We start from the raw sequence: 72,089 nt of genomic DNA on the forward strand, positions 1-72,089 counted from the left end.
CAAGCTTATGTCGCCTGCCTCTTGGCGCGGGGGATTATCCCCTTGGCAGGGCCGCGCCGCCGCCAGCATTATTCCCCTGCCAGGGCCTCGCCGCAACCAGCGCCCCTCGCGGCGACCGCTGGGATCTCGACGTCGTCCTGGCCGTGTCCGACCCTTCCTAGGAGGGGGTAGAGGGGAAGGGACGCTAGGTGCCGGTCACGTAACGGCTATATTAAATCTCCCGGACGAGAGAAGGCGACCCTTACCCCTTCCCAGCACATCCTCCTTGTTTGTCTGCTCACGTGTGGGGACCACAAGAACAGCCGACTATGCCGTCTCTCCTGACAGAAATAGAATCTTCAGAATAAAGGCGAGGCATTGAAACTTATACACCAAACTAGGGCATCTTAATTTTTATAAATGGTATTCGTAGTAACAAATTTTTGTAGTTTATTATTTATAATCTTACCTCCTTAACGCACGATACACGATTAAATTAATGTTATAAAAGATAGTGTAAGTTTGTTTGTAAGAAGTAAACTAAAAACACCGGGCAGATTAAAAAAAAGGTTTTACACTGTTATAAGCTACATATTTCACGCAGAAATGGAAAAGGTTCTATTCGAAAAAAAATTGTTCCGTAGGATGAACAAATATTTGTAGCTTAAACCGTATTAAAATAACAAAATCGACTGCTTTCTTAGTTTACGCTGAATAAACCGTACACACATTTCACAATAGGTGTGCACGTGCGTTCGAAATACGCTTTCTTATACAGTAAGTCCCATAAGTCAGATAACTTTCTAAGCTAGCAAAGTATTTTTTTACAGTGTGATTAGTCATATCTTCCTTATTTAAAGTTTTTTTTGCCACATTAGTCTCTCAAATATTTTTTTCCCTAAAAGTATAGTATAATAACTTTTTTATTGTAATTAATAGTGAAGTTATTTATGATTGCGTAGCAAAAATTTTTAGTCACGGAATATAATAATTTAGTGCAGGGTGGGAAGTTCCAAATTTTTGAAAAAATATATTCAACTCGAAAACTATGATAGTTCTGGTTTTTGGTTTTTGGTTCAGAACTGTTATTTACTGGTCTATGAACTGTTCTCGGCTCTACATTGTGCTACAGGACATCCTGTACACCTAATTTATTTTATAAGATTCTTGAAACTGAACATAATTTTTTGGATTTTTGTCCAGTTTTTCTGTATCTTTGCCATCGTATCAACACAATATTGGTTAAATAAATTTGAATTAAATGGCCATACACGAAAAAATTAAATGGACTTCACATTTAGTTAGACGACCGATTTTTAAAGTGATTATTAAAAATTGCTGTGTTAATAATATTTATCAACCCGTGGGAATAAGAGTTGGTCATTTATAAAATTCTTTATGTTGGCAATCATTGATTGTAAAAAATAGTACTCACTGTGAAAACTTTAGGTGTTCCGATTTTTGAAGTATTTATACATTTAACAAAAATATGTTCAATACTCATATCCTCTCAGTCTAAGATGTATATTAAGGATGTAACCTGTCTTAAAGAAAGAAAATAATCAATAACAAACTATAGAAATGTATGTATTGTTATTTTAAAAACTTTCACATCCTAGCTCTAGTTTTTTGTTTTGCTTTCAACTAACTTATGAAAAAAAAAATCAATTTTTTATCCTGTGCTTTAAAGAGACACCAAGAATTTAATTTTTTATTTAAAGATGGAAACATTTAAATTGGAAGGTATTTGTTTTCGTTCTATCATAAACAGGAATCCATTTGCGTTCTAACTGTTTTGAAATTTTTTTATAGAATTATCCAAAGTGTCTTTCGGTAATGCATTGACGACCCAGTGAATCCCCACGCGCTGTTAGCCATAATTCTGAGTAACGCGAGACAGTATTTTGGATACCAATAAATAAAATAATAATGCAAAACAAAAACCAGATCCACAACACTCTTAAGGGCCACGATAGCTGAGAGGTCAGTTCACTCGCCCTGCAGCACTTGAAGGGGGGGGGGGGGGTTACGAGTTGGGTTGCCGGTGGGATCAGACCCGGATTATTTTACCGACTTTGTAACTTGGCGGGCTTTCCACGAGACATCGAGTTTTCTCAAGTTGCACTGCACCCAGCACGCAACACATTCAATTCTTGAATATGAGGATTCTTTTAAGTAAGTGCCACTTTGAAATTACATGAAAGCCTGTACCTTAATCTACGTTTCTACATAATTTCCACCATTAATAAGGCACTTCTTGAATCGCACAAACAGCTTTTTAATCCCATCATCATCTGATAACAAAGAAATCGTAAAACTTAGGCTTTAATTTTTTCGTCAACTATATTCATCAAATCTTCAGTAATGTCAGAATGTCGCCCACTTCGTCCCTCAAACGGTTATCTTTAAAAGCTCCAACTCATTTCCTTGCCACTCCATTTGCCATAATGTTTTCTCCAAACACTTAACTGATCTGACAATAAATTTCAGCCGCTTTCAAGTCTTTTGCACAAAGAAAACGTATAACAGCGCGCATTTCACATTCGACTGGATTCCCAATCGACGGCGGCATTTTAAATACTCACAAACAAACATAAACACGGTCGAATGTTTCCGTAATGCCGTCTGTGGCTTGGTAATAGATGTAGAAACATGGCCCGCATGCGCGTAATGCCGACTTCAGCGCTGCAGCGGAAGAATATCAAAACGGTGCTTAACTAAAAAAAAAAAAAAAAAAAGTGAGTGAGTCTTTCAGTACTCGCCATGATGTGTAAACATCTAACCTCGGTAAAGAGCAAACTCATGTGTTCTCATGTTGTTCATGTTGCAAATAAACTTATAATACAAAAATCGGTCACAAACATTACTTAAAACAATGCCGAGAATGATAAAATGGTAAATAAAATAGAAGCGCTTCAAATACCAAAGTTTCTGGATGCGAATCACACACATACTTTCTGCGTTCACCGCTAGAATTCGCTTCCTGAATCGTGAACGTTGCTTGCCACCATATAACGCAGATAGCAATTAGCAGCACGAAAAACCGGAAATTTTAAACTATTATAAATGGCTCCGATAAAACCCCGTCTTTGAACTTTATTTTCTAAAATGAATTTTATTAAAATATTGTCCCTCTTGTTAAAATTCACTAAAAAGTTAATACTATAAAGTTTCCGCACACGTTAGAAGTTATATTCATATGACATTAATAAAATATTAATCTGAAACATTTTTAACACATATTATAACAATAAACATATGTTTGTATTTTTTTTTTCAGAGACTGATTCTTATTCAGCTGATTCACAATTATTATATTATAATATTATTGAAAAAAAAAATCCAGTAACGAGATTTGAACCACGCCCCTTGAGGTTTCAGAGCGCACGCTCTTCTGCTGTGATACTTTTCTTCTTGGGGACTCATAAGGAAAATATGTATTATAATTATTTAATGCCAATTTTTTTTAGGTATTTTATCACTTGATAGTAATTTTACTATGCTATTTTAGTTTATTAAATATATTCCATGGTTATTTCACTATCATAAAGTTTTATTTGGCATACTAGTACGTTTTTTATGTCCCCCAATGATTAGGAAAGTGACTATATAAAGGTTTATGTTGCTACACGTGGGTTCGCCATCTTTGTGACACATTTCCATTCATCGACTTCTGTTCCATTTTCACAAAATTACTCCTACCAAATTCCGTATACCAAGAGCTAAGATGTTTAAAAATTTAAAAAAAAACTCGTTTATCTTCAACCTCGACAAGATGTGAAGCCCTAGATCATTGCCACACGTATAACAGTCTCTCTTCCTCGGCTTCGTTCCCCTTGTAGATAGGCAGCGCGCTGTTGATACCTGCATAGCGGACTGCATAGCTGCTCTGCTACAGCAACGACAATAGTATTTCACGGATTAATTCGGCAGAAAAGTGGACTAGAAGCACATATACAACTGCTTCACATCGATTATTAGACCACAGTTCCTTTGACGCGCCCGGTAACACGCTGAGCGAATAATAAACACAGAGATATAGTGTGATTGTATCACAAGCCGGTCAGTTCAAAGAATTATAAGCCTCTGATTGTGGTGTCGACCAATGAATGTATGGAATTTGAACCGACCATTAATATAAAAATCCAATCTAGCCTAGAGCTTAAATAATTCACGCGATAATCGTGGTTCTAGTTTTATTACATACCAGAAAGTACCTAGGCCAGTAAAATACCATCTAAAGCTGTACATCTGCCAATTAACACCTGAGTTACACCGCACTAAGAAGTTTATTCTAAAGTTCGTTGAAATCACAAAATTTCCTGATCTCTTCTGAAGGATAGGAACTGAGAAAATGCGTAAGTTCAGTGACCTATAGGATATACTCCATAGTCATCTACAAACACGGGAAAATATAAACCGTTCATTGGCTGCTGTCTTACGAGTCGTTTTAACCGGATTGCATGTGATTCGATTTTCCATCAAATAAGGTGTGTCATCCAGATGACCTTTTGGCCAATATAAGGAGATACACAAAGTAAAAAGTTTTTGAATTGTAACCTGTCGGAATGCGAATCCACGACATTTTCCGGCGTAGAAGACGTCAAATAACTTTACAAACATTTGGAGTTCCACTTGTTTAGATCGTAGACTTTTGGGGCCAGACCTCATTACTACTCCTCTGCTTCTGGGCTGATGCCACGTCCATGGTTTCGGCCAGACTCTATGCAGTCATCTTCACGGGCGATCAACAGTAATCGTCCTCGGAGATGGCTGAAATGAGGCATGACGAAACTTCGGTCACTCAATAGTCTCCATAGACTTTAGCCTGGATCCAGAAACCAAGAAGTAATTTTATTTGTAGTTAAAACCACTTGTGAATTGTCCGAGGATTTGGTTGTAAGCCTATCGCGACGTGAAACTGTGAAATCCATGGGTTTCCGCTGACGGATGACTCCTTCCCCGTGCGAGGGAAGATCGAAGACCGCAGCGGGGATTAATGCGGTTCTTGTCGCGGCGGGGTTGCTTCACGGAGGTAAGGTGGAGGGTCGTCGCCGCAGAGAGACCTAACACGCCCTCCTTCCCCGCGGTACGCCAGTGCCAATACGTCAGCGTGATTGGTGGGGACTTCGAGTCCCCCTTCTCCGCCGATAACCCCTGTGGATACTGGAGAGGGCGGGAGAAAAAAAGGCAAACCGATGCCCGTAAAGTTCCGCGCTTCGCCTTCCGTTAATGCCCCGGGGGAACTTTACTGTCCGCCTGGGCTCTTCATCGCGTAATCACTCCTGGTTTATAGAGCCTCTCCCCCCCAACTCCCCGACCGTCACCCTTCTCCCCGACTAGCAACACCCGGTGGAAAACTCTCTACTCCCCCGTTCCTCCTTGCCAATCTTAGGCGGGTGCGAAATAAACTCTCGATATCTCGCGTCGATTGAAAGACGTCGCGGAATGCCTGGCGGTTAGCACCCGTTTTGACGTTACAGTTCAAAACCGAAATACGAAAGCAGAAACAGACAGCACTTGTACATCTTGAGTTTTCAGATCACGTGGTTTCTTCCGAAGTTCTGCACACCGCGTGTGTGCCCGGGTATGCACGGCACTTAAACAAGAGCAATCGCGTGAAAATGCAGTTACGAGAACTGCAGCCTCAGCACACACCACCACCACGACCTGATTAGCCAGCAATGTGGTAGAGCTCAATCGACCACTGAGCTGTTTTGTCGGTAAATCATGACCCTTTTATTTTGCTGTAAAGCGTATTGCTTATTTTGCACCAGCGCTGAGCACGGGTGCTGCTCCAAGGAGCTTCGGCGATAGTCGGTTTTGCTCCTTCTCCCCCTCCCTTCTAAAAAACCGTCCTTGTGTTTCGCTTGTATTTTAGTGTATTGTAAAACAGTGCACAAGAAGAGAAGTCTGTTTAACCATGAGCTTCAAGTAATAAACATCTACAAAAGATAAGAAGACGTAAACTTTTAATGAAACAAATCCCTTGACAATGGAGGAACCACCGCTGCAATAACATGTTTCTCACGTGAGTTTATCGACGGTTCTTCTCATGTTGAGGTAATCGAACCATCTGTAATCCAGTAATATAACAGGAGTAAGTCCATGTAGGTAAATAGGAAGGGAGAAATAATCCAGACTGTTAGCCACTCATAAATAATTGAAGCTTTACATGGAACAGACTGATGACCAAACCGTTCAACGAAACCATAAAGCATTAAGAAATAAGAAAAAGTCCACCACATATGATGACCACGACTACAATGCTCCCTAATGCCTATTTTAAGGAAGTATTTTAGTTTTCTTTTTTAATCTGTATGATATATATAAATGTAAATGTAATTGAGATATAACATTTTCAAGTATTTCCTACTCAGAAATTACATCTTGAAGAAAGGAGATATTAGAAATTTAGAGCCAGCTGGGTTGGATAGGTTGTATTGCCCATTCCCGGATCTATTAGTATACAACCAGGTGCAGCGCATTTCTCGTCAAATATTAATTTACGTTAACAAGTAAGAAAAAATTGTCACTAAAATAATATTTGCAGTAATACTGGGTTCGGATTCTTTCTCAGGAATTTATGCTTTGTGTTGTCCCATTACATTCAATAGTTACAGTTTTTTTTAATGGTTCCCTGAATAGCTTTCCAGTATTAACTGCGCACAGGATAAGCTTCATAGAACAAATAATGTCAAGTTGTTGAATATCCAATTAACTTTTCCGTGGTTTGAAAAAATAGTGCTTAAATTAAACCTCAATTAACGAAGAAATAATCAGTATTATCTAGAAAAACGTATGTCTAAGATACAAAAATAAACATATCTCGGTGTTGTTTACATTTACATCTTCTTTCTTGTAGTATTAACAATATTTCTTGGCAACTGGTTTCCCAGGGAATCTTTTGTAAAATTACATAAGAATTTTCCTGGGTATTGTTTACGTCCAACTTACGGTGTTTTTTATGTTTACGTAGATTTTAACACAGTCACGTGTGTTAAAATAAAATCGTGTCATTAACGTTTAGCGTTTTTGTAACTTATTATAGTTAAATCACATGCGTCGTCCACCTGACAGTGGTTGGGTTTTAACGATAAATGATTGTGTTGGAACTGGCGATAGCGTCTTTCTGCAGCGACATGAGCTTGCGATCACCTCGTAGTGCTCGAACACGGCCGCTCCGGTCCAGCCTCCCCGTGGATCAGCTCTGCCGGGGATACTCGCTGGCAGTTGGAGCCATGGAGGGGCCACGGGCAGACAAACACCAGGAATGTTTGTGCAGGAACACGAAACGCCACGCTACTATTGTGCACCCGTTCGGCGGAACGAGATAGGTCCTGGTGGGGTTGGTATCCCCGGGAAGGGAGAAAGGAGGAATCGGAAAAGGAGGGAAAGTGGCCGGGACTGAGGTCCGAGCGAAAGCCGAAACAACACAAACATAAAGTTGTAATTATTAACCAACTTCATTATTAATTCGCGTTTTGTTTGAGTTTCATGTGCAGGCTAGGGGCTTCGAGGTTTAGGAATAATTGGGGGGGGGGGGGGGTGGTAGGGAGTTAGAATTCTGAGTGCGCGTACGTGTGCCGGATGTATGAAAGGAACAGGCGGTTGGGGGGAGGGGTTGTTATTCATTGCTGACTGGCGCGAACGCAGAGAAAGTTGGAGGCACGGAGGAGCTGCAATAGGAGTCTCGGTTTGACAGGAGGGGTGGGGGTAGCACAAACTGGCGCGGGTTCAACTCCCCCGGCTGTGAAATTGTTTGCCCTCTTGCCCGCCTGGCTTTGACAAACGCGAGATGGCTCTTCTCTAACCCCTCCCCCCTGATTCCCCTTCTTCTCGAAGAGCAGGGATTGAAAAGGACGCCCGGAGGGGAAAAGGGGGAGAGAAGGAGGGTTTGATTTGGAACGAAGGGGGTCGAGATTAAGGGAGGGGGTTGAAACGGACCGTCGCCTGACGTTCGGATCGGTATATCTGCCGTGCCCCTGTTCGCCGGGGTTTACCGAAGTGAGCGCGAGTAATCCCCCTCCCCCATCCCTCTCCGCACCCAAACTTCACCCACGAGTTTTTTTCCGTCGGACCGGACCGCTAGGGCCAGAAATGAGTTCCCAGTCCCGCGGGCTTATGACCACGCGCGTCAATACACCGCAACTGTTGCCGCAGAGAACCCCTCGCCTGAGATCCCCGCGTCTGCTGATTAATTTTATTTCCCCTGGCTTTACGTCACATCAACAGCGAGATGATTTAAGGCTATGCTCTACCATCCACATTGACGTTAATGATTTTTCACGATATTATTTAATGTATAAGTTTTAAACGTTAATTTTTGCGCTAAATGTATCCTTCATATTGTTACGATTTACCGCGGGTTCATTAAGGATAGCCAAATTAAATATTTTATTACACTACACAGTTTTATTTATTGCCACTACTTATGTCACTTAAAAATAATTTTCTAAAATGGCAAATAATTAATTACGCTTAAGAAATGTCTATGCCCAGTCACTCGTTCCACACACCTCGCTGGGCCGCACCTCTGGCGCAACTCTCGCCGCAGCACCCCTCGTGGGTCTCCGCCGCGGGACTCCGCGCCGCACTCCGCCGCCACCGACGCACTTGCCTTCGCCGAGGATACGCTCGACGCCTCACTCGCAACTTCGCTCGGGACTCCGCCGCGCCCGCGACACTATCGCCTGGAACTGAACTCTTCGCCCTGAAGCCTTCGTCCAAGGACTTCGCCACTCTGCCGCACCCAAGGCACTATCGCCCCGGAAACTCCGCCGCGGGAAAGCTCCCGCCTTAACTCTATCTGAACTCCGACTCCGACTCTCGAGGCCGCCGTCCTCGTTTTATCTATCAGCCGCAATTTCCAGAACTTGCGATCGCGGCCGGGGCCAGTCGCGTCATTGCGCGCCGACCCGACGGCAGAAATCTCTCGAAAACACGTGTCGGCGGCTCGCGTAACTCCACAGCTGTCAGGTTTCAGTTACGTGTCAAAGGCAGGGCGCCGCGCGGGGATAGGTGGGAAGGAGGGGGAAAAGCGACAATCCTTGTTATCTTCCAGGCGAGCGCGGCGCATATCATATTGCGACAGCCGCCAGCCAGCTCTGCACCTGCACGTGTCCCGGCCTTGCTCTCGTTCGTAACAATATTGTATGATATTTGTAAAATAAAAATATCCCGACAAATATTCATAACTTAAATGTTTGCTTGATAATTTCTGTGGTGATCACTTTCTAGAATTCTCCAAATTTAGTTATAATGTTCTATTTATGAAATGTTTCTTCATTAAGTTCAGAAACTCAAAAAATAATCCAGCATGGCGGATGTAATAAAAGATAAAAATATATGTGAGTGAGTTTTTCAGTACTTGCCAGTGATGTGTAACATCTAACTTCTGTAACGAGCAAATTCATGTGATCTCATGTTGCAAAGTCACCAATAATACTAAACTTGGACACGAAAATTAACGTAGAATTCTTTCAAATAATGCCGAGCGTGATAAATATACGTAGATTGTGTTTACAATTACATTTATTGAAGCGAATCACACGTAGTTTCCACACCTGCCACTGTAATTCAATACCGGAGCAGCTACGTAGACTATAGAATCGTTTAATTATCAGACCTAAAAGTTAAACTATATTGTTACGATCGCGCTTGGCATCGCCGCGCTCGTTCGGCCTGTCTGCGCCCCCTTCCACCCGCATCCTCTCCCTGGTATCTCGTGTCATACTATCTCGCTACATCCTGACCGTCGCAGCGCGCACCTGCCTCAGATCGGGTTACTTAAAAGAGGCCGCACTGCGGAATAAAAGGACTCAGACGCCTTTATCGGCGTTCTTAGAGCAGCCACCGCGTCCTTCGAGGACTCACGATGCGTTTCTGGGCATTTCGACGGCGAAGGTCGCGAGATATCTCGGAGACATGCCCGATTGTTCTGGACGGGAACACAAGGGCTATATAAGGAGGTTGAGTCTGAGTCTGAGTCAGTGAGTGGGGAGTTCTCCCGCTGCGGAGTTTCCGGGCGATAGTGCCGCGGGTGCGGCAGAGTGGCGAAGTCCTTGGACGAAGGTTCCAGGGCAGAGAGTCTGAGTGAGGAGTTCAGTGGGGAGTTCTCCCGCAGCGGAGTTTCCGGGCGATAGTGCCGCGGGTGCGGCAGAGTGGCGAAGTCCCTGGACGAAGGTTCCAGGGCAGGGAGTGAGTGAGTTCAGCGGAGTCGGGAGGTTCCGGGCGATAGAGTCGCGGGCGCGGCGGAGTCCCGGGCGAAGTTGCGAGTGAGTCGTCGTGTGGGATCTCGGCGAAGGGTGTGACGGCGGCGGAGTGTGGCGACGGAGTCCCGCGGCGGAGACCCACGAGGGGTGCTGCGGCGAGAGTTGCGCCGGAAGTGCGGTCCAGCGAGGTGTGTGAAACGAGTGACTGGGGAATTGGCCTTTTTTACGTGTAATTAATCATCTGCCAATTTAGAAGATTATTTGTAAGTGACAAGTAGTGGTAATAAATAAAACTGTGTGTGTGAAATAAAATCTATTAATTGGGCTATCCTTTACGAACTTGCAGGTAAATCGTAACATTTTAATGATGCGGCTCGAATAAAAAGCGGTAATAACATGAAAAATACTAAACCCTAACTTTGGACATGGTTTTCAACGAGGAATTTTATTTAAATAGAGCCTATCTTGTTAAATTTCATTAAACGGCTATAACATAAAGTTTTCTTTTGGCTTTCTGAACTTTGGTTCTCGCAATCCACCACAGATGGCAGCACCGTGGCTACAAATTTCCATTCTTGACTTCCGTTCCATTCACGAAATTACTCCTACCAAATGCCGTATACCAAGAGCTAAGATGTAAAATATCACAAAAGCCGATTGTGAAGATTCATCACAGAATTTTTCTAGAGTGAATTCGTTGGATCTTTGAAAATCTAAAATCAGGATGACTGGATTAGGATCTTAACTAAAGCACTCCCGGGTGTGAGTATAGTGTTTTACCACTGCTACATCTAGCATGGGCGGTAACACTTCTACTTGAGGTACGCAACGCTTGTATCGAAATAAAACTATTATCGTGTAATGAATAATTCAATTGGGTCTGTTAATAACCCTGTGGCTGAGACCCTGAAAATGTATTCGTTCTTTGAAAACTGCCTTGAATGTATATTATTATTCGTTTGTATGACGCCACTGTCATGTCTAGTTTGATACCGAAGGAAGTGACATAATTCATATAACCAAACCACATGCAATTCGGACAGAAGGTGGAATGCGGCAGACGCCAATAGACGAAAGACTCTGACTGGTTTATGTACAAGTATGTTGAGTTTAGACCGCTCAGAAAATTTCGTGAGCTTTGAACGTGTCACTACGGAGAACTTGGTTCCACAATGGGAAAATGAACGAGGGAGAATGTACAGAACGACCCTGTCCTCAGTTCTGAGGGTATCAGCAATCATGATCATATTGTTTTGTAATTTATTTCACTTGACAATTTCTTTCGCAAGAAAATCAATTTCAACGTCGCTAAAAGGATTTTTCATTGTTGGCAGCATAGACGAAGTTATTCGTGTAGGGTGTAGGCTCCTGTCGGCCGTACACTGGCGAGTAATGTAGGCTGCGCGCATATCCGCACTGCTCACCGCGTTGCATACTCACACTTCTTCAGGCGCAACTTCAGCCCAGGAGATTGTGTCCGGAGAGACGCATGTTGTGTCTCCGTCACAGCTTCCTTGCTTTGACAAAAGTTCTTGCGCCGGGGGGGGGGGGGGGATTTTTTCTATACAACTAGAAAAAGCACCAAAAATAAACATCTGTTAATTTACCTTTACATATTGTAGTTTTATTCTGCCTCTACACATCTAGCAAAGTGGTAACGTGGCATAAATTTGGCATCCCATTTCAGAGAGTTTGATTTTGATTCCAGCCCATACCGATTACCGTTTTCTGTGATTACCAGAGATTACTCTCGTATACTGTCATTATGGTTGCTTACAATAAATAAATAATCTTAAAAAGAGTGCTTTGCTGCATAAACTGTAACCATACTTAGTGTCTTCCACAAAAACAGGATTTTTAATGCCCAAACAGCGCATTTAAAGATAAACCCAACAGAATCATTTGGAAAACACATGTAGTGTTTTTTTTTTTTGTTTTTTTTTTTACCAGGCGCAGAACTCTTATTTTTACTATAGCGGACTTCAAACTGCTGCTGAAAGAACCATCTTGATAGTAACGATCAATTATATCACTATGTGATAGACAAAAAATATATTTCTTCTGTAAAAACCATATTTGTTACAGTTATATTTATCACTGTTTGGATGCGTTCTTTGAATGGCTCTTGGAACTGGGAAGATTAAGATGTTTGTTTGAACCTTAGCTTTTGCTGGTTATAATAAGACACATTAATCACAGACAAAAATATTAATGTTAAAAACATTATATCCAAAAAATAATAATATATTAACACACGGAAATAATGTAAATATCAGCAGTTGTCAAAAAATTTAAAACAAAGATAGCACTCAAAATTCCATGGAATGAATTAATTAAAACCTTTTCTATGTTGTCCATGTTTTAAATTTATTGACATCAGCTGATTTTTACTTCTTTTCTCTGTGTTTGCATATTCATCTTTTTTGTCCGTAATGGAGTTTTATGACATACAGTATACCCAGCAATGGTAAATGTCCAAACAAATATCTTAAATCAATATTCAGATAGTATTAACTGTCTACATAAACAGTCAAACAATGTTTCTGTTATGCATACTAAGTTTCCAAAAATATACTTTATTTTGCAAGTGCAATTTAATTTAGGGACTTTTATTATTTGTACCGAGGATTAAACGTGCTGCTTGTAATCTTGCTATAGTCTGTGTCAAGTAACTTGTCTCAAACTTGACAGTTCTGAACAGAAGTACTAGCGGTTTCTATTTCATAACTGTCACTTGCAAAGCTTCACGTGATATTTGTTTATTAACTCTGACAAACGCACGAAGTTGTTACAGTTCTGACAGAACAACAGTGGCAGAAGGATACGTAGACAATCGTTCTACTATTGAGAGCTGTCCGAATTGAGGAAAGTTACATGCCAGAGGCTGTATGCCTCCCAGGACAGCGTAAGGTATGGTTTATAACGGAAGTTACGATTTTCCCGTTTACCAAGAGTTTCGTAGTTCTACACAGTTGGGCCGAATTTATTCTCTGCGGATCCTGTTAATTCTTCCAGCATGCATTTCGAAGTATTTGTGACAATCCAGTTTGAAAGTTTATTCAATCTTTAAAATCTAATATATTGAAGTAGAAATTCTTTGTTGAGGTGGCTACAATTTTCGAGCGTTTCGAAAATTCCGATCTCATAAGGATAATAGTTAGGTACGTGATGAGGGAACCGGTAGAGGAGGAGACAGCAGGGGAGAGGAAGAAATGACGCAGCATACTTGCACACTTGTATACTTAAACACTTGCACACTTGCATACGTGCACAATTACATACATGCACACTTATATAAATGCACACTTATATAATTGCACACTTATATAATTGCACACTTATATAATTGCACACTTATAAAATTGCACACTTATATAATTGAACACTTATATACTTGCACACTTACTTTCACACTGTATACTTAAACACTTGCACACTGGCATAACTGCACACTTACATACTTTCACAACTGCATGCTTTCACGCATGCATAATTTCACACTCGCATACTTGCGCAAGAGCATATTTATACTCGCATACTTGCATACAAATCTTTTTTGATCGTGGCCTCAGCTAAAGAGAATTATGTTTCCTAAACCTAAAAATGTAATAAGCAAGAAAATTCACTTCAGTCGTGCGTAGATTCCATACAAAAATTTAATTTTTTTCATTTAGTTAGTACTTGGAGAGACTAGTGTTCTATATCAGCCACCTTCTGACCTCCCCTGGTGTGGATCCAAGGGCGTAGTTACCACTTTAATCGTTTCGAGCTACGGCTCTTATTACGGCCAGCTCTTTCCACCGCATTTAGCGGCCAGTGTTTGCGTTCACGGAGCGAGTGGAGGGTGCCTGGAGTCCGACGAGGCCCTGCGCGGCGAGATATCTCAGCCCTGTAATGAGTGCAAACATTACTTCATGTTTGCACATCACCGGGAAGTTAACGAGCCCGATGTCGCTCCGCGCAATCACGCGGCCAGTAATAGCTACACGTCAGTGCTGCATTCAGTAAAATAAACCCTCAAACCCACGGCACACAGTATTGTTTCACCCCTACACGTGTTGGTGTACTTTAAAGTTTGTGCCCTTGTCAAAATTTAATCAAAAATATAAAAGTAGAATAGCTATGTTTTGATGAATTTCACATAGTTGTTGGTGTATTTTTTCTCCGAGGTATTTAAATTTACATTTGCAATGCACGTGTAAGTTTCCAACAAATTAAAGCTAATGTTGTGACAAATTTTTATTTAGTTATCACAAACTATGTATAGCTATGTAAAACTGTAATTTTTTCCAATATTAGAATAATTTATTTGTAAATAAGCCAATTAATTAATATATTAAATGAACTGTGAGAGATTTTTAGGTATAATTTTATTATTAAAATAATTATTATTAAATCAGCGATTAGATCAAATAACAAACTCACGACCGAAATGTTGACAGCCTACCGTCCTAACCTCTTGACTATTATTTATGGGGATAACAGTTATATAATAATGATTTTACTAATATCATTTCAGTATTAAGAATTTGTATATTTAATGCGACTTTTTCAATATGCATATGCATTTTATCAGATTTTTGTCGTTTTAAATTTACTATGACAAAGTTTTTTTAAAAATCATAAAAATAGCACATATTTTTTTACCACCTATCGTATATAGTTTCTACCATATACTTGCAAAAGTGTAATTTAGCACGTTAGTGTTATAATATAATATAGTGTACATTCGTTTTCTGGAAACACTTAAGTAAAATTACGCAAAATATAATTGTTTTTAAAACGTTTCACGGCCAAAATTCAAACATTCCATGCATTGGTATATTTAATTTTATTATTTTTCCACAGTACACTACTTCTTTGAGCTAAGCAGGTAAGATATGTCCACTTAGTTTAAATTTATGGTAATAAAACTTGAAATTTTTTATGTGTAGAGCTTTAGAAACTTACTCGACTACAAGTAACCTCATTTGTAAGCCGCTTTGTGTTTGGATCCCAAAACAGTATTTAAAAGACCCTCTAAAATTACTGCAAATCAATTGAGTTTCTCTAATTTTCAGTAGTTTTAACAGGTTAACAGGTTAAAGTGTATGCAAAACAATTGAGCTCTACGGGTGAGGCTTGGTAAATTTATAATCAGTTCAACAGTGATACGTTTGAACTAAGCGCAAAGTGTCTTTTTACTAACACAGTTTCTACTTAAACTACACTTTGCTTCAAAAACTAGTGTGTGTTTTATTTGTTGGGTCAGAACAACCGCTGTCGATATGAATATTATGAAACAATAAAAGTGACAAATTTCAACATGAAACTTCAGAGTTACACTACAGTGTATCGCTCACTTAGCGTTATGAGGAGTGCCTCCTTAGTGATGAACCAGTCGCCCAAATTATCATGGTTTTTTTTATTATGGCATAAATTAACCCTCTACATTTTTTTCTGTATACTGCTCAGCGATAAATGGGGTGTAATGTAGATATAGGTGTCATGTCAAGTGTTAAGTTTTAAATGTCGCCGAAACAAATCGAGAAATCGGTTGGCATCCATTGGCATCTTTGGATGAGGCAAAGCTTAGGTAATAAATGAGAACGCACACTTTATGGCTACGATGTTTCGGATGAAATTAGTATAATACAGAGAGGAAGAGTAGGTACTTATATCTGGCTAATGCTCATAAAAAGTCGAAAATGGCTTTATCGAGTTTATCAGTTTTTTTTAACTAATTATGATTTTTTTTGCTCAAGTCGTAGTATATTTCTTGTTTGAGGAAAATATTATAGTGGTTCCCAAAGTTTTTGAGTTTGATGTGAATATAAAAATAAAAAAAATTCCATAATGAAGGATTCGTGAGGGAATTATTTTTAATATGATTCTACAATAATTATTAACTATAATGCATCAATTATTTATTTTATAGCAAAACTATAATGATTAAATAATTTTACTGCAAAACTATAATAATTAAATCCATAACGTAAAAAATTAATTGTTATAAACAAAACACATTGACTTATAAAAGTAATATTAAAAATTAATTTTGTTAAAATAATTTAAAGAATGAAGTTAAGAAGTACTATATAATCAGTCTAAAATTTGACTTATGTTTTTAACATAGTAAAGACAGGAATATATACTTTCATATTGAAGATTTGAAAGTATTAAAATAATGAACAGAGAACATAAATTGCAATTTTACTAATCTAATATTATTTATCAGTTATCAGTCTCTATGCAATCTAATCGCAGTTGGCTTCAGTTATTTTCATCTTCTTAAAGTTTTTATTTTTCTCATCGACTTATTTAACAAAATAACAACCTCGACTGAGTAACTTTGGGGGTTCAATTAGTCGAAGAACGTCAGACCAAGCATAAAGTTCTTCATCTTTAACTGTCAGCCATTTCCAGCATTTTGATCCATTCTACTAACACCGTACTAAAGCCCCATCATCAGATAATGAAATAATTTTACCAGGATAGACCTTGTTATTCCATGTTACGAGGACATGGTCACCAACTTTATATTCATAGGTACCTTTTTCAGAAGGAGTAACCTTCGAAATTTTCACATCACTCACATCACTTTCTACTTTTATGTCGCGCTGATACTGCAGGTGTGTTCTTATCCGATATTTCAGAAGTTGTATAGTAACCAAGATGAAAATTTTGGCATTTTCCAACGCAGTCAAAACAAGATAGTGTTCTAAATTCAAGCACATCATTTGAGAACACAAATTGTCTTATTTTTTGAGTACCAGGAAAAGTTGAAATAAACTTAGACTTTTTGATCAAGTTATCCGTATTATTTATTTCCGCTGTACTTACCTCAATAAGCATTATTGAGGGACACTTTGAACTCAGAACATTTTTCAACACATTTAAATGTCATATCTTTCCCTTCAGCCACGGCTTGGTCAGCAGACCTCTTTAAGGTGCCACCAACACAATCTGGTGCTCCTTTGCCATGACCAGGTTCAGAATAGTTCCAAGTAAAATTGTTTATACATGGGAAAAAATATTTCAAATGATGAGAAACAATGTGAAAAACAAATTTGTTAGATTTTTACGCACATTTTGATTCTTCTCCCTGTATTTTGAACTGTTTAATCGCCATTGTTTCCGTTTCTGCCTTTTTTTCTCTTGAACTCATAGCACTTACAGACTTGACCTGACCCTTTTCCTTCTTCTTTAAATACTTGAGTATTTCTCTCTAAGTTTCTCTAAACTTTCAGGACAATTTTTTAAAATTTTCTCTTTCATTTCTGTCATACTCTTTTTTCTTCATCTTTGCTTCTGCAGCGGTTAATTTTCTACTTCTCAACATTATAGACGTTCAGGGTACTGAAACCAATCAAACAATCATAAGTATTTTATACATATGAGAAAATACATCATTCCCTCACCGAGATCATTCTCTCATTAAAAAATTCTATGAGGAAATGACGATGAGGGAATGACGAAACAAAACAAAATTGCCACAAACTCAGGAACATAACCTTACTTTCTTATGAACTGTAAACAGTATTTTATTACTACCGAAAATATATAAAAATATGCTATGATTATTAAATTTAAAAAAATTCTTACCTTTTGATAACATTACATGAGGGAATGACATTAAAAAATGTAATATTCAGAAAACCTATTATCAAATTGATTTTCAGAAAACATATTTTCTCCAACCGTCCACTCTAGTGTAAGTTCTCAAGGGCAATGTTGCCAACTACAAAAAAAAATTAAATGGGGCTTGGTGGGCCTTTAAATAGTACTCCAATCACACTGTTACAAAACGGCGAGGGAATGATACGTTTTTTAAGGACAAAGTTTCAATTTTATTTAAAAATATTTCCATTCGCATTTATTAAACTATAAACTCATATAGGTATAGTCAATACTATCCTATATAAGTAAAAAATATGATAATAAACAATTTGTAAGGACTTTTACGTTTTAAGTTAATGATTATCTTCAAATCTAGCACTTGGGACATAGTGAGGGAATGATTTTCAGGGTAATTTCTTGGACATATCTTTTTTATCATATAAAAAATAAATTTGTTTCATACATTCGTACATTTAGTACAGTAGTTTTATTAAAAAGAAAACAACTTTTCCTAATTGACAACCCTGGTTTATAGAAATCATTAAGGACATCAATTTCGATTTTTTTTGAGGATCAGTCATCTACTTAATAAAACTCAGACACAGACTGACTGACAGACAACGCTCAGCTTAAACCGGTGGGTCTACAAGCGTGTAATTTTGCACAGAAGTTCCTTATACAAAGTAGGTGAGTACTAAGAAATTGTTTTTGAAAATTTATTACTTAAACGGGTTGAAAAGGGAATGAAAGTTTGCATGGGAGATTGTAATTTTTGATGTTAGAATTTTGTAAATTGTTATTTAGGCTCCTGTTTATAAAAAATGTCAGTTGTATCAGCATTTTTGGTAATTCATCAAAAATGAGGGTAAAAAACCGCTAGTAAACGAATAAATTTAGGCTATGCATATCGTTGACTTGGATATAATTAGATTAGAGATGGACTTGGAGACGGACTAGTGTTAGGAGAATGAGCTGTAGCGGATACAGAATGCAATGTGTTGACGGAGGGGAGGACTACGCCAAAAGCCCACTTGTTGACTAGGATAGGGGATCGGGGGAGTGCAGGCGATTCAGCGGGTGTTATTCGACGCGGTGCGGAAGTTTAATTCTAAGGTAGTCAGTCACCCTTATCGTAATCTACTCGAAGATCAACTACGACAGCAAAAAACAAGAAGACCCTGCAGCATTGTAAAAAAAAGAAGTATCCGCTTTACATGGGAGTTTTTTTATGTCATACGTGTTAGCTCTCGATATACGGCATTTGGTAGGAGTAATGTCGTGAATCGAACGAAAGTCGCATGGAACGGAAATGTGTAACCACAGTGCTGCAATCTGTGGTGGATCGCGCTAACCAACGTTCACAAAGCCAAAGGGAAACTTTATAGTGTTATAACTGTTTAATGAATTTTAACAAGATGGGCAATGTTTTAATAAAAATTCTTGTCTAAATTCAGGTCCAAAGCTGGGTTAAGTTTTTTTCAAGTATTTTTTTTTTTCAGTTTTAACGGAGCCGTTTTATTATATAGTTTATATATTATTTATTTATATTTTTATGTATTTATATCATTTATATAGTTCGCTCTGCAAATCAAATGATTCTATTGTCAACGTTGCTGCTCGGGCAACGAATTCTAGCGGCGAGTGCAAAAACTACGTGTGATACGCGTTCAGATATTTATTTTAAAACACAATTTGCGTATATTTATCACGCTCGGCATTATTTTTAAGAATTCTTCCATAAATTCCGTGTCCTAGTTTGTATTATAAGTGTATTTGCAACATGAGAACACATGAATTTGCTCGTTACCGAAGTTAGAAGTTATACATCTCTGGCGAGTACTGAAAGACTCAATGACACATATATATAGGCTATATATATTAACAATTACTAGCCAAACTATTATATCGTTCTGTTAAAGATAAAATATTGTAGGTTTTCTTACATATTTCTGTTCGCCAACGTAATCTTGCATAAAACCGGATATTTGTTTGAATGAAGTCTACGTATTTATTTCACCAAAAAGGTACAAATCAAATATTTTTTGTTAATGTTTGGCTTTCTCCTCTGTATTAAAAATTTTGTTTATTGCACCATGCAAATTTTTTTAAGAAATAGAGCAATTTTTTATCTATAGAAACAGCTATGGAAAATCAGAATAGGAACTTCTACTGAGACACCGTAACGAAATTAAACAACAATTTGAATTATAAATATTTTTTGGCGTTTTACAAAGTATCATATGTCTGGCGATAACCGTTGACACAGAAAACAAAATTCAATTTCTATATAATGTCACATGAAAAGAAATTGTGCCAAAAAAAGAAAGTATGGCATGAAAATGAGGTAACACATGGTTGGGGAGTGCAACAAACCTTCCTCTTGGTGCAGTCATCAGGAATGCAGGCAGAAACTCCTCTCGAGCCAGCAGATCGAAGAATGGCAGATACGGGGAATAAAGAAGGAAGGGAAAGAAAACAAGGGAGCGTTGCGTGGCATTGTTCGCGACTACTGCGCGAGACGGAGAGAGAGAGGAAGAGAAACAGCCAACGGGCGCACACAATGGCACCGCAAATTCACGCGGGACAATGCGCGCTTATGGCGAGTGCGTGTGAGTTGAAAATGGGGGGAGGGGGAAATAGGGGGAAGATGGGTCTAAGAGAAAAGGGGCGATGTGGTAAAACAGTGATCCGTCAAGGAACATCGCCGACAGACGGCACGGCGCCACAAAGACGTGTAAGGAATAAAAAAAATACTGCGTCACAAACCACCGGACCATGTTTAGGCTACTTAGTATGGATACAGAACACAACAATCGTTTGAATATTATTTATGTATAGACGTCTTAGCTCTCGGTATACGGCATTTGGTAGGAGAATTTTCGTAAAAATGGAACAGAAGTCGATGAACGGAAATGTGTCACAAAGCTGGCAGACAAACGTGAAACAACATACACCCATATATAGTCACTTTCGTAAACATTAGTAGACATTCCAAACGTATTGGTGTGCCGAATGAAACTTCTTGATGGTTAAATTCTCTGGAATATTTTTATTAAACTAAAATAATCATAGTAAAAATGAATCACAAGTTTTTTTTTTTTTAAAAAAACCTAAGAAATCTGGTATTTAAATTATACCTTCCAGTATAACTTCTAACGTGTGCAAAATCTTTATAGTATTAACTTTTTTGTGAATTTTAACAAGATGGACAGTATTTTAATAAAATTTCTTGTATAAAATCTGGTCTAAAGCCAGGGTTTTATCGTAGCAGTTTATAATACTTTAAAAATTTTGGGTTGTTTCGTGTGCTAATTGCTATCTGCGTTTGATGGTGGCAAGCAACGTTTGAAATTCAGGTGGCGAATTCTAGAGGTGGGTGCAGAAAGCATGTGTGTGATTCTCAACCTGAACATTTGGTATTTGAAAAGCGATTTTTTTATTTATTACGCTCGGCATTATTTAAAAGAATTCTACGTTTGATTTCGTTTCCGATTTTGAACTATATGTTTATTTGCAACCTGAACAACATGAGAACACATGAATTTGCTCGTTACCAAGGTTAGATGTTTACACATCACTGGCGTGTACTGAAAGTCTCATTCACTTTTTTTTTGCCTTTGCCGTGAAGAAAGGGTTTCAACTGTGCGTGTAATTTTTTTGGTTTATTACCACTTCTATGGAAGTTTAACTAGGCATTTACAATCGGGAAGCCTAAGATGCACATACCGTTCTGCCATTCCCGATTACACCCGAACATTTCACCTTCGGCCAACCTCGGGTTTATTTATACATATTTATATTTCTTTTTATTTTAATGTAGCTATACTAACCTAACTAACCGTCCATAGTGTTTTAAAGTGTTTTAATGTAGCTAACCTAACCGACCACTTTTAATATTTGAATTCATTTCTCCTGCGCAAAATAAAACAAATCCCGAAGTTTGCCGAAGGTGAATTGTTTGGGTGTCATGGGGAATGGCAGAACTTTATGTGCATCTTAGGTCTCCCTATACAATCTGAGTATGAATTCTACATTGGAGAAATATTCATATCGAATAAATAAGTTGAAAACTTATACACAACTAATGTCTACAGTGCTTCCTGAGGCTGGTATACTCCTCTGAAGTTGGATCTTAACAACAGGTTTATTTGAATTGATAGATTTTTTTAAACTGGTATTATATGTGTCAGGATAATGTTTAATCAAAAAAAGTTCTACTATCACAGCAAAGCTTAACACTGTCGTGAAATTAATTCATTGAAATAATCGAGTGTAACACCCCGATTCATACGTTTTTGTGACATTTTACAGTTTGTATATTCGCTTTAATTTTTTTTTTAATTTTGGTGTGAAGAGTATGTCTATTGTAATTTGTTTTTAAAAAAATTCAGTTTACGTTATAATGTAACAAATTTAATTTTCAAACCCCCAACAAGTTCTTAGCGAGTTTAAATCAGTCGGTACACTTGCATAAAAATAATTAAAATTAGGTCCGAGATTTTTACTTCTATTCAGAAATTAATCGTAAATTGAGCTACCTTCTCCACTATTGAATTACCACGGATTGTTTGAATTTTAAAGTTTAAGGTTAAGGCTTCCGGAATATATTTTTTTACTAACAGGGTTTGAAATAATTCAGCCTTTAGGAGTCATCCAATCTAGCAGCAGAAATTTATACGTAGTTTGATAATGTCGAGCTAGGTGTTTATGAAATCTAGTTGCTTTACGTTTCTTACTCGCCAAGAAGGCTTCTCCACTGGGTCGCACGAGACAATCGCCGCGGTGTATTGCGTACTTGACGATTTGGAATTTCTTTCATCGCGAGTAAAACGCTAGCGTGAACGTTACGTGTTCACAGCAGCGAACCTCGATTCGTTTTCCTTGCTTGAAAGTCGAGAGAAGATAGCCCTCCCCTGCTCCTCACCACCAGAACACCGATAACGCGAAAGAATGCGGCATTTGCAGAATCCCAGATGCGAATTGTGGCTTGCTGAATTGCACGAAACCCGGGTGAAGGAGAAGAAAAAATGCATTGTCCCTGAGAAGTAGAGCAAAGATACCGGGAAAATATTAAACAGCAACAAAATCTACATCTGATCCCGAAGGAGTCGGCAAAAGGAAGCTGTGAGAACGAACACGTTAAATTTAAAAAAAAGTAAGATTTTTTTATGTTTATAGAGATTTTTTTTCCACTAACCAAGTTAACGTTTTGATAAGAGTAATGTTTCTCAGGTGCTTAAATGCATTCAACTAACGCCCAAAATATCTGACTGTAACATTCTAAGAAAAACAAGGCAAAACAATATGATAAACGCCATCTTATTAGGTAATATTCCAATAAGCTACTTCCTAAATGCACATAAGTTATCATTTGTTGCAAGATTACTGAAATACTCTTTATTGAAATTTATTCATCTATACTAATAATAAAACTGTTCAAATTAAAAGTCTCTACATTGGATAAAAAGCTATTAATATATTTGCGTACTCAAAAATTAAAATTTAATTTTCCTGTTTGTTTGTTTGTTTCAGCATCAAACAAACACGACTAGACGGATTTTGATGATTTTTATTTTAGAAAAGTTTTTGGTTAACTTAAAAACAATTATATATATTAATTACAGAACTCAGACCCTAAGGGTGTAAAAAAAGGGTATATATCATTTTAAGATAATTAATTATATCTCCAACACTAATCAGGCATAAGAAAATATATTGGTACCAATTATAAACATACGAAGAAACCAACCACAATTTTAAAATTTCACCTAATTGCGATAGTTATAGAAAAACGCTCTCTCAGGCAAGCCGTTAAAGACACGTTGATTGCTTGGGAAAGAATCATGACGATAAAAATGGCAAATTTTTTCCCAATAGGTTCATGACTAGCCGAAACTATTTGAAATATTCGGTTGAGTCAAGCACTGCCCCACTCGTTGGTTTGTTTTTTCTAAAGGGTGGATGTTGACCCATGCATTTTTACTTAAGTCGAATACGAAAGTCATACGATATCAGTGTGGTGAGTTAACACAACACCCACTGAATATGTTTTGTTTCCCCACGAAGCAGTGACTGCTACAATATATCTGGAGCCGCCTGAGAATCAGTGAACAATCGTTGGCGTGTTAATGTGCGTGAGGACTATATGCACTTATATTTGAAGTGTGTTCTCATTGTTGTTATTACCGATGCGTCTCGCTAGTATGGCGAGCACCGTGTACACGCTCACTGCAGTTCAGCGTGGACGTAATCGGCTTCACGGAAATTACGAAAACCACCCGGGAAGTCGTCTTAAATTTAATCACATAGTTGAGAAACCTACCTTCTCCACTTTCACAGTTTTTTTTTTGCAATAATCAAGGAAAACTGATTCATGGTCATCACATGAGAAATTTATCGAGATATGTGTTTATATCAAAATGACATGAATCAAAGGATACGTAGTTATCCAAAGCTAAATGCTCAATAAATTTAAATAGTGAGCATTATAATGAAATTAAAATTGAAGAAGGCAGGTTTTGTAAATAACAGTGGTACTAGGAAACTTTTGGAATGAACGCAAATGAATACGACTGGTTTAGGAAATAACCAGATAACTTTAACTTTCAGATGTAGGTTTCAGGTCATTTTTAACTCACAAAATTTTCAATTTTAATCAAGAAATATCACTATATACATGACGACGTTTTAACTACGTGCAATTAAATATTTAATATATACATATAACTATAAAATGCAAATACAAAACCAACATATACAAATGTCGCTTAAAATAATAACACTTTCCATGTAAATAAAATAATTTTTTTTTTCTCAAATCGTTTTATTCATAGCAATCTTCACAAAACTCATGCTCCTGGTTTGAAAAATCCTCAAAATCATTATTACCACTAAATTCTTGTATAAATAAATCACTAGTAGGTTTTTGCCAAGATCATCCAAAATGTTTTTCAAGCAACTTGTAAACATATTTTGCTTTCTTCTTTTTTATTCCTTTTTTTTTTACAAAGGGAGCTATATGGAATTTCGTATACTGAATTATATTTCGTAACAATGGACCTGTTAACACATAAAATGTCACTTCTGTATGCTAATTCCCCCCTGACAAGCACTAATGAGTGATTCTTGGACTTATGGAGGACAACTACTAGGTTTGAATTATAAATGCCATTTCCCAGGACGTCACACACAGCTGTCTTCCAATCATAGACTGGGCATTCTGCAGATCCTAGGCAATGTACAGTTCCAAGATCAGAAAATATATGCATGTATTTGTCTGGTTCTGTTATCGTATCCTTCTATTTAATTACTGTCTCAATATGAGCAAACACTCTATCTGCAGGCATGAAAGAATGACCTGTTACAGTAAAAATGAGTTCAATAGTATTCACATTTTGTGGTGCCTTAGACAAAAGCCAATTTGAAAGCATCCCGACGTTAATACCACTCTTGTTTTGTCCACCATACCCATCTGCAAATAACCTACCCAATTTTTTTTACAGAAGGACCACAGGATATGAACATAAATTGTGATTTACAGCATTAGCGATTTCATTCGCACATTTGAGTAGTATATAATAGTATGTTCTGGCGCTGGGTTCCGGGTGTGGCGCCGTGGTTCCAACCACCATCTTAGATTGTGATTAATTAAAAATTTTATGAATTTTAGAATTTTTTCATTAAAATCGGATAATAAATAAATATTTTCAATATGGCGGACATGATGTCATACTAGCTGGCATTTGTGGTGGGTGGTGAGTCTGCTGGTAGCCTCCGTGGAAGAAGGACCTGTCGCCATCTTTTTTTTTTTACCTCGCCGGGTTCGAAACGAGGACTCCAAGCTCCATGGAAAAAGTGCGTTTTTGTTATATTTTTTTTTAATTAAATTTTACTACTTAATATTTTTATAATTTTTAAAAAATTTCCCGATTTTCTAGCATTAATTTTACGGATTTCCAATATGGCGGCCATAACGGAAATTGCAATGGTGGCATCATAATTCAAAATTGCTGAAAATAAAATGGCGGGTCCAAGATGGCCGCCAAGGTCAAGGTCATCCAAGATGGCAGCCGTGACGTCAAAATCATGGCGGTCAGCACCACGGCACCACACCCGGAACCCAGCGCCATAACATGCTATTATATACTACTCATTTGGGATCCTTTTCAATTCAACAATAAAAAAATGCATTGCCTTTACCCAATGTGTCTTGAGATGATCCTCTGCAAAAATTGAATATAAATATTTGTCGACTATATAGTAAGCTGACTGGTCTGGTACTTTTGGTAAAACATGATTTTTCTGGAAATCGTATTACAAGAACAAGTGTTCCTTATTTTTCTCTTTCAAATTTGAAAAATACGTTAGATCGAATTGAATTTACTCGTTTCTTAATAATCAGGTCAGATTTATTTTCAATGTCGTGAATACGTTTAATTCGCTCTGTTAACTGAAGGAACCGACAGCAGATATACATTGCTGTCTGGCCAAAACCTATATTGAAGTTTCTATTAATATAATTCTTGAAGAAAGATTTGGTTATTTTCAAACTAAAATCAGTGCACTGATGGGTATTATACATTCTCTGCAGTTCATTTATACAGAGGTGCCCCCCCCCCCCCAACCTAATGATGCCACCCCCCCCCCCCCCCCTCCGAAATTTTTTATGCCATTTTCTCAATGATTTACTCAATGATTTTATAATATTATACTTTTTTAGTAGTATATTTAATCACATTTTTCATTAATTAAAACTGATTTTCTAATAATAATTTTGGTCATATCACGTAATATTTCCATCCTGAACCGACAGATGCCAAACTGCTTTTGTTGAGGAAAGTGCGGGGTTGCCAATTTGATATACAAGATCCTTTTCAATTATCAAAGCACCAGAAAGGTATTTTCATATTAGAAGCTATAATTATGTAAATAATATAAACATTTTTCTCGTCTTTTAACCACCCCCCCCCCCCTGAAATTTTAATGACGCAGTCTGCGTCGTTACCCCCCCCCCCCCTTGTGGGCACCCCTGATTTATAGACAAATCACTTGGTAAACGGTGGCTATTGTTTTTACCTCTACAGTAGTGAATTTCAAGTGGTTTTTTATGCTCTTTAAATTGTGAAATATATCTGCGATTTTGTTCGTGTCCCAGCCACGTCGTTCATTCAAAATCTCACATTTCATAATATGGTTCTTACAAATGTTTGTACCCTCGTCGTTCTAACTCCTAAAATACCTTAAAACGTGTTTTGGTAGACAGGTTTCTTAACAGGTTCACCTGGTCTCGATCTTGCCTTCGTAACATAGAATGTTGTTGATATACCTTTACATGAACTTCCTTCTTTTCTGTCCTTTTTTTTTTTTTTTTTTTTTTTGGCAATGATATTGTCGCGGGTTGAAATTTTGCAGGGTTGTTGAAATCAAATTTAGGGACTTTACTGACGGGACTCTGGGCTGGCTGCTCTGTTCACTCGTCAGCGCAAGTGGCGTGACCATGTAATTGGGGCACGGGGCCGGCGCGGCGCGCTGCGGGCTTGCAGAATTTTGTTTGTTTGTTTGGCCGCGCGCTGGCGCAGCCACGGGCCGCAGTTACTGGGGCGCGCTGTCGTAACAAGCCGCGCGGTGTGGCCTGCACATTGGGGTAGAGGGGGGGTAGTCTTCCCAGATGTTCTAGTTAGTTGTTTAGTAAATTTGACTTCAATAACGAGCTTTTGTTATGCTAGGCGCGGCAGGGCGCGCGAATTTAAGCGCAAGTGATTGGTGACTCGGGGCTCACTCAGGCGGAGGCTATGCGTCTCACCTGTGGTCACGAGTTGTTAGTTCGTTCGTGATGTAGGAATTCAGGCTCACTCAGGCGGAGGCTATGCGTCTCACCTGTGGTCACGAGTTGTTAGTTCGTTCGTGATGTAGGAATTCAAGCTTTCGGGCAGAAGCTATGGCCGACGCCAGAGGCCACGAGTCGTTTAATTTAAGTTAGGTCATAATGTAGTCATCTTCAAGCTTTCGGGCGGAGGCAATGGCCTTCGTCACTAGTCGTTTAGTTATAATTTTTAAAATGTAATGTTCGTTCGGATTTTAAGGGCAGGAGAGGCCCCTACGTTAGTTTTAAGTAATCGATCAAGAAAGGCTTTTCGGAAAATGTGAGTATGGACTTATCTTTGTTTTAATTTTAAGTATTAATTATGATTTGAGGTATTCGGAAGGACTAGGGAAGTGTTTAGTGAAGTTCTCTCATTCTCTCTCTTGTAAGGTCGTTCAATCGTTAAGGAAGTAAAGAGATTATTGTTTTAAATTGTAATCCCGCTATTTAAATGTTCTTTAAAATGATGTTGAGTATTTGACTTTAAGAATAAAATAATTTTAATTAAGTATTATGTTATTTTGCAAAATCTCCTTAGTTCAGCTCTCACCAGACATCCTGTACGGGATGACGAACCTATGATCCTAGGTACAGTAAAGTATTTTATGAAGTTAAGACTAGTTGATGCCAAGCGAGTTGTTTCTATGTAAAGAGCTACGATTCTCGCCCCCCCCCTCTGAAGGTGGATCGTGACAGAAATGGTAGAGTTCGCCGGATAGGTTCTATTTCTGGAGAGAGAGAGAGGTAGATTTTTATGTTTATTATTAAGTTAGTTTCAGCTTCTGATAGCAGGTTATTAAGAGTTTACTTGAGGAGAGGATTACGGAATTTTAGTCTATAGTGGAGGAAGTCTTTGAGATTTTTTTTTTGACGTAACAGATGATTATTTGAGTATACTTGTAAGGATAAAGTTTATAGTGATAAGTTGTTTTAAGTCGTTGAGTTTATCGGGGATTTTTACGTGAGGAGAATACGTTATAATTTAAATACTTAATAAAGATAATGCAAGTGGTTTAGTTTTATTAAAGTTAATTTAAGATTGTAGGTTAAGAGAATTATAATTTAAAATAAAAAATTTTTGTCGTAAATAGGAATTATTTTCAAGTGAAGTTTGTTTTGTTGTCGTGCGCGTAGGAGACGAGACGTACGAATTAAATCAGTCGAGGGAAGGATAAACGTTAGAAAGGAATTAAAGAGAAAACGAGAGTTTATGTAAAAGAGAGTTATAGAATTTATAGTGATGTTTTGTTTTAATTAGAAAAATGTTGAGAGTTGTTTCAGAACGACACGTCAGTGGACGTGGCAGAGTGAACACGTGACGGGGAGGTGCTGAGACCTAGCGGAGAACGGAGGAACCGCAAGCGAGGGTTGGCGCACCTGATGGAATTCGGTGACGTCACGGGCTCATACGGAGACGTGGACAGGCCGTGACCTTGTTTTGATCAGCTGTACGGTAACTTAGCGATAAGAAAATAGACTATTGGTTAAATAAATTTAAATTTAAGTGTGTTTTAGAAGAAGAGGAACTTTCAGTATGTAAGTAATTTAATTTAAGAAGTGTATGATGTATAGGCTAGAAGTGTTTCGTTGTAAGTTGTTTATGTTTTTGTTAGTTAAATACTACCTCGGTTTTAAAAATATTTTTTTGGGATTTGTAAACATTATTAAGGAGGTACACTATAAAATCGATAAGCATTGAGAAAACTGGGAAGGCTAGATTTTGTGTGTAGAGGGAATTTACTCCAAAAGAACAGAGAGACAAAATTAATGTTTTCATTAGGGCGAGGGACCCTAAGGTGAGGCGTTGTGTCCCTGGGAAGAAAGGGAATTGTAGCGCAGACCATAGGAGATGGGCTGACTACGGAATTAAGGGTCAGGAGAATCCTGAGAGTTGTGAGTAGTTTGGGGCAGGAGTTCCCCATGGTAGTACCGAAGTGGCTATCCTGTATGGGATAGGGTACCATTTCAATGAAGTTTGTTGGTGGGGTTAGAGCCCCCTGTGTAGTGGGCCTATAGCAGATAGGCACTACAGTGAAATTTTTGGTTATTTTGTGAGGTAAATTCCCTGGAGGTTAAGTAAGATTGGATTCAGTTAGGAAGGAGGGAAATGAGAAACATTGCTGTAGAGAGTTAGTGTACTTGCCTAATGTGAAATTGAATTTTACTAAATTAATTTAGGAGAAAGTTTTGTTCGGTAAATAAATAATAATGGAAGATAGCTAGATAATTAATTAATTTTTTTTGAGTAAGGTGTTTTAAGTAATGAAATAAAATAAGGTGAAGTAATTTATTTGAATAATTGGGGAGGAGTTTCTTTAAGAGTTTAGATAATTGTTTTTGAATTTATTGAGATATTCAGCCAGTGAAGTTTGAGTGTGAGAGATACAGTGAGATTTTAAGGAAATCGGTTGTTTATTAATTAGGACAAATGAAATTTTATGATTAAGAGTCAGTAAGCATAGTTAAAATTTACGACATGATATTTGTTGACAGTTTACAGTTATTAAGGAGAAAACAGAGTAATCTATTTATTTTTATTTTAATGGTTTGAAGATAAGATTATGAATTTTTTTTGGAAGTTTCTTTGGCATGTTGGAATAATTTTTTTTGATTTTTAGAATTTACAGAGAAAATTTAATTGATTTACATTAGTTTGGAAGTATGGAGGTTTAGTGTTCGATTAGCCCTAACTTGATGGTCGGATCCCAAAAGAATGCCGTAAAACCGATAGCCAATTGAGAGGAATGCGGTAGGCGCTTGTGTAGAGAGGGGTTGTGGGAAAACTCCTTGGGACTGATGGCAGATCAGGGGCCCTAAATAGTGTGTGATGCTGTAAAACCAGTGCAGGGAAAGCCTGGTATGCTTAAATTTTTGGGCACAGGTTATGTAAACCTGGGGTTCCATGGGATTTAGTCATGTTAGCTGCTGTGGGACATTGAGATTTCCAGGCTCCATAGTAAAGTCAATGTAAATTTTTGTTTTCTTAAAATAATAAATTTGTTTTTAATTTATTTGAGATATTTGATTTGGAACAGTGAATACAGACCCCGAGGAATAAGAGTTATGCTGTGAGAGGAGAAGGTGGTAGGCCTAAAGGGTACAGGCACCACAGAGGTTATGTGCATTGCATAATTTAAATATAAGGAAACTTGAGAATTTGAAATTTTGTTGTTGGGTTGGACACCCATAAGAAGAGTATAGGCAGAATTTTTATTGTTATGAGATGTCTAATTTAATTGAAAAGAAGAAAGTTTAAAGATGCAAGGTAACATTATTATTGTAATAATTGAAAGAGATTAAGAGGTAGAGAGAAATAGGCAGTTTTTGTTTGTAAGTACTAAAGTTTACATATAGAAATTTAGTAACTAAGAATGAATAATAAGTTAAGTCTAGTGTAAAAGTTTTTTTTAAGTTTGTTAAGTTAAGAGTCACAAGTAAATTTTTTTTTAGAGAGAATGTCTTTGATAGGAAGTATTAGAAACTTATGGGAATTTTAGGGTAACATAAATAATGTAGGTAATGAATAATAAATAGATGGTAGGTCTTAAGTTAAGATTAACATTTGAAGCAGAATTTAATTAAGAAGAAGGAAAATAAATAGGCCTAATGAAAAGAACAAAAAAGGATTTTATGGTAAAGCATTTTTTTTAAGTAATAAACAATGAATAATAATGTTGTTTCAGGGTAATGTGTACTAATAATACAATTTTTTTTTTAGGACCAAAGAACAGGAATTATGTAATTTAAATTAACATGTATTTTTGAAACTGTTACAGATTCCTTAAGATGAGCTGAGCAGCAGTCCAGTTTACAAGATGACAAGAGTTCGAGAGACAAGATACAAGATCACTGAAACAAGAGCCAAGACTGAAGATTCAAGAGAAGAGAAAGCTGGCAGCCATGGACTTACAAGTGGAGATTAATAAGGTCATGTAAAGTTTTATTTTTTTTTATGGAAGACAGTAACTGGAGTTTTTTTTTGTTATAAACATTATTTACAGAACTTTTTAGGTTATAGTAATGTGATGGAACTAGTGAGTTGTGGTAGCTGTCAAAAAGAACTAATACCTTAAGTTTAATTTTTAAAGTTAATTTTCTTAATTTACAGAGGGATTAGTAGTTTTTTTTAAACCTTATTTAGGTTGGAATTTCAATACAATAGCTTATTATAAATGTGTACGAACAGTTCAAGTTCACCGTACTGATAGGTAGGTCAGATGATCTTATTGATTTTGATGATTTGTTGTTTTGAGTTGATTTTTAGGTGTTGTGAATTAGACAATGAAATAGTTTTGAAAACTTAAATTATTTCAAGCTAAGAAATAGTAAATTTAATTGTAACTCAAAGGACACCAGAATTTAATTTTTTTTTTGAATTAGTAATGTTTGAAAATTTTATACTTTACCAGAAAGGTTATAAACAAACAGATCGGATGGAACAAGGATGCAGTAAATCACAATTTCATTTAGAATTATTGATTAGCTTTTGAGGTTATGAAGTAAAAGTAATTATAGTTTAAAAGTTTGAATAAAAAAAAATGTTTTTTTTTATTTGTTTGAAATAGAAAGTTTAAAAGTTAATTAGTCATGATCTAGGTGGGTGATGGGGTGGGAATTGGCCACTCTTTTTCCCTATAACCTCCCTAACATGGCCTTCTATTACAACTAACAGAAATAAAGAAGAAGAAAAATGAAGAATTATTAGTTAGAATGTTTCTTTCATGAAGATACCTGATGAACTTTTACTGTTTGGAAGAATAGAAGCAAGGTTAGTCAGATATTTTTACTCAGAAGAAGAAGAAGATAAAGCAGTTTTATGACTCGACAAGCCAGAGATTGGTGTTTCCCCTCTGCGCTTCTATTGACTACGTTGTTTACTCTCATGGGATAGCTGGTTCGGCACCATGGAGAGAGATTGGTGGGCATTGTGGTTGCCCCCAGAAGAAAAGAAGAGTAGAAGAGGTTATGGGTGGGTCATGTGAACTGACCTTCAACCCAGTTACTTCGTGGGGACTATTTGCTGTATAGAGAAGATCAAGACTCAAGAGTTAGGGAAAATCATTGGAGGTCATGTTTCCCTTCCCTAAGTTTTTCCTATCAAATTATTTGCCTGATTAGATTATGCTAAGGGTGGGATACTTTATGTTAGCAGTTGAATTAATTAATTTTATTTTTTTGTGTGTTTGCATCCTTGCCCATCGATTGCAGTTTAGTAGTTAGTTTTGTATTTGTCAGGCGTGATGGTAATGCCTGTTGATGATGTTTCAGAATTGTAATCTGTTCGTGATGAGGATGGCACAACTCCGAAGCAGATGTGGGGAGAAGTTGTGAGCTGCCCTGGAAGCCAGTCCAGTAGCTGTTGGAGTTGAGTGGTGTTTGCTGATGGCCAGCCCAGGGAGCTACTCTTCTCGACAACACTGACTTCGAGGAGTTGCACCAACCTTCACGAGATAAGAGTTTAATTAATTGAAACACTGTAAGGACACTTAATTTTTTTTGAAGAACGAAAGAAGTATGGTAATAAACGGAAACCGAAAAAAAAAAAATAATAATAATTATCAAGAATTTGCACATTGTTTAACGAATACTGAGAAACTAAGAACAGTAATTTAATTTGTAAAGAGAGCTTCACTAACAGAACAATTTTTTTAGAATTGAGAACTCGAGCCTCTGAAGGTTCCTGTGAGAACAAACCAGATAAAAGTTTTACATTTAATTTTATGAATACTTGTTGTTTTAAAATAAATCTTATGCAGAATCTAGATGTATGTTCAGACAGCAAGGAACTAAGAAAATTATTATTTTTGTGAAATGAGGAATTTATAGTTATGGTTTAATGGAAAAAGACAATTTGTAATTTTGAGGTAGCTCGATGGGGCTCGAGCTCTGTGAGGGGTGGGTTATGTCGCGGGTTGAAATTTTGCAGGGTTGTTGAAATCAAATTTAGGGACTTTACTGACGGGACTCTGGGCTGGCTGCTCTGTTCACTCGTCAGCGCAAGTGGCGTGACCATGTAATTGGGGCACGGGGCCGGCGCGGCGCGCTGCGGGCTTGCAGAATTTTGTTTGTTTGTTTGGCCGCGCGCTGGCGCAGCCACGGGCCGCAGTTACTGGGGCGCGCTGTCGTAACAAGCCGCGCGGTGTGGCCTGCACATTGGGGTAGAGGGGGGGTAGTCTTCCCAGATGTTCTAGTTAGTTGTTTAGTAAATTTGACTTCAATAACGAGCTTTTGTTATGCTAGGCGCGGCAGGGCGCGCGAATTTAAGCGCAAGTGATTGGTGACTCGGGGCTCACTCAGGCGGAGGCTATGCGTCTCACCTGTGGTCACGAGTTGTTAGTTCGTTCGTGATGTAGGAATTCAGGCTCACTCAGGCGGAGGCTATGCGTCTCACCTGTGGTCACGAGTTGTTAGTTCGTTCGTGATGTAGGAATTCAAGCTTTCGGGCAGAAGCTATGGCCGACGCCAGAGGCCACGAGTCGTTTAATTTAAGTTAGGTCATAATGTAGTCATCTTCAAGCTTTCGGGCGGAGGCAATGGCCTTCGTCACTAGTCGTTTAGTTATAATTTTTAAAATGTAATGTTCGTTCGGATTTTAAGGGCAGGAGAGGCCCCTACGTTAGTTTTAAGTAATCGATCAAGAAAGGCTTTTCGGAAAATGTGAGTATGGACTTATCTTTGTTTTAATTTTAAGTATTAATTATGATTTGAGGTATTCGGAAGGACTAGGGAAGTGTTTAGTGAAGTTCTCTCATTCTCTCTCTTGTAAGGTCGTTCAATCGTTAAGGAAGTAAAGAGATTATTGTTTTAAATTGTAATCCCGCTATTTAAATGTTCTTTAAAATGATGTTGAGTATTTGACTTTAAGAATAAAATAATTTTAATTAAGTATTATGTTATTTTGCAAAATCTCCTTAGTTCAGCTCTCACCAGACATCCTGTACGGGATGACGAACCTATGATCCTAGGTACAGTAAAGTATTTTATGAAGTTAAGACTAGTTGATGCCAAGCGAGTTGTTTCTATGTAAAGAGCTACGATTCTCGCCCCCCCCCTCTGAAGGTGGATCGTGACAATATACTGCAGTACTCTTTTATTTGGTATCTTGTAGAAGAGGGCATTGAAATGGTTAACATTCTTTGTTGTCAATGTACAGCACTTGTATGCGTTTGATTGGTGAGCACATTCGGGCGATTTTGGCGGACACTTGAACGAATATTTTAAAATAAATGACATTGTTGGAGTTATACAATTGCAAATGTAGTAAGTTTTTGGTTTACTTTTAAAGTTATTTTCATATTAATGTTAGTAAAATGTATTAATTTTACAAAATAAATCTTTAGATAAAAGAATATTTCACCCATTAGTGGTTTAAATACTTACCTTTTCACTTTATTTTTATTTTTTGTCCACTTGACAGGATATGTTGTTCTCTTCCTCCCCCATTCTGAAGTTATGACAACAGAAACACCTTCTACTGCAGTAGGTTTATTATTGTGCTCATAATTATATATATATATATATATATATATATATATAATTAATGTTTCATTCAAACATAATTTTTATAACCATAGAAAAGATAATTGAATATTCAATAATTGAAAAAAAATTGTTTTATTATGCTTATTAATACGCACGGTAAATACTGTAAAGCTATTCAGAGAAATATTTACAAATAACTTTATCAATTGAAGGTACTGGTACAACACAAAGCATAAATACCCAGGTAAAAATCCGAACCCATTAATACTACGAACATAATTTTGTAGTGATACAGTTGTTGTTTTCGTATAAATATACATTTACACTACATGCAGGTAGGCACTTCATTCAGGTAGGCACCACCCACAAGTATGCAATATATACAGGCAGGCACCACATATAAGCAGGCTCTACAAACTGACAAGGGACAAAAAACAACTAAACACGTCAAAAATTAATAATCAGAAAAACACAAAATTTTTAAATATTTAATGGTAAGACTTAAATAAGGAAATAGAAAATAAAATAATAGAAAAAACTAAATACAAATATTAATGATCATTAAAATTTAAAATTAAAAAAAAATATATGTAAGTTTACATGCATATTTATGTTCCAAATACAAAAACAAATCTACAGTGCAGTTGACAGCAACTTCAGTGAACTATTTATAGTCACGGAACTTCTTCAGTATCATAAAAGGGGCAAGTTTGTTAGCAGAGCCAGTGTTTCACAGCGGCGACTTTGAACGCTGAAACTACACCTCCTGACTTAGGGGCGGATTTAGAGGGGGGACACTGGGACACGTTCTCCTACTTGACTCCCCACCCCCAACCGAGAAGGGTAAAATATGCACTGGATAATATGACTTCTAAAGTAATAAACAGGTTTTATAGGTACTAAGCCCAGACTTACGGTGCCCCACCCAGAAGTCAATCCTGGATACGCCCCTATCCTGACCTCTAAGGACCTCTAGGATAGACGCCACAGAATTCTGCATACTCATGCATGCTGGCTTCTCATTGGCTGGTGACTGGCGGGGATTGTTAGTGCAAAGTAGTTACAAAACTTTGCGAAAATCACAAGGAGGGAATAGCTTGTCCCACTTCGAAATTTAAGTTTTTTTTATTTTTCAGAAATCAGTTTTAATGACTAAGAGAAAGAATTATAACCAATACATTCACAAACAGATATGCGTCACAAAGGTTGGAAATATCATTAATATAACGCAAAGATGTGCGCGAAAAAAAATTGTCACCGGAAATAAAATAATATTAAATTTAAATTTTGCATTAGACACAAATGGAAAATGTTTAACTTAAATTACTTCAGTCTGGTAGTTTTATTTCTGCTCGCGCTAAGTTATGAAAAATCTAATCGAAGCTTTTTACCTAAATACTTTTATAAAAATACTTTAGCACTGTTAAAAACAACAACAGCTACACTATGTTTACCGAAAAATTTCATAACCGCACTAGCTATAATTCAAACAAGAAAGCCGGTTAAGTTATACATGCTTTATAAATCGTCCATAATAGACCATGGCATTCTAAAAACTTACCAAGGTCTGCTCTTTAAATTAAAAATAAAATAAAAACAAATGTTTACTGAAACCCACTCGACAAACAGTCCGTACTCAAACAAGGCTTTTCACTCGCCGCATAATGGTGAATTACGATGTAAAATAGACAAATCCGTAAATATATGTAGTGATTGTGTAGCCTTGAAGCCCACATTTCAAAAAACACTAATAGCAAGTTATTGTAAGTTTACCGAAAACATCTCTGTGGTGTAGTTTATTGTGTGGTGATGAAAACCTGCTTGGAAATAATTTTGTAACCGTAACCCAGATATTTCTTTCAGGTTGTCACAACCTTGACCTACTTCCACGGTCAAGTTCGACAAAAATCCCCACACGCACGCTACCAAGAGGGTCAATCACACAGCTGCCCGAAACAAGCTGTTTACACTAGCTTCCTCGAATCCTGAGTCTTCTCCCCCTTGAGCATTCAATGTGAGATTACAGAAATTTATCCAACACGTTATCATCAAAATCTTATAGAAAAGCATCTACTGGGTAGTGATAATAAAAGGAAAACAAACCAGTTAAACTTTAAGCTATCATCTGCAGTTTATTAAATTCAATTACATTCGTGAAACCAACCATGGCTTTTACGAGATACTTTAACATGCCTTATCATGCACATGTTAAACCTTTGCTAAAGTCCGATTTCTTCATAAAAAAACATTAAATTATATTTTTTATACCTACAAATAATGATAAAAATGTTGCGACTAAAATACATGCCTAGAATTGCACAATAAAGTTAAGAATATCTCACGTTAATACAAATACGAGATTTAAAAAACCTTATTTCATTACCAGGCTAAATAATAATAAAAAATAGTAATCTAACACACTATCAAAATACTATAATTTTAATGGAGAGCTCCTACATCAAAGTTCATATGGCCTTTTCTGTTCATAATGCATTTCAAGTTCTATTATAAGCATGCTTGCCCAACGATATTTTTCACGCACCTTCCTAGACTTTAATCACGAATAATTCGTAATAGTTACATTAACTCGTAGACTTGAAATTTACCGTTGGTGGCCACGTTATTTTCATAAACGCCGAATCACAATGCCTGGTCATTTAACTGTTTCCAGTTTGTCTCAGTTTGTAAAGGCGGAAAAATAATGTACTATATTTGTTCAAACATTTTCCGTTTGCAAGACAACTTATTCATACTTGTTCGCTAGCAACATAAACGTCCGTAGCAAAACTCGGGAACCAATATACACATGTTAAATCTCGTAGCTGACCCATTCGAAGCAACGGCATGCTTCGTCACACTAAAATCCGTTCTTCCAATTTGTGTATTTCACGATTCCCAACGACTTAAAGGTATTTATGAGTGTTCAACCTCACTTGACTCCACGACGAGGCGTTCAGAGGCATCCCTCGTGGCTCCTGGTGTGAGTTCCTCGCCGTCGTCCGCCCAGGCAGCTCGGACCTCCGCCCTCGTAGCCGGCCAGTTCACTAGTCCCCGGGCAAGCACACTCTGCCGCTGCTCGTTTGTTTCTGGTCCGTCTTCGGGCGCACTCGGCTCGTTCCGAAAACAAGCGAAGCGGGAAATTTCAATAAAGAATACTTATAACCAGACCATAAAATTAACAGAAATGAAAACTAAATTTACTGAAATTATTAAATATTTATTTAAAAAACCGCTACTAAAACGTATTTAAATTATGATTGCCAACCTAGGGAAAAAGTTATCAGGCAACTGGTAACAAAGTCACTGCATGATACACTATCGCTCGTCATCATACACGTTGTAATGTTTGTCAGTCAAAACTTATCGCATAGTGTTTTTGATGTGTTGTAACATCTAAAGTAGTGTAGGATAGCCGGTCCGAGATCAAGGATCGGAGTGTGGCTGTGGCGGAGTCGACCGCCATCTTGGATTGTGACGTCACGGCGGCCATCTTGGATGAGTGTGACCTTGACCTTTCACCTTGACCTTGAATTTGACCCTCAAAAATTGCCAAAAGTTGTCAAAATTGGGCAAAATTTTCCCAAAAATTCCTCAAAATTCGCCAAAATTTTCATTTTTGTGGAAAAAAAATTACGCCAAAAAATCTCAAAAAATTCCACAATTCAAAAATTAAGATTTCGAAAATCCTCAAAAGTCATTTTTCCCTAGAAAGAACCCAAATTCATAAAAACGGCTTAAGCATCCATGTCTAAAGCCTCTGGTAAGCCATTTCTAGGAATAAGGATACCATGACCGCCATCTTGGATTAAGACGTCACCGTTACAATTTCCGTTACGCCCGCCATCTTTAACTTTTTTATTTATTATCCGATTTTAATGAAAAAATTTAAAATTTATAAAAAAATTAAATAATAAAATTTTAATAAGAAATATTTTAAAAACAAACATTTACGACATGGAGCTCGAATTCCTCGGTTCGAACCCGGTGAGGGTAAAAAATTAAAAATGGTGACCGATCCATCCCCCGTGGTGGGTGCTGGCAGACTGACGCCCACCACTTTTTACCATGTATATATCATCAGGTAGTATGACGTCATGTCCGCCATCTTGTCTTCGTCTGCTGGAAGCCACCATCTTGTTATCGACTGCTAGAGTGTGCTGACGCCATGTTAGTTTAATTATTACCCGCTAGAGTGCAGTAATCATTTATTATTACAGCGACACCCACCATATTGTCATTTGGGGTGCCATCTTGAAAATCTGTAATTTTAATGCTAGAGATTCGAGAAAAATTCCAAAATTCATCAAAAAAATTACTAATAAGAATACCGATTGATTAGTTCGATTCCCGTCCTTGTTTCTGAACCGCTAAGAGCAAAAAAACAAAAGATCCTTCCTCCACAGAAGCCACCTACAGACTGATCTACCACCACCAATACCAAGGTACATATATCAGCTGGTATGACGACATGTACACCATCATGTCTTCATCCGCTGGAGACCACCATCTTGTTTTCGTCGGCTAGAGTGTGCTTACCGGAGGCTTTAGACATGGATGCTTAAGCCGTTTTTAGGAATTTGGGTTCTTTCTTGGGCAAAACGACTTTTGAGGATTTTCGAAATCTTAATTTTTGAATTGTGGAATTTTTTGAGATTTTTTGGCCTTTTTTTTTCCACAAATATGAAAATTTTTGCGTATTTTGAGGAATTTTTGGGCAAATTTTGCCCAATTTTGACAACTTTTGGCCATTTTTGAGGGTCTAATTCAAGGTCAAGGTCAAAGTTCAAGGTCACACTCATCCAAGATGGCCGCCGTGACGTCGACTCCGCCACAGCCACACTCCGACTCCTGATCTCGGACCGGCTATCCTACACTACTATCTAATCTCCGTAACTAGCAAAATCATGTGTTCTCATGTTGGAAATACACTTATAATACGAAACTTAGGCCTCGGGCACAAAATTTATTGTTTAAAATAATGTCAAAAGATAAATACGCATGAAATGTGCTTTCAACTACATTTCTAGACACGAATCACACATACTTTCCGTACCTGCCGCTAGCATTCGCGGATGGAACCGTAAAGGTGGCTACGTCAACTATCGAACCATTCGATTAGTAGACGAATATTTTAAACTGTTATGAAATGGCTCCGATAAAAGCGAGAAAAAAAAACATAGAAAAATACTACACCCTGGTTTTCGACCTAATTTTTGACAAGGAATTTTGTTAAAATACTACCCATCTGGTTGAAATTCATTAAACACGTCCTATAATGTACTATAAAGTTTCCCTTTGTTTTTGTGAACTTTGGTTCGCGCTATCCTTCTTAGATAGCAGCATCGTCGCTCCCTTCTTCCTGTTACACATTCCGTCGCATTTGCGCAATTACTCCATCCAAATGCCGTACATCGAGAGCTATGATGTCACACATCAAAAAACTGCTTGAACGTCTGAAATGTTATCATTCCTCACTGAATTCCTGCTTAACAACATGTTTCATGTAAAAACTATGTATGTAACTTGTCTTAAATTCGATATTTCTCAAAATTATTATGTATTAGTACTAGTGGTACACATTTACCTTGTGACACAAAGCAACACATGACAATCACGTGAAGTTGTTTGCTAACAATATTAACAGAATACATAGACTACTGGGACTACTGTTTAATAGCTGTAAAATTGGAGACAAGTTACGTTTTATAAACTATAGTTATGCAAATTATGTATGTTCGTGTAAGTGCGCGAGCATTGTAGCCTTACAAAAAATAATTACGTTTATGAATAAGTTTTCGTTTGGATATTCAGGAACATTAAGGTGTATTAAAAATTTTACCTAAGTGTGAAAATATCAAGTAAACAAACTAAGACGTGTTTGTGTTTCATTTATGTTAAATATTTTCAATGTATTTTTTTACATAACTTGCATTCAATTTATAAAACTGGCACAAACGGAGAAACTAGGAGCATTTAACAACTTGTTCCTCCAATTGACAATATCGCAGTCTTGATAAAAAAAAACTGTATTAGTGACATTTTCAGATGTGAACTTAGGTTAGTGTATTAGAAAATATTATTTCATTAGACTTGTGTCATATACCATAGGGCTTTAACTAACGGCAATTAACTAACAAATCATATTTGCTTATTACTAATAACCATTGTTGTGTATTGAAGAAGAGGGACAAAACGTAATCGCTCCAATGGGTGTTTATAGCGCCGCGATTTAAGTGCATGTAATCCACCGTTGCGTGTGGAATGTAAAAAGAGCTCTTGTTTATAAATAAATTGCTGTCTAGCGTGGATTCCGTGGATTGAGAGGTCCCTGCTGATGTTTCCTTGGTAAGCCCCGGATCAGTTTGGTGTTGGTCACGTGGTGGCGGTGTTTATAACCAAAAAACTAGTTGGGGAGGGGGGGGGGGGGGCTCAAGGGGACATTACCCTCCCGGCGAATAACTGGCGCGTTGTCAACAATATTAACACGAATACTTATTGCAACTAAACAAACAAAAATGGTTCTATCAATGGAGATATTAAGAGCAGCTAAAATGAGGCTGCCGATAAATACCATTCCACTTCAAGACGAAAATAGGGGTTTACATCTTTTACTAGGATATATGTTGCATAACTCTTGACTATATGGAATACTATCGATCCGCACATTGAAAAGAACGAACAAAATGCTGTCTTGTCGGAGCACACTCAGGTAAACAATTTTCAAGTTGCCTACGTGTCGCACGATGAATTTTGATCGCCTAACAGGCAGCACGCACTGCACACATTACGCTCGGGTGGAGATGCGTCGCAGTAAATAAGCAGAGATGTAATTCGGTGGAAAAATAAAATTACATCATTTTAATGAACTTTTTTCTCTTAGCTTGATAAAATTGTCAAATATATATATTTTTTTAATTTTATTACTTATAAGTAACATTGCAGCTGGGGTGTCAAATTTTATTCATTTTACTCAACAACTTCTGGTTTTAATACAGAAGGAAATATATCTGATGTGCTGTAAAAAATTATCTACGTCTAATAAATGGAAGTTACTATTTTTCTTTATTAATCATATATGAATCAAATTTTAGTCATAGACTGCTTAACTTTGCGGGTAAAACTATGACATTTTCCAGAAATATACCTAAAATAGTATCAATGTTTTTCAAATGAACAACATTTGCCTTAGGAGTGGGTGGTTACCTCTTCTCAGGCTGGAATGAGAAGGGAGGGGGGGGGGTGCAAATCCGAGAAATTTTTGTGGGCATAAAACATAATCTATGCCGCTCAGCTAGCTACATATTTAAAATTAAAATTAAAATTTCACGGTGTGTTATTCGTACTTACTGAAAGCATCGTAGGGTGTAAGATACTACAACCATTGAACTAAAGTTGAGTAGAAAGTTCTTTGTCCTGTATTACAGTTAATAATCACGTAGCTAATTCTTCAGTAGGATTCATAATACCTTTGTTATAAAGCGCTGTGAAACAGCTTCCGTGTCATGACTAGGGCCGAAAATCAACCTAGCAAGGAAAATTAGAGAATTTGTTAAAACATAACATGTAATATTAACTTCCTGCCAATGTTTCAAAATAGTAATGTAGTCTATTACTATCCGTATTAAATAGAGGTAGTTTTTTTTAAATAAAACTTCTTCAGATTTTAGATTGCTTCGTTTTGTTTTAATACCAGTAAATAATATATTTATTTTGAATACATGACACCTATAAGTCAAAATACCTAGTAATATGATTTAAAACAAGTGCATTATTAGTGTGAAAGATGACCATTAATTTAAAGATATCTTCCTTATTACATATTGTTACGATTATAATGTCGGGGAACTGGTTTCGTAAGGATAGCCCAATTTAGTTTTAGTACAGTTTTATTAATAACTAATATACCCATTACTAAAAAATAATTGTACTTAAAAATGTCTGATCCCCAATCACATGCACTTAAAAAGGTTTATTCGCAAGTCATTCAATGTCTGTCAAGTTTCACAATTCGTACTCCTCACCGGAGCTAGGCTCGACAGTTATTCGCCCCTTACCACGCACCTGTCCTCACACACACAGCATCGCGCCACTCATTAGCACTCTCACGGTCCCGTCGCTCCTCGTCGCGCCGCTCTCGAGAAGGTCTTTCACCGTCTTCGCCGATGTCGCACTTCCCTTCACTCGCGGAACTCTCTAAACCTCGGAACTCTCGAGGAGGCCAGCGTCGTCGCTTATATCCCCATGGAGTCCTTCTCGAAGGGTCGAGAGCGGCTGTGAAATGTCCCGTTATCCCGGACCTACCCGATGCTCGAAACACCCAGAACAGCAACGCTTATTCACGCCACTCCTCGCGAAGGCTTCTATAAGTCCGGAATTCCCAGTCCGCTAAACATGACAACAGCCCAAGGCGTGACAGTGTGCGTGGAGCGGAGAGGAGTCGGTAGCGAGGACACTTGTAATCCGGCTAGGCATGCGTGGCATGCCTTACGTCAGTGGACGGCGCGTGACATCAGTGCCCTGTGTGGGGCCGCCAGCCAGCTCCGAACCTAACGCTCGTCGCAGTCCTGTCTGCGTTCGTTACAACATAATTGTATATTTGTCTTGGCAGCTTCTAAAACGTTTTATTTGTATAGAAATTTACCAATTCGGCACAAATTTCACAATATTTTTGGTTAACTTTTAGTATTTTTTGTCCACCTGAATTCTACCTCTAAACCTCGTATGGCTCACATACCCAAATATTAGTTCAGTGTCCGTTTATATAGCTCCCACTATGTTATGAACATGTTGGGGAGGGAGGCCTTATTTATTTTTCAAGTAAATTTGTTTTGCATTCAGATCAGTTATTTATTCCTATCGCTTATGCATGTCTCAACAATGGGTCAAAATAAAATATATTAATATTATTACATATGTTTTATAATTACTAGCATTGTAATTTAAATATTTAATAACTCTGATTATTTATATTGCCTGGTTTCATTTTACACAGGCTGAAAATTGGTTTTTTAGTCGTGAGAGCAAATTTAAATTTACACTCTTTCGCATTAGAAGTATTGTATTGTTATGATTATGTAATAACCATACTATAATAAATCCAGTATTTAAACATGGAAAAGAAACATTACTTTACCTAACACAATATTAATTGTAACTTTATAAATCTGCGGGAGTGTTTTTAAAACATTTGCAGCAACATCAAATGTACCGTAAGAGGCAATCTGAATTTTAATTTCCCCCCATTTTTTAAAACATCTATGACTAGACAGTGCTAGTGTCCGTGGTTTCAATGTTTCTCAATGTTATAGAGGCCCAGTGTCCGGTATTAGGTTCTATAGTATTTCTATAGAACGTAGAGCTGTAGCAAACCGTATGTATTCGTTACTGAGTAACGGGTGCGGCATCTAGTAACGAGTAACGAAACGTTACACACGAATGCATTTCGTTACTCGCATCTTTCGTATGTTTCACGCATGCGCGCGCGTATTCGTTACAAAGAACGATGTTTGTTTATTAATAAAAGTATAATTTGGAAATTCGTCGTCCAAGTTTTTTACTGTTTATTAAAGGTACTGTGTGTGTAGACAAAGTTTTAGATTCGAACAGAAACAACGTATGAAAGTATTTTTTACAAATTATAAATATGTATGTTTTTGTTTTTTATAATCGCGTATTTTCACGTTTTATGTTCTTATCTTAAAATATATATTATAATAAAGCCGCTCTAATGAGAGTTAATTGTTTCTTGGTTAACAAAAGCTGTTAATTATCAAATATTTTTAATTGTTTATATTCGATTTATTTTTATTTACGCGACGTCATACTGTACGCGTACGAAATACGACTCGATTAGATGCTGTTACATAACATAGCATGTGCCATGTCATGCGGTATCAGAAGTAACGAGTAACGATACGAAAGTAACGAGTACTAATTGTTATAGTAACGAATACATACGGGTACACATTTTTTCGTTACGTTTACACCTCTAATAGAACGTGTTTTCATTCATTATTTGAAATCAGCGGTGATTTTGCAACATACGCTGCTATCTTGCGGGGACTGTATGAACCATTTGCTCGCCGTGTCACAATCGATTGGTGTGACTTTAAAATTGTTTCAGCCATAGTCTAACAAGTATAGGTAAGGTCGAAGGCCAATTTCACCACGCTGTCGTTAAACCTTTTTAACTGAAGTTTGTTTAAATTTGCATTATCTTTTTAAACTATGTTAAACTTGTTTAGTTGACCACACATTGCTTCTGGTTCATTAGGGGCATATTTCCCCACCTACGTATAAGATTTAAAACAATACTTAACAACACTTTAAGTTTAGTTTAGTAACGAAATGCATTTCATCAAATTTTTACCTTATTTAAGTTAGATAACCTATGCTTAACTGTAAACGACAGATTTTGATCGTTTAACATATTAAGTGTTGATTAGCACACATAAAAATGGCCGCACAATAGTGTCAGCTGATACTTGAAGAAGAAAACAACACACCTAAATAACCTCAAATATTTATGCAAGAAAAATTAGTTAAATAATATGGTGAGGATAATTATTTAAATTCGGGTTTTTAACTAAATAAAGAATGTGCTAAATGTAAGTAAACTTCTGCTTGTGTTCAATCAAACAAGGGAATATATTCAAATAAACTTTTATGTGATAGTTTAAAAATAAATAGTTCATATTTTAATATTTAAAAATGCCTTAGAATTTAGTTGCATGTAAACATTTACACTAGTAAATGTGACCAGTTATAGTTCCTATAGAAACAAACCCGAACCATTTTAGACCAACGATTTTTACTTAATAATTACGGTATATGTAAGAAAATTTGTCATCAGTATTGAAAGGCCCCAATCTATTTATTTCTAAAAGATTGATACAAAATACTTGGCCATCTATATGAGATAATATCTCGTTCATCTTTAACATATTTAATAACTACAGATTATAAGGTACATAATTATTAAAAACAAACGTTTACAATTTAACTTATGCAAAAAATTCAGAGGCTATAGGTTTGTTTGACTCGAGGTCTCTCGTGCTCCTTGGGAGTTGAAAGAGTTGGGAGCAAGTTGACCTGAGGGCAAAAAGAGTCGGTAACTTTTAATACACGAAGAAAACGCTATTTGTTGTTAAACAATGATGGCGGAAAATATAGCAGACATCGTGAGAAATTTGTTTGGAAATGAAGATTCATATGAAGATGAAGTTGTTATTGATTTACCATATATTGGACTACAAATTATGAGAGCTTGAAGAAGGTAAAAATATATAAATATTGCTTTTTCACTTTAAACCGCTTGTGGTATGCATAAGGTAACCTGTACTAGGAAACGATTGCAAATCTTGTGATTTTTAAATAAAGGACGCCAAATAAGTTATATTGAAATGTTTTTCCGCTTCAATGTCGTCATCTAATTAAAATATTACCGTAATCACCAAATGTAGCTTTATAACATATTGACTCCATCGTCAAAGTCGCGCCAAAACAACCAGCAGACGACTTGCCCTCGCAACTCTTCCTCCAGAGGAGGAGCATCGAGAGCATGACCTGAGTGACCTGAGAGCAACTTGCCCCCGCGAGTAAAACGACCATCCGCCATACTGCTTCCGGAAAAGGGCGCCCCGAGAGTTGACAGGTCAAAAAGAGACCTCGATTCAAACAAACCTAAGAATTAAATTCCATATTTCACGTATCCATTGCATCCAAATTTTACATGCATATTTAAACACATCGTAACATTTTTTTTTTATAATTACCGGTATATTACATCCCAGTATAAGAAATAACAGGTATACTGTGCTTTAAAAATATCTCTTTGTAAAATTAATAATTTGCCAAAAGGATTGAAAAAAAAGTGTTCGATTAAAATAGAACAATCTTTATTTTTATTTTGAATGATTAATAAATAATACACCATTTTAGGTAGGTACCTGCATGTATTAAATAAATTTCCTCATTTCACACATTTGTAAATTATGTATTTATGTGTGTTTATGTAAATATGTATAAAAATATATATGACGCCGCGGTCGGTGCTCCCTCTGAGAGCACAGGCCGTTACGTGTCCTCAACATCTGAATTAGGGCATGTATAACGAAAACGCCCGCGCGTGCCGAGCAGCGTAGGAAGTGCAGTGAATCGAACGGTGTGACGCTAGTCAAGGCTGGCTGTGTTGTGCAAAGTGCCTGGCCGGGTAAGGCAATGCACAACTGAGACATAGGGCACATGCATTTCTAATTAAAAGAATTAACTAAAACTTTTAATGTATCTAATTTTCCTAAATAATTAATTAATGTTAATGTAAACATTTTGATATCACAAAACTGGCCGTTAACATCTTCCCGCGCTCCGTAGCATTCCGCGGGAAATCGCCCCTTCCTGGCCGGGTTGCCAGGGAGATTCGGGAGTCGCCATCCAGCATACACCAGGGCCGGAAGCTCCGCGCACGGGGAGCCTGCAATCTTCGCGCCAAATACAGCATGTAGCTTCAATAGGTAACTTTCTAAATCGTTTTTCATCCGCTCCCCAGCCGGCCCTAAATCAACCGTACGTGTCGCGTGGTTCTTAATTAAATGTGTGTGACTCGACTACGAGTCGTTGGAGTACTACGTAATTTCTATCGTTTAAATGTTAGTATTAGTTCCAGCCCTCAGCCATGTGTAGTGTATAATTTCAGTGTTACATCTAGGGCATTTATTAAGTGATTAGCTATTTATTCTTCAGTTTCACCATCCGGGCTTTCACATTCCGTGGTCGCTAGGTAAGCCACGCGCCTACATCTCTACAACTGGCCATCTCAAGATAGCCTGCGACCCTTGGTGGGGTATCTCTAAGAAATTCCGCTAACCGTGATTCAGTACCTCCATTCGGGGACCGTGTGTGCGGAGATGAGAAGGTTGACGATGATACGGCCAGTTACGTGACGATGTACTGTACCAGGTGAAGTACTGTATAGTGTGACGTGTTAATAAATCCACTTACGTTTACGTGTGCTTTTAATCACTACGGCATCCTGGGTGGCCAAAACAGCCCAGGGGACCTTTTGCCGACGCGTCCCTGCCTACAGCCACGGGGAAAAGAACCCCGCCCTCGAGTCAAAATTCTAGTTCTCATAATTTAAATTCATTTCATTGTAAAACAGGCAGCAGGGATGGGATGGCGTCAAATATATATACACACATATATACATATGCCGTCACCCGACCCCTGTGAAAGGCCCGGGAGGTACATGATGGGTGCTACGGGCGTCGCGATGCTGTTGTTGTCCGAAGGGGCGCAAGGCTAGCGGGCTGCTAGGCCGTTGATGTCGGGTCGTGGGTACTCTGCCCCCGCGTGCCCCGCCAGGTACACGGCTTGAAATCTAACTGAATGGTTTTCCCTTGGCTGTAAATGCCGCTCGGCCGTGTGGAGGACGGAAGACTATGGAAATGATTGTAACACAAGTTGGTGAGAATTACGTTTAATTCAACGGCTTCACCGGGGGTCCGCGTGGGTACACGGGACGCTCTACACGTTCGCACCGCGGTTCAGTTCCGCTACAAAAACTCTCACCAACACTTGGTAATGTCTAGCTGTTACACAGTTATACTTACAAAACGATCAAAAAACAAAAAAACTGAAACGCCCCTCGTGCCTCAAAATTGAATTATTTTTAATTAATTAAAAAGAGCCTTGGAAACTTGCTAGGTAAGAAATATAAGAAAAATAAGTGGGAAGACCAGAGGTGGCACGAGGTGGAGAACAAGACAATTTGGAACTCCCTGACACAAGCAACTGGGGAGCTGGTGGATCGTTTACGGGAAGAAGGTATATCATAAATAAATTAACACTACACAAGTAGCTTGGTCTATAGGTTCCCTGTTTTATTTAAAAAAGGTAAATAATGAATTCCGTTTTCATTTGATTTGGCATTTAACAGTTTCCCAATTAATATATTAATTATATATTAAGTTATTCGATAACGGGCCGGCCCTTAGATTAGTATAACACATATACTCAACTTTAACAACAAACAGTAACATAAACAAAAATTTATTAGTATCACACCAAAATTTGATTTGTCCAATTATTACATCGATGATTAGTTTTATTGACTCTACATATTCTTGAGGAAAGCACTGTTCGCTGGTAGGCTATTCATTCGATTAATGTAGTTCGTAGCTAGAAAGTGGGGGGGGGGGGGATGTTGATTTCACATTACCACCTGGGTCTTCAAAAAATAACGTCGGGTCGCGGAAACCTCTCTTCTAACGTGACCCGCAGTGGAGGTGCAGGACCACGAGCTGGGAGCAATTTGTCTCTCCAGCACTTCGACCTTGTCTGAAACCCAAATCAAATTCAAAACGAATTAGACTTGCTTCCAGACAGTCCTACACCGTCGGCGCAAAAGGCCAACAAACGGGAATGGGGGGGGGGGAAAGGCCGGATTACTCACCAACCAGGGTGTAGAGTTCGGAGCTCACTAGGTGTCCCGCGCCGACATCAGGATGCCGCGGACCGAGAAGTCAGGATGCGCGGACGAAACCAGAATTTTTAGAATTAAATAAGAATAAATAAAAATTTAACTACGCATGACTTTTCTAAAAACTACCTCTGCCTGGCTACTGTACAAACGGGATCACATCCCTTAAGCAAGCTGACTACATTCTCGTGCACACGAAAATCACCGTTCCTGCAAAAAGCCTCTTAGCGCAGAGGACGTAGAGGAGACGTGGTCAGTAGCCGAGGTCAGAGGGCTGAGTGCCCGCAATCGGACAAAGCACCTAATTAAATCGGGCGGTAAGGCCCCGGGTCAAAGGAGGGGGTTGGTTCGGTTCTAAGCCGAAAATTTCCGAAGGAGTCCGAGGCGGGCGTGACAACAACACGACATGCGCACTCTCTACCGGACCGAAACGAAAGCAACGAACAATCGACTTCTCCGGGCCGCGAGAGGAAAGCATAGTGCCTTATGGCACCGCGACGCTGCTTTCTAGCGGCGTAAGGGGGAACTACTTGAGGTGGTGAGCAGACTTGCCACCAGGTGTCATGAGGGTAAGCTCTGCACGCTGGCGACCAGGCCCGCAGTTACTTTTTCCTCCGCTAGATGTCGGGGATATGTCTGTCGGACCCGGGAGAAGGTTTTTGCATCAGGTCATCGTCCCGTCCGGTCACTGCTCTTAGCTTAATTTCTCAGAACTAAAGTGAGGAGGAGAGAGAGGAAGGGGGGGCAGAAATAGCCACTAAGGTGGGAACGCAGCTCCACAGGAGACTGCTTCGTGACGAGACATGCTTTTCTCAGCAGGCCTCTACAAGGTAGCAGCTTGCAGCCCAGGAGCTGCTCAAAGCAGTTTTGGTCATGAAGGGAAATAAAATTACAAACTCGGGACGTGACTGCAGGCGAGAGAAATTTCAACCGGGCTGACCGTGTCCACATTAGACAGCAAAATATCAGATTGGCCCCCTGGGAAGGGGCTTCGGTCCACTGGCACAAAGTTTAAATCCGTGGCGTACACCGGCCTAACAAAAAGTAAATCACCCCATTAACAACCAGATAAATTAAAAAAATAAGAAACCCCAAATAATTTTAAAATTATAGAAAAAATTAAAAAAGGTGACAAAATGCCTAATTTCCGGCACAAAACACAACACTACGTTACACTGAAATAATTACCACGGAAGTCTCGCGGGTTTGGGTCAATGCTCGCTGAAGACGGCCAGCGCCGAAAGTGAACGGGTGCAGGGGGGGCTCGATGAACGGGCTCCTAAGTTCGGAGTAACACTTACATGATAGTGCATACGGTAGGCATATGCACGGCGTCCTTAAATAAAATGCTCTCGCTGGAGTCGGCCAGTACCGTAAGATTCGTGATCCGATACGCAGCGTGGTATCACATTGAAGACGGTCGGGATAGGCCTGGGTCCGCAAAATACGCGCCGAGTCGACGTGGGCAGCGGTGAATTTATAATAGGATTAAGTTATGAAGGTATAGTGCAGAATAAAAATAATCAGTGAAACTAACTTGAATGCTGCCCTGGGACACACATCTGTTCCCTGCGCGGAGTGATTGGAGACTGCTGAAAGATGGCTGCTTCGCAAGGGAGGGAACTTTCACCTCCTTTGTGAGTCGGCGCCAAAAACTTATAATAACCTAATTTGTTATACTATGAGTAAAAAACATGTTCCAGGTGCTTGATTAAAACTTTGCACCTGGTAAATAGTTGCCTAAGTCTTACAGTTGTTTGAAATTATTTCATAATTTAAAAGCAGCACCAAGTTGGCGACTATATATTTAACTATAAATTGTCTCAACGTGCACTCTTTGGGCTTGACGGCAACCGTCGGTGCTCACCTGAGAGCACAGGCCGTTATGTGTCCTCAACACCTTGACGCCGACCGCCAATGCTCCTCTGTCGCATAGACCGCTATGCCTCATCAACGTCTCGCAAAAGCGTGTGCACCGAACGCGCCCGTGCGCGCAGCAAAGTGCAGTTCGTGCGACGAGGCGAACGCCATACAACGAGTGCTACACCGGCGCAAGGATCCGGCCGGGTGTGGCATATCCTTCCGCCGCACTACAACAAATTGTTATAATTATGTTTTTCCACAGGATTTTATTAAACATTATTTTTTATTAATTAATAATTAAGTCTTTGCAAAATCATGTTTCAATGTGCGATTTGTCCCGAACCTGGCCGGTTCAGTTTCCCGCGAAATTCACACGTTTCCGCGGGAGGGCTGGCGGGGGAGGGGGGTCGCGCGCGGCGACACCGCTAGTGTCCTTCGAGAGCTCAACCAGGCCGGCAGCCTGCGCGCAACGCGGAACCTTCAACCTTTGCATTCACCGACATGTAGTTTTCCATAGTGTAATTTCTTTTCAACCTTTTGTACAGTTCCGCGGTCGGCCTAAATTTACCATGAGGTACTTAACTTAATTCAATCAGTGCTCCGAGATGAGTGTTTACGTCATACGTAAGTACTGTGGGGAGAGTATGTGTTTTTACGTCGGCGCTTCACGCCCAACCTAGCCTACAGGCTACTTAGTTTTGGCCCGCACGGGGCAGCCAGCAGGCGACACGTGCCATCCAACTTAATAACGATTCAGTCCCTGGGACACACCTAGACACCACGTAGAGTCGCCGGAGACACGGGCCTACGTGTTGCTAGCCCAGTTTATCAAGTGTAATGTGTTAGCGGAATAGTTGTTCGCCTAAGTGTAATTCGTCATGTCAGGGCTTATGTATCACCGTCGTACTGCAGTGCGCCACCAAACTTAATAACGATTCAGTCCCTGGGACACACCTAGTCACCACGTAGAGTCGCCGGAGACACGGGCCTACGTGTTGCTAGCCCAGTTTATCCAGAGCTAGGTATTAGTGTAGTGTATTGTGCTTCAAAATATCGTGTGCCATGTCAGAGTGTCTTTTGTAACTTTCGCGTCACGTATACGAGTCTGCCCCTCACGCGCATAAGAATCGTGAGCCGCCACTGAGGAAGTGAGCTGCGCGTGTGACTAGTCGCGTCGGGCAAACCGTTACGGCCAGAACGGGCAGCACCATGTATTGGGCTGTGCTGTATTAAATTCACCAACTATCTGAAGAGGTTTTGTGTTATTATTCAGGCATCCCGAGTGGCCTCAACAGCTCGGGGGGCCCTACTGCGTTGACCCCTACCTCTAGCCACAAGGCCGAACCTTCCCTGAGATCACGAACTGAACAAAATCACGTCTAAATACTCAGAGGTAGCGGGGACGGCGTCAACCTAAATCAGTGCAGTGCTACGAACACCCCCGCGCGTGTATCCTAGTGCAAGGGGGGAGGGGGGGCAGTGACTCGAACGGCGTGACGTCAGTCATGGCCGGCTAGGTGTACAAAGCGCCCGGCCGGGTGTGGCAATGCGCATAAGGGAATCCAGTGCACATGTAATTCAATTAACAAACACAAACTAAAACTTTTAATAAGCCTAATAATTCTTGTTAGTTAATTAATGATATTGTAAACTCTTTCCGTTCACAAAACTGGCCGGTATCATCTTCCCGCGCTCCGTCGTTTTCCCGCGGGTTTTCATCCCCTCCCTGGCCGGGTTGCCAGAGAGAGTCGTCAGTAGCCTTCCAGCACTCACCAGGGCCGGCAGCCCCGCGCATGAGGAGCATTCAAATTTGGCGCCAGATTCCACATGTAACGTCCATAGGTAATATTTCTGAATCTTCTTTCTCCAGCTCCACGGTCGGTCCTAACCCGGCCGTACGATATATCGTACGGTCCTTAATTAAAATGTGCGACTCGACTACGAGTCTTTCACGCGTGCTACGTAAATGCTAGTGTTTTTAGGCACCCCGAGGTGCCTGCGCTTCACGCTTTTATATCTCACTTCGAAGAGATAGTACATTGCCCACGCAGGGCAGCATTGCGCCGAACGCGTAACTGAACTTGTGAACGCATCATTCCCTGGGACATGCAACGGTCGCGGACGAGATACCACGTCGGGTTCCACCGCGTACGTTCCCAGTTTAACGTGGCCCACGCCACCATGAGGACGAGCCTCGATTTACGTAATTTCCATGAGTAAAGGTACCGAAACCATCCCGAGCCTGGGACTCGCTCGTAGTGACTTTATTGTTTGATTTCCGTGTTAGTGTTTGTGTCTGCCTTCATCATCACGCCTATGTTTATTTCAATGTTATTTGTAATCTCTCCCGCAGTCATTAGCATACTTTCGTATTACGTACCATACGGACTACCACGTGCTGGGCACTAGACTTGCCGTGTCACGAATCATCGTCACCGTAGCTCAGGGTAGCCTGCACCCATCGATGGAGTAGTCTTCGGAATACCGTGAGACGTTATCCAGTACCGCCATTCGAGGGCCGTGTGGGCGGAGTGGAGGTCGACGATGATACGGCCAGTCACGTTAAAGTGCCTTATGCGAAGTGAAGTTTTGTAACGTGTGCTTCAGTAATAAATCAGTTCAATTCATGTGTGTTATTTTAATAGTACGGCATCCTGGGAGGCCATAACAGCCCGGGGGCACAGAGTATATAAGTGAACCAGAGACGGAATAGAGGCGTGTGCGCTGCTCATAAACACATGTTGAATGCTACGTTTTCCTGAAGTATGGATCATTACTCCGTAATATTTCTACTCGACACATAATTAAATTCAATTTGCCATTAAGGTTTAATGCGTGGACCATACGTAACGAATGCATTCAGTTACGATTCATGCGTAGATTGGCTAGTGGTGAAGTATTATGAGACGGTGATTTTTTGTTGTGTTAGAGCATGTTTAATTAAGTAACGAGTCTAATTGTCCGTGTGTGACGGCGTGTTTGCATAGGAAACCTACGAAATATTTTATTTGCGTGAAATCAGAGGTTATACAGCACACAATCCATGACCATATCTGCATACAAGAAAAAATCGTGGGAAGACCTATATCAAATTTGTTGCATTTGATCCTCCAGAAATATTTAAAAAAAAAAATACACAAATGACGTGCACACTAATCATTCCTTTCTTTTGGTACGTACCTAAGTGAGTAAAGCATGGAAAGTATTAGGCCTAGTTCTAGGACAGTAGGTAGTCAACCTGTTGCAATAAATTCAAATTATATAGTAAATATCAAGAATAGCTTCTTGTGCAAAAGTCTTAAAAAAAATCCCTGTTTTTACTAAAGAACTAACTTAATCTCATTTGGGTGAAAGTACCGTATTGCGTATCCAAGTTAACCCTGTGGTACATTATGCTTATTTTTTTTTTTTTAGCAGTGGGAGAGACACGTAGCGCTGAGGGGTAGCACGAAACCTGATGTAATTTATCTTACAAATAATTTATATTTATATCAGCTTTCGCACTGTAAAATGCATTGGCGCTACGCTCATCCCCACTGTTAAAAAAAGCATCATGTACCACAGGTTCAGTTGTACAGGATCATGCCATCAGGATCATGCCATCAGGATCAAAGGTATATCTGGATACACCTGGATACGCAATGCGGAACATTTACCCTTATTTGTTAAGTATGATAATGTTAGATTACATTGGGATAAGGTTTATTAGGTTACAATTAGTTTGGTTAGGTTTACCTCAGGTTAGGTAACCGAACTGATTATGTTTCATGTAAATGAAATCATTACTCAACACTATATGTACCCACATGAAAAAAGTACATATAAATGAAAATTTTAACCCATAACTTATGTTTTAAAGCAATCTGATGGTTTTACTCGAACACTTATAGGTCTATAAGCAGCTATTTTATTTTAACACGCTAGGCCAATTTTAATCGTGATAATTCCTATATTCGTTTACTGCATAAGTTAACAAACCCACATTACACTCTAAAATATTACTGATAATTAAGATAACAAATAGAAGAAGGAAAGTAACAGCCACATTTTGCAAGTTGTGGAATCAACATTGCAAAACTTATAGGTACTAGGTTGACACGTTATTTTTACTTACAGTATTTCATCTATAGGAAATCTGAAGAAGCTTCTTTTTAAAGGTTGACAACTGTTGTTTGAACAGTTTGGTGCCGAGCACCAAGTGGCTCCAAAACGTTTACGAAACTCATTCATTTTCATAAAACTCATCTCTGCAGCATCCCAAAGTTTAAAACGCTATACCAACACCAGAATTATACTTGCCACAAAAATGGCGGCTAGCCTACGATGTGTCAACACGGCGAGTTTGGGTGTGCACAGCTGATTTCGCCTCTGATTCTTATCTCCTCTGTGCCGGGGGGGCCTTTGAAGACGCGTCCCTGCCTGCAGCCACGAGGTAAAGAACCCCGCCCTTGAGACTAAATTTCCTTTCACGTATTTAATTAGCATAATTTCACGACAGGCAGCGGGGATGGCGTCAGGCTTGAATTCCCTTAGTTTGGCTAGACTACTATCACAGGCCAATTAATCAAGGCCAATAGCCCCTGTGGCTAGTAACTCTTGTAATTGCATTTCTAACGAACTTTAATAAAGTTAAACCATGCTTAAATACTGGAAAAAAAATATTTTAAAACTTATTTTAAGCTTTTTCTTTTGCCCCACATGTTCAGACAGTTAAAACAAAAATTAACTTAATTAAAATTTGTTTTAAATTCAACTACAAGCAGTGGTCTTTATATTTTGTTCGTTTTTGGGTCATGTCAAGTTAAGTTTGCAAGCAAATGAGGTTCATACAGAAAAAAACTTAAGGGTACTTAAACATTTGTTAAATTAATTATATAAACCAATTTTTTTAATGCACATAAAATATATATTTTGTAGGTTATGTCCTTTCCATATGAAATTGTATACCTATCAGTAATATAATTATGAAAATGTCTTGCCAATGTGTTCAAAGTTGCATTTAAATTAAGATGTCATTAAAAGATTATATATGCAATATATTTCTGACCTTTGACCTTTCTTCCATAGGTTAAATTGTTAAATCATTTATTTTTCAATAAATATTGCCGCCGTACAGGTTCTCATGTTCGAGACAGGGCGTGTATCCTAGCAGGAAACTGGCTCTTATTGAAATTGTGTTCCGGGAGGGCGCCGGGTTAGCTCACCGTCTAACCAAATTTGGGTTTCGTGGGTGCGTTGCCCCTGCGTGGCAAGCTAGGACCATCGGCGAAGTTCGTGGTTGGAGGGGCCCCTAGCTAGTATCACATCACAGGCCCTGTGCAGCATAATACACTGATTCCTAGCTGGGATAGGGAGGCTCAATACAATAACAAACACGAACTCGAGATTTATACTGTCGCTGGCACATCGCGCACAGAGGGTGCGGAGTGGTCGTTTAATCAGGTGAATGATTACAGTCGCAAATTACAATTACATTACACTTGCATGGCATACAAGGAATTACCCTACAAAGTTACACTTAATTCAATATGAGTGCTCTGACGCACTGTTACTAGTTATGCCCTTACACCAGTCGAGGTTAAGGGGGAGTTTGATTGGAGGCGGCCAATCCCGAAAATTGCTAACTTGGCGGCGCCCGGATTCACCTTTGTGAACCGCGGCCCGCAGTTAAATTAGATACAAAGTTTACACGTAGTTGTCGGCGCCTGTGTACTCGACATTGCATAAAAGTTCATTGGTAGCGAGAGTCGGCCCGTGCTGTAAGGTGAACTACCTCGCGTGATGTCTCGTGCGGGGAGTTTAAAGTTAAGCGGCTGGGTTAGGCCCTACACCGTAAAAGGACTGGGGGTGCACGGGGAGTTAACGTAAACGAAAAAAAATAGGTTTGGGTTGTATGACTATAATTACCAGAAGTACTGTTCAGTGTGGACAAAGGATGATGGCTCCCCGTGGAACACACGTCCGCCCCAGTCCGTGAGTCGCTCGGTACTGGCGTTTGCCCTTGGCGCAAGGGAAGGTCTCAGCGTTCTGTCGCGCCAAAGTTGCTAAAGTTCCGTTATTCGGAAATTATTTTAATAATAAGAAGTTGAGAGCATCTCTAAATTCATACATTAATTATTCCTAATTAATCTGATTGGCAGATACTCTTTATTATGGTTAACTAATTTACGTAAATTAAGTTTAAAAGTTAGATGTCACGCTAGAGACTATTCGTCACTTGCTGACTGCTCCAGTGGCTAGTTACACATAAAAAATAGGCAGGTAATATTAACATTAACACAACACTATAATTAATAAGGCTGAAGGCCGCAAAGGAGGTACTCACAAACTTATTATGGTAAGTTCACGCGTGAGTGACTCGGGCACTCCTGCGTCACACTTTCCTTGGGCGGGGGTTTTAATTAATAGTGGAGTTACTATTAATTTAAGTTTGATTGTTGATGAACTGGAGTCGAGGTGTTTAATTACTTAGACACTGCCTTTGGTTCTACCTTGGCATCGGAGGCTCGCCTGACTCGGGTTGGCTATGGCTAGGGGTGCGTTCCGTTAGCGGGGTCGGATACTGGTGGGTGCAGGTCGGGCTTTGGGTGGCCTTCGGCTGGACGACGACAATATTTACACCTTGATTCGTAGTAGGTAATTAAATATGTTGGAGAGAACCAGATATTCAACTGATAAAGATGTCCAATCATTTTTTATTCATCTTTGTGGAATAAATAGAAAGGGTCTTTGCAATACAGAAGAATAATTAAATAACTCATAATAAGGAAATAAAAATTGTTGGTGAATAATGGTTCGGGTTTGTTTCAAACCAATGAAAAGGAAATAAAGATAGCCAGTCACATTAAAAGGTGTAAATGGTTATATTTGACTTTGTTCACAAGCAAAAACCCAAGTACCTATTTAATCAAAAATTAGATTATAACTTCTTTCTTTTAAAACTTTCACATAAAGTTGTATTTGAAAATATTTTTTCACAAAAATAATACATGCTACATTTGTTTAATAGAAACAAAAACAGATGTTCAATTTCCTTCAGCACATTCTTCATTTACTTAAAAATACATTAAAACCTTTATAATCACCATTATTTTAACTAATTTTTCTAACTTAAAAATTTGTAGTTATTTATGTGCCTTGTTTTCGTACTCTAGTAGGTATCAGCTTACACTATTGTGCGGCCGTTTTGGTGTGTGCTAAACATGACTCCGCCCGTCGGTGCTCCCTCTGAGAGAACAGACCGTTATGTGTCCTCAACACCTGATTAGGACGAAGGTAACGAACACGCCCGCGCGGGCAAGGAAGTGTGAGTTAGGGCAGTGCATCGAATGGCGTGACACAGTCACAGCCGGCTGTGTTGTGCGACGCGCATGGCCGGGTGTAGCGATGCGCAATCGGAACATAGTGCACATGCAATTATAATAAAGAGAAGTATAACTAAAACTTTTTATGTCTTTAATATTCCTAAATAATTAATAAATGTTGCTTAGATGCTTTTGTGTCACAAAACTGGCCGTCACCATCTTCCCGTGCTCCGTAACTTTCCGCGGGAAATCGAGCCCTCCCTGGCCGGGTTGCCAGGGAGAGTCGCCAGTCGCGCCAAAACCAAAATGTAGTTTCCATAGGTCAATTTTTCAATCCCTTCTCATCCGCTGCACGGGCGGCCCTAAATCGACCGTGCTAAGTGTCGCGCGGTCCTTTACTAATTGTGTGTGGCTCAGTCATGAGCAGTTTCTTTTAATACGTAATTACTATTGTTAAGGGCATCACGCCGATGTGCCCACGCTTAACGCTGTAATACCTTTGCCAGGAGTTTGAGAGCCAGGAGTTTGAGCTTTGCCCATGCGGGGCGGCGTAGAGCTAAATGCGTACAGTGACATTTAATAACGAATTAGTTCCTGGGACGTGCCGCGGTCACGTGTGAGTTTTCTGTGCCCCTGTACCACCGCGCCCACGCCCAGCATTCGTGGCCTCCACGCCACTACGAGGATGAACTCTGGTAATTATGTTAATCCAACCTGAACTGTATTTCTGTATCAGATTCATTCTGTTCTGCAGAACACTTCCATGTTAGATTTTATCCTACGGTATTAATTCTAGTCTTAGCTTCAGCTATCAGCAACGTGAGTTCCCTATCTATTCCAAGGGAATGCTAGGTGGGGAGATAGCAGCCACGTATATATTTTGTAACTCCAGTTTTCACCTAGGTCAATTTATAATTAGTTAGTCATAGTCATTCATTTGTTTCGCCGAACGGCGCATCTTTACTTGCAGCTTCCAGACGCGTCACGCACCATCATCTCCACTACCGCTAGTCTCAGGATAGCCTGCAACACTCGGTGGGATATTTCCGGGGAGTTCCGCAAGCCGTGAAACAGTGCCGCCATTCGAGGGCTGTGTGTGCGGAGAATAAAAGGTAGGCGATGATACGGCCAGTTACGTGATGGCGCCCTGTACCAGGTGACGTAATGTACAGTGTGACGTGCAAATAAATCCAGTTGTATTCACGTGTTCTTTTTAATCATTACTGCATCCTGGGTTGCCTAAACAGCCTAGGGAGTCCTTTGTCGACGCGTCCCTGCCTGCAGCCACGAGGCAAAGAACCCCGCCCTCGAGTAACATTCTAAATTTCCACAGCTCAAATTCACTAATTCTAAAACAGGCAGCAGGGTTGGCGTCATTATCTGTTAATAAGTTAAATGATCGAAATTGTTCATTTGAAGCTAAGCAATGGTTATCCATCCAAAAATCCAATAAATATTTGGTGAAATGCAATTCGTTATTAGACTATGCTTAAGCATTGTTAAAACTAATTAAAAATCAAAAACAATGGTGGTAAAATTGACCCTGAAAGATACAAATAGCAAAAAAATATTTTATATTTATTATACTGACACCTACTGCCTTCCTGTACTTGCGATAAGGGTGAAAATGCCGGGCGCCAGCGGTGGATGGTGTCCCGAGTGCTCACAAGCAATGAGACTCTGGGCACTCTAAACGCGACATCACCGCGTGGCTTGCAGGCAGTAGTGTATTTAGCCAGATAGAATTACCTAAGGGTGTGACAGCCCCCCAAGACACTTATAAAACTATTAAAACACACTCGGAACACTGGTACAAATGGTGTAGCCTCAGGTAGGCGGTGTGGCTCGGCTAAGCTGCCACAGGTGGTGCTCAGGTGAGACACTCTGTCAGTGGTGAGTGTTGCCCCCAGCTCAATAAGCCACCACTCCAATGCTTGAACCAGGTGTTCCACCCACTCTCGCAGCGCAGCCTCTCGTGCTGCAACTGCCCTGTCTCCCACCAGGGTGACATCGGTGCCGATGGCGTCTACCTGGCTGTGCAGGGTCGCCGTAGACTCCTCTACCTACTCTAAAAACATGGCGAGTTGGAGAGTTTAATCACACAGTACTGCATGCTTGTTCGAGCATTGGCACTCTAGTTCCTGCCGCTCTTTTGTGGCAGACACTAGACTCACTGGTGTCCGCGACTAAAATTTGTGACCTTTTATATAAGTCACGAAATGTTTTGTGTTAATTTTCTACATTAAAAACATTCAAGCACAAGAGAGAAACATAACCTTACCTTTTAACCATGTGGAATTATTATCTTATAATATCACAAGACATAGATATTATTACAGTACCCTTCAAGCAAACTCATGAGGGTTCTTTCTAAAATATCCTTAAACTCAGAGGTACCAATGGAGATATTACCAAGAAGAAGAACACAACCAGAAGACTCGAATGTGTATCGATTGTTTGGACTACAGAAACGAAACTTGTATAAAACTCTATAACTGTCCCAGACTTTCTATTTCATCCTAGAGAGTTTGAAAGTCAAGGGCAGGGAGAGTGGGAATAATTTAGGTTAATAATACTTAGGGTTTTAGGCAGTTAAGGATGGAGCAGCAAGGGCCATCAAGATGATTCCACCATATGTCAATAACATTAGTGAGAAAGAAGTAAGGCAGGGGGCAGGAGAGTGTAGTGACTATTGGAGAGCTAAGTTTAATTATTGAGTTCATTATTTTCTTTAATAAACAGTAATTTTTTTAAGTTTGATATGTTTGTGTTGTAAAAGGTTACTTGTAATTTTCACTAAAGTTTCTTGATAACTCTTTTCTTAGAAAATTGTGTGTGATGCACCTGGTGAAGTTAGGTAAACGTTTTTTTTTTGTGCTCATAATACTCTGTGCTTCTTTTCACCATCCGCACCATATGTACTGTTTACTTTGTGGCCATATTTGTTTCAGAGTAGTAACAGTTTCTTAACTCCCCAAAGTCTTGTAATTCATTGTAATTGTATAGGGTGTTATTTTTCAGAGATTGAAGAACCTATCACTCTTAAGCATATGTTATAAAGTAAATTAAAATATTAAATAGGGCTAATATTTTTAATATAATTTCGTGTGATTAAATAAATAATAACTTCATTGTGCATTTAAAAAATATGAGATTAGTTTGATTGTTTTTGTATTTTTTTATGGAAAGTTTATTATTCCTATGTGTTTTTGATATACACATTCAATAATATTAATTATTTTATGTTTTGTTATCTTTTAAAGTTTTCAGCATTTAGGTTATTTCCTCTGAATTTCATTTAATATGCAGGTTATGCCCAAACTGAGTAAGCAAGTGATTTCCTTGTGATTTGATAAAAGAGTTGGTGTTTGCAGTTTTTGGGATCAGATGTAATAAGCCTCAAAGTCTTCGATCAATCCTCGACCTTTCATGACCTGCACAGAGATAGCAGTAAGGGAGCTACCCTGCTCCTGGAAACGAGCCTCCAGAAGTCCATCCAGGTTGCTCAGGCCTGTCTGCTCACAATCGAATCTGGAGGCGATGATGTCAGACCGCGAGTTGAAGCCATGTTAATGTCGGCGGTGACTTTGTCAAGCCGGGAGTTGAGGCTGGTGTTGATGTCGGTGGTGTCTGTGTAAAACCGGGAGTGCATGGCAGTCATGTCGGACCTGACTGTGTTACGTGATAGTTCATGACGCCCTTTTCGATGGCGAGCAAACAAAACATTTGCTTTGTCGTAGTCACGGATATCACCCTCCTGTGATGTTAGTTTGCGTTCTGTACTCGGGTCGGGGTTCAGGCCTTGTGGCGGGGGGAAACACTACTATCTGCACTACAATAAAAGTTTGCCAGTTTGGATACAGCTGATTTAATAATTCTCTTACACAGTCCCTTTACATAGGACTACCTGAGGCTCAACACTCATCCCTCTGCGGAGTGAAACTCGGCTATACGTGTTTTGATGGGCAGGTGCCAAGTGCGGGCTGCCCCCCGCGGTCTCGTAGTGCGTTCGTGTGAAAGTCTAGCTATGTCCCCTTCTAGATGACAGCTGTGAGAAAGTTCTGTTAGGATATCGGTGCCTGAGACACGAAGTCCGTCTCGCAACAGTAGTGACGCGCCCACTGGTACGCGCAATGTCTAGTCAAAAAACTCTTATATACAATTTGAACTATTTACAATTATGTTTCGCGGCGTATCACACGTAGTCCTGAAATGCCCACTTCTCATGCTTGGTCTCACCAGTCGCTGCTCTCCGACTCTGGCCTCCGCGCACGTCTTCCTCGTCCAGTCGCCAGATGCCTACTGCCCCTCTCCTGCCACACGTTGCCTCTCTCTGCCCGTCCTACCCCCACTCCGCGACACGCGCAGCGCTCAGAGAGATTCTGGGGGTTGGCCTCGGCTTTGTTGCCCGGTGGACAAAGTTACGTAAATAATTAACATATTACTTAGAAAAACATATAATTATTAACACTACAAAATATTACGTAAATAACTTTAAACATATAAGTATGTTCTTGTTCTGTTGTAACATTTTTAATACACATTTAACACAATAAATTAACACAATTAACTTAATACACTGCATGGGGCAGGGGTGGATCAGGGGTTGGCGCAGCATAACGGTCTTTATGAGCAGGGGAGACACTTAGGTTGACGTCAAATGCCCCCCCACCCCCCTCAAAGAGATCGCTATGTGCGCCAACACACTTCTACAATGAACATATTTACAATAGGTCCCACTCGGGTACGGGTTGCATGCCGACTGGCCGTCCTAGGGGTGTCCTGTCAGCATCACTCGTCTGTGCAAACAAGGGCAGCAGGTTCATAATGCTGATGTGTGGGGTCTCCCCACTGGTGGTTGTCTGAGCCTGTAAGGGGTGGTATTCGTAGTCCTTTAGGTAGGCCTGCGCTCTCCACGCCCGGGTAGGCCTCCCGGTCTCATCCCCCTGTACTTTGGGTCCCAGCCCCTCCCCTGATGATGTGGGCCCCTGGGTATCGGCGTCGCACAACGTGTCTTATCAAGTTTCCTACCGGTACCTCTGCGCGGTCGTGACCCCCTCTGTCTGGACTCGCCGGACAACATGTCTGTACGAGCGCCTGCCATCGACGTGGCGGGTTCCTTCTCCCCTGAGCCGACCTACTCTCGTTCGACTCCTCTCCCTCCGAATCCGGTTCAGTAACCGAAATTGTAAAACTAGAAGTAGTCAGGCTGATGATTACTGGCCAGACGGGACTATACCAGTCCCCTAAAGACTCCATGCCTTCGTTGTCCGATTCTGGCTCCGTGACTATTCCCTCTTGCTCTTTCCCAGCCAGATCTTGGCTTGACGGCCACATTATCATTTCCCTTTCTTCCGATTTCGGGATCTCCATCTCCCTATCTCCATCACTTGTCACTTCCAGTACCCGCCCTAAGTCGTGTTCCCCTTCCGGTCTCTGCTTTTCCCCCTCCTGATCCTTCTGACACAACACCTTCTCCGCTTTCCCATGATGCAATGAAGCCTGACTTTGGCGCCACCCCTTTTCACACACCACCCCTCCCCCACTAGTCTGTGGGCACCTTTCCTGTTCCTTCCCGGAGCTCGTGTCCTATGTCCGTGCTGCAAAATCTCGCAATTGGCTCCCGTGTGACTCGGATGTCCGTGGCCCTCTGCAACCAATGTTGGCTCCCACCACCACTCTCCCACTCATCCCTACGTGGCGTTTACTCCCCCCGGTCACCAGACTGCACCTACCCCCTACTCTCCTGTGACCCACCCCGCGGCCCTGTCATCCCGGACTCTGACTGGTCCCCTCCTGCCCGCCGAAGATCGTCCCTATGTATCTTTGCAGGTCGTCCGGTCGGTGTCCGTACCAGGTACGTCGTGGGCCCGAACTTACGGATGACCTGCCTTGGCTCAGACCACTTTGGAGCAAGCCTGATGTTGAAGTCTTTGCCTTGGACGACAGGTGGTGGTGCCGCACATGCACCATGTCTCCAGGTTCCAGCGGCGGGGGAGAACGTCCCGTCACCGGTGTCGTCTTCTGGACATACGCCTCTTGGCGCTGACGTGCCTGTTCCCGCATGGCTGACAGCTCTGTTCTGAGTGCCTCCCCCAGTTCCCCCTACATCGCCGCGGCGTACACCCGGCACTCGCCCGGCAGGGCCAGGTTCTGACCCTGGACTAGTTTTGCAGGAGAGCACCCAGCAGCGGCGTTGGTCTGACATCTAAGGCAGTATAGCAAGTTTGATATATTCCCGTCCCACTTCATGTGATCATTCCCCAACCAGAGATGGAGTTGGATCTTGAACTCCTGGTTCCGTCTCTCGGTTTGGCCATTCATGGATTAACCTGCAATCCACGTAAGTGCCATGTCGGAGCGGCAGAGCTGCAGTTTCTGGGGCAACTTGTCAGTGCAGACGGGTGTCGGCCACTACACAATCACCTGGACCTGATTGCGGCAAGCCAGTACCCAAGACACGTAAACAATTGCAGAAACTCATGGGGCTGCTGAATTGGCTTGGGTCATGCATCCCAGACTTCGCCACAGTGACAGCACCAATGACTGGCCTACTATCACCTAAGACAAAGTACCAGTGGACGGAGGCGGCGGACCACGCACTGACCACGGTCAAGGGTTTGTTCCGCGAATGTCGTACCTTGGCGAGGCTGACCCCGGGCAAGCCCCTGTACCTGCAGACTAATGCCAGTCAAGTAGGTATGGGATCTGTACTGTACCAAGTCGGGACCGAAAACGAGTGGCATGTGATTGAGTACGCCAGCGGGAAGTTCTGCCCGGCCGTGCAGAGGTACAATGTCAACGAGCAGGAATGCTTGGCCGTGGTGTGGGCAGTTAACCGCTACTGGCACCGTCTGGAAGGACGTCAATTCACCCTGCGCACTGACAACCAGTGCCTGAAGTGGCTCAATACCATGCAAGGACAAAAGTTCAAGTTTGCGCATTGGGCCATAACACTGCAGAATTACGACTTCCAGGTGGAGCATGTCCCGGGGAAAGCTAATCAGTTGGCTGACGAACTCTCCCGACACACAGACACGACAGTAGAGTATGAGGACGAGGGCAGTTGGGACGACCTTGTATCACCAGGGGGCGGGGAACACGCCCCCGTGGACGTCAACGTGCCCGTAGTACTGTACGTTACTGCGCAGCCCGTGCCGGAGGCAAACCCAGGGACGGTGGATACCCTACACGACCTGGTGCAGGCCAAAAAGCGAACCCAGATGGGGGACGCGGACACCCTGACAATGATGAATTCATGTGTGAGAGAGTTCTCGCTGTTCCAGCGATGCATGGACGGAGTCATACAGACCCGGAATCCAGGGACCATGGGGACCTGGTGTACGTACATACCAAAGGGTGCACGAGCCGCCGTGCTTAAATTTTTCCACGACCACAGCTTAGAGGGACACCCCGGGGCTGACAAGACGATAGAGGGGGTGCGTAGGAAATTCCACTGGCCAAGTGTGACGTGTGACATCCGTAAATACGTCCGCCAGTGCAAGATGTGTCAACAACGCAAAGCACGGAGGTCAGACAGGGAGGAACAATAGCTACCCCACCGACCACAGCAGCCGTTCCAGACGGTAGCACATGACATCATGGGACCATATCCCCGGACAGCCAAGGGAAAATGGTTCCTGGTGGTTGTGACCGATCTGTTCACGTGCTGGGTGGAAGCGTACCCAGTGTCCAATGTGAGATCGGGTACACTGGTGGCACTGTTGGAGAGGGAGGTGTTCTGCCAGTTTGGCTATCCTGCTGTGCTGTTGAGTGACAATGGGGGACAGTTCAGAGGTGCCCGTTGGTGGGCGGCATGCACCACACGACCCCCACGTACCACCCCCGCGCCAACCAAACCGAGAGACGGAACCAGGAGTTCAAGATCCAACTCCGTCTCTGGTTGGGGAATGATCACATGAAGTGGGACGTGCATATACCAAACTTGCTATACTGCCTTAGATGTCAGACCAATGCCGCTGCTGGGTGCTCTCCTGCAGAGCTAGTTCAGGGTCAAGTGTCTCCGGGGGAGATACTTGGGTCAACATCAGCTTGATATGATCCATGCCAAATGTCGATGGGGTAGATTAGAGCACACGGCTGGGTCTGGGCTGTGGTCTGTAGTTGGCGCTATAATGCCGGACACGTACCCATCAGTGTATACACCAGCAGGTACATAGAATGTCTGTACTCCTATCACTATCGTCTCCACCTCTGAATCACTACTCAAACCCGGTGTCGATAGTCCCACGGCCGCATTATATGTGGCGTGACTGGTTTGCTTGCCGATGCCTGTACATGCCCCCTCGGACGAACACATGTTTTCTGATGGAGTAGTGTTAGTATCGATGTCCAGATGTACCCGTTCAGCATCACTGACCACCTCCTGTCCTTGTATATTCCTGTTCCGCAAGTCATATGTAGTGTTTTGGCATGACATGTTTGTGTATAAAAAATTTTTTGTGTCAGTTGCACTGGAATAATAGATTCTGGTCACAGTATATTTTTTCGGCCCCACAGTGTGGGCTGTCACGCTCTGTGTACTGCTCGTGTTGAGGTAGTAGTAGTAGTGTATTATTATGTTATATATGGTTGCATATGCAGCGTACCACTCGGTGATATATTTCACTGAATTGTGTGTGCTGTGTTGCACAATACAGTCTTTGTAGTATTGTGTATACTGCTGTTTGTGTTGTGGTATTGCCAGTGTACTGGATTCTGATCCAGCAGTCAACTCACTTCAGCTACGTAAAATACAGGTACTCCATTAGCAATAATAATCAACAAAAACAACACACATTTGCACATAGCTGTGACGAAACTTTAAGAGTAAAAAAAGGGATGATTAACTACAATAAACAAAATAACGATGTTTTTAGAATAGATATTTATATATGGCTCCAGAATTATACATTTTCCAATGCAAGCAAATACCAAAGCTATCAGGGTAGCTTGCAAAACCTATGACTAATGAAACAATGAAAAAGTATAGTTGATAGCGAACAGTGTAATCAAGGCTTGCTCAGGCTGTAAACAAAACACTATAGTCCTTTACTAAAACAAGGATAAGTACCGTAGTATGTGTCAGACGATAGCAAATTAAAAACTGGAAGTTGGACATTCACATAAACTGTTAGTATTATCACAAAACTATAGTCTTTACGTTACAATAGTCTCAGGTTTCTAGTTTTTTATATTATAACCGTTTTTGTATATTACAATTTAAATTATTTTTTTTACAGTACCTACTTATAACTTATTTGCAAGGAGTTTGGTTTTGTGTTTATAATTTATCTGCTGAGCGTCAAGATATTATATTTATCAATTATGTAATATATTGTTGAAAAATGTGAATTTTACTATTTCAGGTAGGTCGATTTTTTTTAATAATTAGAATAGTTACATGTAATTGCCATCTTCCTTTATTTCATATTAAACATTATGTTTGGTTGAGTGTGAGATAATTTTATTTATGTATGTTTTAATTTCATTTATTTTCTTATATATATATATATATCCTACAAATGTTTTAAACATTATGACAAATAAAAAATAGTTTCACAAACATCCTTGGTTTTTTTGGTGTGTATAGTTTGAAGTTTAATATTATGTGTGTACGTAAATTTTTAAACATAGAGATATTTATTAATTTATTTAGAAAATTATTCATAGGTAGGTAATAAGTTTTCCTTTATATCTCTTTCGATTTGGAGTGTTTCCGAACCATTCGGGGTCCTCAACTTCACCCCCTCCCCCCCCCCCCCAGGTGGTTAAAGCCCCAAAATTTCGAAAGTTTAAAATTTTTAAAAAATCTTTCTCTTTCGATTTTAAGCGTTTTCGAGCCATTCAGGGTCCTAGAACACCCCGCCCCCCTCTGGGAAAAAGCCCCAAAATTTCGATAATTTTAGAAATTTCAAATATCTATTCTTTCGAGATGGAGTGTTCCGAAACATTCGAGGTCCTGAACCTCCACCCCCCCCCCCTCCTTTTACTTAAAAGTGAAAGCCACAAAATTTCGAAAAATTGGAGAAAATTGTATTAAAATTAAGTCATTACGAACTTAAGTGTCCGGGGCATGGTGGAACTTTTACCCAAAGTCGACTTCGCACCCAATTTTTTGGGGGGGGGGGAGAGTGCAAAACTCCACAATTACGAAAAATTTCAAAAATTTCTTAAATTTAAGTGCACTTTTTACTATTTGGAGTGTTTCCGAGCCATTCGGGGTCCTCAAACTACCCTCCCCCCACAAGGAGTCAAAGACCCAATAATAAAAAAATTTCCCAAACTTTCGAAAACCTATTCTCTTTCGGTTTGGAGTGTTTACGAGCCATTCGGGGTCTTCAACATCACCCCCCCCCCCCCTTCTCAAGGGTCAAAGCCCCCAAATTTAGAAAATTTCAAAAATCATTCTCTTTCGATTTTTAGTGTTTCCCTGCCATTCAGGGTCCTCAAAATAACCCCTCCCCCTCTGGGGACAAAGCCCCAAAATCTCGAAAATTTCAGGATTTTCAAATATCATTTCTTTCGAGATGGAGTGTTCCGATCCATTCGAGGTCCTGAACCTACACCCCCCCCCCCCCCCCTCTCCCGTTTCTCAAAAGTGAAAGCCACAAAATTTCGAAAAATTGGAGGAAATTGTATTAAAATTAAGTCATTACTAACTAAAGTGTCCGGGGGATGGCGGAACGTTTACCCAAAGACGTGTTCTCCAACAAATTTGTGGTAAGGGGATTGGGGGAATGCAAAACCCCAAAATTTCGAAAAATTTCTTAAATTTAAGAATACTTTTTTTACTATTAGGAGTGTTTCCGAGCCATTCGGGGTCCTCAAACTACCCTCCCCCTACAGGGAGTCAAAGACCCAATAATTAAAAAAATTCCCAAAATTTCCAAAAACCTATTCTTTTTCGATTTGGAGTGTTTACGTGCCATTGGGGGGTCCTCAACATCACCCCCCCCCCCCCTCATGGTCAAAACCCCAAAATTTAAAAAATTTCAAATATCATTCTTTCGATTTTTATTGTTTCCCAGCAATTCAGGGTCCTCAAAATCATCCCTCCCCCTCTAGGGACAAAGCCCCAAAATTTCGACAATTTCAGGAATTTCAAATATTTCTTTCGAGATGGAGTGTTCCAAACCATTCGAGGTCCTGAACATCCACTTTTCGCAAAAGTGAAAGCCCCAAAATTTCGAAATATAAGAATATATATAATTGGATTTTGGTATGTATGACGTCGATAAACTCTTACACCGTTTGACCGATCGCCATGAAAGTTGGCACATCGAAGTGTTTTAATCATCCATTATTTTTGTAACTCGCCGCTAGATGGCGTTGTAGCGCATCAACTTCTAAACCTTTCAACCGATCGCCATGGGTAAACAGAAAATCATAGGTCACAGATACACAAACAGTAATTATGTGTCATTTCTTAATGTCTAACACACTGGACATATCGGTATCCATTTTGCTGTAACTCGCGGACAATATATCACCCGGTGTTCAGCCCGGGCAAAGCCGGGTACTGCAGCTAGTTTACAATATTATTTACAAGGCTACGAAACATACTTACACTACACACTTGATAATCTTCATAAATATTTACAATCATAACATTTCTTAACATAACTATAATAGGTACATTGTCTGTTCATATTTTACAACTGCCATCTGGTGACGAGTGGTGGCACTACAATGGCTATGGCCGGAAAATTGTGCCGCGGACAGGACTGTGACCCGGGGTTTTTGTTTAAATAAAGAGGAGGTACAACATCAATCTGTTGCAAAGAGTTATGTTGGTTTCTATTGTATTCCAGTGTTTTTCATTGTATTCTGTTGGGTATTGTTTTCTGTTACAAAGAGTTCTGTTGGTTTCTATTGCATTCCAGTGTTTTTCATTGTATTCTGTTGGGTTTTGTTGTTTTCTGTTGCAAAAAGTTCTGTTGGTTTCTGTTGTATTCCAGTGTTTTTCATTTTATTCTGTTGGTTTGCTGATAATTTTGAAGCACATATGTAAAGTCTAATTACCATAACCATGTATCCCGTACATTAATACTGATATAATATCAATAGGTAAAAGTTCTGTATCGCGTATCCAAGATTATCACTTGGCCCTGTACATTTTGATCCCCCGTAACCTAAATAAAGATTATAATTTCTTTTATACGTCACATTACGTGCTATCGGACGTAACACGTTAGCAATTCGCGCCTCCATACTGCTAAAAAAAATCCCTGCAAGGATTAACGCTTTGGCTTGGGTACACAGTAGGGACTCACGTATTTGTTTTGTTATTATTTACGTTGCATCAAGTAAAACAACAAAGCATATTTTTTATTTGGATATATTAAAGCAATGTAACATAAATAACAACAAACAAAAATTTATATTATTCCCTACTGTACATCCAAGCCCAAGCGTCAATCCTTGACGCAAGCCTTAATGTTTAATAAATATTATCTATAACCCCTAAATATATATTAAAATAAATCATTATTCTTGCCAATTTCTTCATTCACTTTCGTAGCAAACAATTGTCACATTCGTAACCTTGCAGTGTGTCCCAGCCTGTACAAAGAGAGTGAGCCATAAAAATGTGTTAAATAGTTAATGAAAACTGTATTTAGAGAAATGTTACTATCCAATGGTAATTTTACACTAATCAAAATCGGTAAATAAAATATGTAAACAATAAACAGAAACGTTTTTCTTAAATGCCAAAAATTATGTGGGTAATGCCGATCAGTGGTGGGAAATGTGATCACTGTGATCGGCATTAACCCCGAAGGCATCCGCCATGAAACAGGTTATGTACAAGGGAAAAAAACAATTATACAAAAATCACTAAAGAACAGCTAGAAAAACAAAAAAAAACAGAATGCAATGAAAAACAATAGAATACAACAGAACTCTTCGAAACAGAAAACAACAAAACCCAACAGAATACAATGAATAACACTGGAATACAACAGAAACCAACAGAACTCTTTGCAACAGAAAACAACAAAACCCAACAGATTACAATGAGAAACACTAGAAAACAACAGACTCCAACAAAACTCTTTGCAACAGAAAACAAAAGAATACAATGAAAAACACTAGAATACAACAGAAAACAACAGAAATTCTTGCACCAGAATACAACAGAACCCAACAGAATACAAGGAGAAACACTCAAAGAGACCAGATTAAACAGAACTCTTTGCAACAAAAAACAACATAATCCAATGAGAAACACTAAAATACAACAGAATCCAACAGAACTCTTTGCTACAGAAAACAACAGAATACAATGAAAAACACTAGGAAAC

General features: G+C 39.7%; 1 long non-coding RNA gene across 1 annotated transcript; it reads left to right on the forward strand.

Moving 5' to 3' along the window:
- Nucleotides 1–27,221: 27,221 nt before the first annotated feature.
- On the forward strand, nt 27,222–35,000 carry LOC134540545 (uncharacterized). Its single transcript, XR_010076457.1, has 2 exons — nt 27,222–29,190; nt 31,431–35,000. It is a non-coding gene; the product is annotated as an uncharacterized LOC134540545 (long non-coding RNA).
- The last annotated feature ends 37,089 nt before the right edge of the window (nt 35,001–72,089 follow it).

The sequence above is a fragment of the Bacillus rossius genome, chromosome 1, assembly GCF_032445375.1.
Source record: "Bacillus rossius redtenbacheri isolate Brsri chromosome 1, Brsri_v3, whole genome shotgun sequence".
Classification (NCBI taxonomy): domain Eukaryota; kingdom Metazoa; phylum Arthropoda; class Insecta; order Phasmatodea; family Bacillidae; genus Bacillus; species Bacillus rossius.